The sequence below is a fragment of the Arachis ipaensis genome, chromosome B2, assembly GCF_059453495.1.
Source record: "Arachis ipaensis isolate K30076 ecotype BB chromosome B2, ASM5945349v1, whole genome shotgun sequence".
Classification (NCBI taxonomy): Eukaryota; Viridiplantae; Streptophyta; class Magnoliopsida; order Fabales; family Fabaceae; genus Arachis; species Arachis ipaensis.
In genome coordinates, this window is record NC_142437.1 from 48,827,629 (window position 1) to 48,899,717 (window position 72,089).

General features: G+C 39.1%; 6 non-coding genes across 6 annotated transcripts; 3 read left to right on the forward strand and 3 right to left on the reverse strand.

Moving 5' to 3' along the window:
* The first annotated feature begins 13,472 nt into the window (after positions 1-13,472).
* On the forward strand, positions 13,473-13,580 carry LOC148573905 (small nucleolar RNA R71). The gene has a single exon (XR_015906112.1). It is a non-coding gene; the product is annotated as a small nucleolar RNA R71 (small nucleolar RNA).
* A 9,176-nt stretch (positions 13,581-22,756) lies between these two features.
* Positions 22,757-22,864, reverse strand: LOC148573906 (small nucleolar RNA R71). The gene has a single exon (XR_015905682.1). It is a non-coding gene; the product is annotated as a small nucleolar RNA R71 (small nucleolar RNA).
* A 9,080-nt stretch (positions 22,865-31,944) lies between these two features.
* LOC148573907 (small nucleolar RNA R71) lies at positions 31,945-32,052 on the reverse strand. The gene has a single exon (XR_015905683.1). It is a non-coding gene; the product is annotated as a small nucleolar RNA R71 (small nucleolar RNA).
* A 7,360-nt stretch (positions 32,053-39,412) lies between these two features.
* Positions 39,413-39,516, forward strand: LOC148573908 (small nucleolar RNA R71). Its single transcript, XR_015905822.1, has one exon. It is a non-coding gene; the product is annotated as a small nucleolar RNA R71 (small nucleolar RNA).
* Positions 39,517-46,499: 6,983 nt separating this feature from the next.
* Positions 46,500-46,607, reverse strand: LOC148573909 (small nucleolar RNA R71). Its single transcript, XR_015905685.1, has one exon. It is a non-coding gene; the product is annotated as a small nucleolar RNA R71 (small nucleolar RNA).
* Positions 46,608-53,966: 7,359 nt separating this feature from the next.
* LOC148573910 (small nucleolar RNA R71) lies at positions 53,967-54,070 on the forward strand. The gene has a single exon (XR_015905823.1). It is a non-coding gene; the product is annotated as a small nucleolar RNA R71 (small nucleolar RNA).
* The last annotated feature ends 18,019 nt before the right edge of the window (positions 54,071-72,089 follow it).

The following is a 72,089-nucleotide window of genomic DNA, read 5'->3' on the forward strand; positions in this document are numbered from 1 at the left end:
AGAGAGATGGTGCAGCTAACTCACCTTGATCCCAGCCTTGATAAGTCATATGATCATGTAGAGAAAGAAGAGAGAATCATTATGGTCGGATTGGAATTTTGATTTGAGTTTTAGTTCAGCAGAAATCAAGCTTTGAAGATTTGGAACTAAGAACTTTTCTCTCTTTTTCTCTCTACCTATTTTCGGCCACAAAGTGAAAATGAGCCAGCCTTGGGGGTTTTGGGGGTGTAGGGTGAGTTGTGATTGGTTGGCTTGGAGGTGGATTAAAATAATATTAAAATATCTAAGGTGTATAACTACTAAAACTAGATGTAACGGAACACTTGCAAAAACATCTCTAAAAATTATTTTCTGAGCTACTAGCATAAATGACACTAGTAACATATTTATTATGAGGATAAAACATGAATAATGAGGCCTTAGCATTGCTAAAGTCATCAAAGATTACTGGTGCTAAGCTGCACCAGTAAATTGTGAACCCGGTTAAACCGGATTTCTGTTTTTAACTAAAACTGATCAGATAACCTTATAATATCATTCAAGAGGCTTCTAATACTAATATAATGATAATATCATCCTATTATCTCTCTTCTCTCATAAATCCGGTCCGGTTTGTCAAACTGAGACTATTTACGAAAAACCGAATCAAAACTCCTAACCGATACGGTTCAAAAACTAGGTTCTTCGCGACCGCGTTATCGAGCTTGTCTCGGAAAAGGTTCTAACTTAAAGATGACATAATGACAATGAGGATTGAGATTCTTGATGATATATCAAAGGTTTTCTCCTTACTGATCTTCCGGAGAAATTCGTACTTTCAGAAAAGATCTCGCTTACTCGAAAATCGGGGTTGTTACAAGAGGTCGCTATAGGAGTCTTGAATGCAGTTCTGTATGCCCACAGAGCATCATCTAGACTTCTTGCCCAATCCTTTCTACGGGTACTTACTGTCCGTTCCAGGATCCATTTTAGTTCTCTATTTGAGACTTCAGCCTGCCCATTTGTCTGTGGATGATATGGAGTTGCCACTTTATGGTTAATTCCATATCGGACCAGAGCAGAGTCAAGCTGTTTATTACAGAAATGAGTGCCTCCATGACTGATCAGTATCCTAGGGATACCGAACCTACTGAAGATATGCGTCTGGAGGTCATCACTATCTTAGTATAATTAGTGGGTGTTGTAATTGCCTCTACCCATTTAGATACATAGTCTACTGCCACCAGAATATAAGTGTTTGAATATGATGGTAGGAAAGGCCCCATAAAGTCAATACCCATACATCAAATAACTCAATCTCTAAGATCCCTTGCTGAGGCATGGCATAACCGTGAGGCAGATTACCAGCTCTCTAGCAACTATCACAGTTACATACAAACTCTCGAGAGTCTTTATAGAGAGTAGGCCAGTAGAAGGCACACTGGAGAACCTTTGTGGCTATTCGCCTAGTGATGCCAAGGCATTTTGGCCAGTTTCACTGGCCTTTTCTTTATGGTTTTAGGGTAGTTTCATGCATTTTCTTAGGAAATAAGCAAGTTTTGGGTAAATAATCACTTACATCTTGATTCAAGCAAACATTATGAATTTTACATGATTTCATGAGAATTATGCATGAATTAAATGATGCATGTCTCATAACTTGGATTAGAGCTTTGATGCACTTTATTGCTTGATTTCAGGACAAAGAAAGCAAGGAAGAACCACGTTAGAAGCCACGTTAGTCTAGCTAACGTGACCACTAACGTGGAATGGAGGCTAGCTTGTAACGTTAATGAGAAAAGTGATCGCCATTAATGCCTTCGTGAGCCATCATAGCCCACGTTAGTTTCCACGTTAACTATGTTAACGTGGAAGCTAACATGGAAGAGAAGTAGAACTCCAACGTTAGTGGTAAAAGTAAGTGCCACTAACGTTCCAAAGTGGCAGCTGGCCACGTTAAGAGCCACGTTAACTCAGTTAACGTGAACTCTAACATGGATGAGGAAGATAATGCCAACGTTAGTGACACTCACCTTTGTCACTAACGTTGGACTAAGCTTATATTTGCCACGTAAAGAGTCACGTTAACCTAGTTAACGTGGACTCTAACGTGGAGGGAGCAAGGAATCACCAACGTTAGTGACACTCACCTTTGTCACTAACGTTGGATTAAGCTACTATGAGCCACGTTAGTTGCCAAGTTAATTACATTAACGTGGAAGCTAACGTGGAGAAGAGGGATGATGAGCCAATGTTAGTGACACTCACCTTTGTCACTAACGTTAGAGATGGCTATCGATACCACGTTTGAAGTCACGTTAACCTAGTTAACGTGAACTCTAACGTGGGAAGTTGGGGCGTTTTGAAACGTTAATGACAAAGGTAAGTGTCACTAACGCTCTCAAAGATTTGGCAAGCCTACGTTAAAGGCTACGTTAACTATACTAACGTGAACTCTAATGTAGGGAGAAAGGGGTACTCTCAATGTTATTGGAAAAGGTGAACCGCAGTAACGTTTGCGAAGGGCTATGAAGCAACGTTAGTGGTCACGTTAGTGCCACTAATGTTGAAGTTAACGTGGACCATTTTTGGGTTAGGAACGTTAGTGAAAAAGGTGATTGTCACTAACGTTCTCAACCCCACAATTTCACTTAACGTTAACACCACTAACGCCCCAAGCTAAAGTCCATACCTACTGCACACTTTCTCTGCAAGTAAAGCTGAGCCCACTGAAGAAGATAACTGCTTCAACTCAAGATCCAAAGGCCCATATCCAAGACTTGAAGAAGCAACTAGAAGATCAGAAGAATAGTATAAATAGGGAGAACTTTGAACTAGAAAGGTTCTTTTTGGCATTGTTAGAATTACTCTCTGTATTTTTTACTTTCTCTGCAACTTCTAGTTTAACTTTTCAGAATGCATTCTCCATCTTTGTTTTCCATTCCCAGAGCTATGAACAACTAAACCCCTTTCATTGGGTTAGGGAGCTCTGTTGTAATTTGATGGATCAATAATAGTTTTCATTATTCTTCTTCTTTCTTTTCTCTTGATTTTACTAGAAAGCTTTCAATCTTCATGCTAGAAATGCTTTCTCATGTTGGACCAAATTGGGGTTTGGATGGATATAGTGACATATAATCCTACCAACACTTTGATTTGGAAATACATGTGGTATAATCAGTGACCATACCTCATCTCTTCTCATGAGCAATTGGACCAAGGAATTGGCTATTGATTAAGATTTGAGAGATTGAATTACCAAGGAATTGGAATTCAATCACTTAAGATTGCCAAAGAGATCAATGAATGCATTGATTGAAGAAGAAATGAAAATGAACATGATCAGGAGGATGCAACATCTCCTAAGCCCGATGAACTCCCCATTTCTGATCTTACCCATTCTCTTTAATTTCTGCCAATTATTTTTATGATCATCTTCCCCATCCCCATTTAAGATTCTGCAATTTATTTTCCGTCATCTATTTTCAGCTCTTTATTTCCAGCATTTATATTTTCTGCTATTTACTTTCCCGCCATTTAATTTCCTGCAACTCTCAAACCAAATTCTGCTTAGCTCAACTAGAACATTCCTCCAATTAAAGTTGCTTGACCAATCAATCCCTGTGGGATTCGACCTCACTCTTTTGTGAGTTATTACTTGATGACAATTCAGTATACTTGCCGAGGGAAATCTGTTGAGAGACAAGTTTCCGTGCATCACTTAGTGCACAAAATTACAATCACACTTTTGCAATTTCGCACAACTAACCAGCAAGTGCAATGGGTCATCCAAGTAATACCTTACGTGAGTAAGGGTCGATCCCACAGAGATTGTCAGCTTGAAGCAAGCTATGGTCATCCTTGTAAATCTCAGTTAGGAGAATTCAAATGGTTTTGAGATTTTGATAATTAAAATATAATTAAAACAGAAAATAAGATAGAAATACTTATGTAATTCATTGGTGGGATTTCAGATAAGCGTATGGAGATGCTTGTTGCTTCTGAACCTCTGATTTCCTATTGCCTTCATCCAATCATGCGTACTCCCTTCCATGGCAAGATGTATATTGGGGGATCACCGTTGTCAATGGCTACCATCCGTCCTCTTAGTGAAAATGGTCTGGCTACGGCTTACGTAGGGCTAATCATCTATCGGTTCTCACTCATGTTGGAATAGGATCCATTGATCCTTTTGTGTCTGTCACTACACCCAACACTCGCGAGTTTGAAGCTCGTCATAGTCATCCCATCCCAGATCCTACTCGGAATACCACAGACAAGGTTTAGACTTTCCGTATCTCAAGAATGCTGCCAATTGATTCTAGCTTATACCACGAAGACTCTGATCTCACGGAATGGAGGGCTCTGTTGTCAAGAGAGGCAACCATGCATCGTGAACCAGGAGGCTAAGAGATACACACTCAAGCTAGTGCAGATAGAACGGAAGTGGTTGTCAGGCACGCGTTCATAGGTGAGAATGATAATGAGTGTCACCGATCATCACATTCATCAGGTTGAAGTACGAGAGTATATCTTGGAGAAGAAGTAGGCGTGAATTGAATAGAAGAACAGTAGTAATTGCATTAATTCATGAAGAACAGTAGAGCTCCATACCTTAATCTATGGGGTGTAGAAACTCCACCGTTTAAAATACATAAGAACAAGGTCTAGGCATGGCCGAATGGCCAGCCTCCCAAATATGAAATGAAGCTCTCTAAAAGATGATCAAAAGATCAAAAGATGATCCAAGGATGAAAATAAAATAGTGAAAGGTCTTATTTATAATGAACTAGTAGCCTAGGGTTTACAGAAATAAGTAAATGATGCAGAAATCCACTTCCGGGGCCCACTTGGTGTGTGCTTGGGCTGAGCCTTGAAGCTTTTTCGTGCTTAGGCTTTTCTTGGAGTTAAACACCAGCTTTGATGCCAGTTTGGGCGTTTAACTCCAATTCTGGTGTCAGTTTGGGCGTTTTACGCCAGAAAGTTTTAGGCTGACTTTGAACGCCGGTTTGGGCCATCAAATCTCGAACAAAGTATTGACTATTATATATTTCTGGAAAGCGCAGGATGTCTACTTTGTAACGCAATTAAGAGCGCGCCAATTGGGCTTCTGTAACTCCAGAAAATCTACTTCGAGTGCAGGAAGGTCAGAATCCAACAGCATCTGCAGTACTTTTTCAGCCTCTGAATCAGATTTTTGCCCAGGTCCCTCAATTTCAGCCAAAAAGTACCTGAAATCACAGAAAAACACACAAACTCATAGTAAAGTCCAGAAATGTGATTTTTAAATAAAAACTAATAAAAATATAATAAAAAGTAACTAAAACATACTAAAAACTATGTAAAAACAATGCCAAAAAGGTATAAATTATCCGCTCATCACAACACCAAACTTAAATTGTTGCTTGTCCCCAAGCAACTAAAAATAAAGTAGGATAAAAAGAAGAGAAAATACAATGAATTCCAAATATTAATGAAGCTCATTTCCAATTAGATGAGCGGGGCTTGTAGCCTTTTTGCTTCTAAACAGTTTTGGCATCTCACTTTTTCCTTTGAACTTCAGAATGATTGGCATCTATAGGAACTCATAATTCAGATAGTGTTGTTGATTCTCTTAGTTCAGTATGTTGATTCTTGAACACATTTACTTTATGAGTATTGGCCGTGACCCTAAGCATTTTGTTTTCCAGTATTACCACCGGATACATAAATGCCACAGACACATGACTGGGTGAACCTATTCAGATGGTGACTCAGCTTTGCTAGAGTCCCCATTTAGAGGTGTCCAGAGCTCTTAAGCGCACTCTTTTTTTGCTTTGGACCACGACTTTAACCGCTCAGTCTCAAGCTTTTCACTTGACACCTTCACGCCACAAGCACATGGTTAGGGACAGCTTGGTTCAGCCGCTTAGGCCAGGATTTTATTCCTTTGGGCCCTCCTATACATTAATGCTCAAAGCCTTGGATCCTTTTTACCCTTGCCTTTTGGTTTAAAGGGCTATTGGCTTTTTCTTTTTCTTTCTTTTTCTTCTCTCTTTTTTTTCGCCATTTTTTTCTGCAAGCTTTTCACTGCTTTTTCTTGCTTCAAGAATCATTTTTATGATTTTTTATATTATTAATAACATTTCTCCTTTTTCATTATTCTTTCAAGAGCCAACAATTTTAACATTCATGAACAACAATATAAAAAATATGCACTGTTCAAGCATTCATTCAGAAAACAAAAAGCATTGCCACCACATCAAAATAATTATATTATTTTCAAAATGTAATTCGAAATTCATGTACTTCTTGTTCTTTTGCAATTAAAAACATTTTTCATTTAAAAAAGGTGATAGATTCATAGGACATTCAGAGCTTTAAGACATAGGCACTAGACACTAATGATCATGTAATAAAGACACAAACATAAATAAAACATAAAGCATAGTAAATGTAAAACAGAAAATAAAGAGCAAGGAAATTAAAGAACGGGTCGACCTTAGTGATGGCGGCTAGTTCTTCCTCTTGAAGATTTTATGGAGTGCTTGAGCTCCTCAATGTCTCTTCTTTGCCTTTGTTGCTCTTCCCTCATGGCTATTTGATCCTCTCTAATTTCATGGAGAGTAATGGAGTGCTCTTGGTGCTCCATTTTTAGTTGCTCCATATTGGAACTCAAATCTCTTAAGGAGGTGTTGATTTGCTCCCAATAGTTGTGTGGAGGAAAGTGCATCCCTTGAGGCATCTCAGGGATTTCTTGATGAGGAATCTCCTCATGCTCTTGTTGAGGTCTATGAGTGGGCTCTCTTATTTGCTCCATCCTCTTTTTAGTGATGGGCTTGTCCTCTTCAATGAGGATGTCTTTTCCTATGACAACTCCAGCTAAATTGCATTGGTGACAGATGAGATGAGGGAAGGCTAACTTGGTGCGCAGAAATTGTGATTACACTTTGATTATGTGAAATTCATTGCTCTTTCTTTCCCTGGTAATGGCGCCAAAAACATGATGCCAATACCATGGTTCACAACTTCGCACAACTAACCAGCAAGTGCACTGGGTCGTCCAAGTAATACCTTACGTGAGTAAGGGTCGAATCCCACAGAGATTGTTGGTATGAAGCAAGCTATGGTCACCTTGTAAATCTCAGTCAGGCGGATATCAAATGGTTATGGAGTTTTCGAAAATAATATAATAAAATAGGGATAGAAATACTTATGTAAATCATTGGTGAGAATTTCAGATAAGCGAATGGAGATGCTTTCGTTCCTCTGAACCTCTGGTTTCCTGCTGTCTTCATCCAATCAGTCTTACTCCTTTCCATGGCTGGCTTTATGTGATACATCACCATTGTCAATGGCTACTTTCAGTCTTCTCTCGGGAAAATGATCCAAATGCCCTGTCACGGCACGACTAATCATCTGGAGGCATCACCCTTGTCAATGGCTTCATCTTATCCTCTCAGTGAAAATGGTCAACGCACCCTGTCACGGCATGGCTTTTCATCTGTCGGTTCTCGATCATGCTGGAATAGGATTTACTATCCTTTTGCGTCTGTCACTAACGCCCATAGACAAGGTTTAGACTTTTCGGATTCTCTTGAATGCCGCCATCATTCTAGCTTACACCACGAAGATTCTGATTAAGAGATCTAAGAGATACTCATTCAATCTAATGTAGAACGGAAGTGGTTGTCAGGCACACGTTCATAGGGAATGATGATGATTGTCACGTTCATCACATTCAGGTTGAAGTACGAATGAATATCTTAGAAGAAAAATAAGATGAATTGAATAGAAAACAGTAGTACTTTGCATTAATCTTTGAGGAACAGCAGAGCTCCACACCTTAATCTATGGAGTGTAGAAACTCTACCGTTTGAAAATACATAAGTGAAGGTCCAGGCATGGCCGAGAGGCCAGCCCTCAAACGTGATCTAAGATAGCATACAACTCATCAAAGATGTCTAATACAATAGTAAAAGGTCCTATTTATAATAAACTAGCTACTAGGGTTTACAGAAGTAAGTAATTGATGCATAAATCCACTTCCGGGGCCCACTTGGTGTGTGCTTGGGCTGAGCTTGAGTTTTGCATGTGTAGAGGTCCTTCTTGGAGTTGAACGCCAGCTTTTGTGCCAGTTTGGGCGTTCAACTCTGGTTTTGGCTCCTTTTCTGGCGCTGGACGCCAGATTTGGGTAGAAAGCTGGCGTTGAACGCCAGTTTACATCATCTATTCTTGGCCAAAGTATGGACTATTATATATTGCTGGAAAGCCCTGGATGTCTACGTTCCAACGCAATTGGAAGCGCGCCATTTCAAGTTGTGTAACTCCAGAAAATCCACTTTGAGTGCAGGGAGGTCAGAATCCAACAACATCAGCAGTCCTTCTGCAACCTCTGAATCTGATTTCTGCTCAAGTCCCTCAATTTCAGCCAGAAAATACCTGAAATCACAGAAAAACACACAAACTCATAGTTAAGGCTAGAAATGTGAATTTAACATAAAAACTAATGAAAACATCCCTAAAAGTAATTAGATCCTACTAAAAACATACTAAAAACAATGCCAAAAAGCGTATAAATTATCCGCTCATCACAACACCAAACTTAAATTGTTGCTTGTCCCCAAGCAACTAAAAATCAAATAGGATAAAAAGAAGAGAATATACTATAAATTCCAAACTATCAATGAAACATAGCTACAATCAAATGAGCGGGACTTATAGCTTTTTTGCCTCTTGAATAGTTTTGGCATCTCACTCTATCCATTGAGGTTCAGAATGATTGGCATCTATAGGAACTCAGAGTTCAGATAGTGTTATTGATTATCCTAGTTCAGTATGATGATTCTTGAACACAGCTTCTTTATGAGTCTTGGCCGTGGCCCTAAGCACTTTGTTTTCCAGTATTACCACCGGATACATAAATACCACCGGATACATAATTGGGTGAACCTTTTCAGATTGTGACTCAGCTTTGCTAAAGTCCCCAATTAGAGGTGTCCAGGGTTCTTAAGCACACTCTTCTTTTGCTTTGGACCTTGACTTTAACCGCTCAGTCTCAAGTTTTCACTTGACACCTACACACCACAAGCACATGGTTAGGGACAGCTTGGTTTAGCTGCTTAGGCCAGGATTTTATTCCTTTAGGCCCTCCTATCCACTGATGCTCAAAGCCTTGGGATCCTTTTTATTTACCCTTGCCTTTTGGTTTTAAGGGTTATTGGCTTTTTGCTCTTGCCTCTTGGTTTTAAGAGCTTTTGGCTTTTTCTGCTTGCTTTTTCTTTTTCTTTCTATATATTTTTTTTTCGCCTATATTTTTTTTTTTCTACAAGCTTTGTTCTTTGCTGCTTTTTCTTGCTTCAAGAATCATTTTTATGATTTTTCAGATTATCAAATAACATGTCTCCTAGTCATCATTCTTTCAAGAGCCAACATATTTAACATTCTTAAACAACAACTTCAAAAGACATATGCACTGTTCAAGCATACATTCAGAAAATAAGAAGCATTGTCACCACATCAATATAATTAAGCTAAGTTCAAGGATAAATTCGAAACTCATGTACTTCTTGTTCTTTTGAATTAAAACATTTTTCATTTAAGAGAGGTGATGGATTCATAGGACATTCATAACTTTAAGACATAGTTACTAACTACTAATGATCATGTAATGAAGACACAAACATAGATAAGCACATAGCATGGAAAACAAAAAACAGAAGAGATAAGAACAAGGAATGAATCCACCTTAGTGATGGTGGCGTTTCCTTCTTGAGGAACCAATGATGTCCTTGAGCTCTTCTATGTCTCTTCCTTGTCTTTGTTGCTCCTCCCTCAGTGCTTTTTGATCTTCTCTTATTTCATGGAGCATGATGGAGTGCTCTTGATGTTCCACCCTTAATTGTCCCATATTGGAACTTAATTCTCCTAGGGAGGTGTTGATTTGCTCCCAATAGTTTTGTGGAGGGAAATGCGTTTGAGGCATCTCCGGGATCTCATGGTGATGAGCTTCCTGCGCCTCTTGAGCTCCATGAATGGGCTCTCTGGCTTGCTCCATCTTTTTCTTAGTGATGGGCTTGTCCTCTTTAATGAGGATATCTTCCTCTATGTCAATCCTAGCCGAATTGCATAGGTGGCAAATGAGGTGAGGAAAGGCTAACCTTGCCATAGTGGAGGACTTGTCAGCCACCTTGTAGAGTTCTTGAGGTATAATCTCATGAACTTCCACCTCTTCTCCAATCATGATGCTATGGATCATGATGGCCCGGTCTATAGTAACTTCAGACCGGTTGCTAGTGGGAATGATTGAGCATTGAATGAACTCCAACCATCCTCTAGCTACAGGCTTGAGGTCCAATCTTCTTAGTTGAACCGGCTTGCCTTTGGAGTCAATCTTCCATTGAGCTCCTTCTACACATATGTCCATAAGGACTTGGTCCAACCTTTGATCAAAGTTGACTCTCCTTGTGTAGGGGCGTGCGTTCTCTTCCATTTTTGGCAAGTTGAACGCCAACCTCACATTTTCTGGACTAAAATCCAAGTATTTTCCCCGAACCATTGTAACATAGTTCTTTGGATCCGGGTTCTTATTTTGATCATGGTTCTTGGTGATCCATGCATTAGCATAGAACTCTTGAACCATTAGGATGCCGACTTGTTGGATGGGATTTATTAAAACTTCCCAACCTCTTCTTTGAATTTCATGTCGGATCTCTGGATACTCATTTCTTTTGAGTTTGAAAGGGACCTCAGGGATCACCTTCTTCTTGGCCACAACATCATAGAAGTGGTCTTGATGGGCTTTGGAGATGAACCTTTCCATCTCCCATGACTCGGATGTGGAAGCTTTTATCTTCCCTTTCCCCTTTCTAGAGGATTCTCCGGTCTTAGGTGCCATAAATGGTAATGGAAAACAAAAAGCTTATGCTTTTACCACACCAAACTTAGAATTTTGCTCGCCCTCGAGCAATAAAAGAAAGAATAGATGAAGAAGAAGAAGAAATAGAGGAGAGGGAGAGTGGGAAGTGTTTCGGCCAAGAAGGGTGTAGAGGGGTGTGTTGTGTGAATTTGATGAAGAATGGAGGGCTTTATATAGGGAAGGTAGGGGGGAAAGGTTTCGGCCATATTGGTGGGTTTTGGTGGGAAATTGATTTTGAATTTTGAAGGTAGGTGGAGTTTATGAGGTAGGTTTACGGGGAAGAGTGGATGGATGTGAGTGGTGAAGAGGTGATGGGGAAGAGAGATTGAGGTGATTGGTGAAGGGTTTTTGGGGAAGAGTGTTTATGGGGTTGTGTGAAAGAGAGTGGTGAGAAGAAGTGAGTGGAGGTAGGTGGGGATCCTGTGGGGTCCACAAATCCTGAGGTGATCCTGTGGGGTCCACAGATCCTGAGATGATCCTGTGGAATCCACAGATCCTGAGGTGTCAAGGCATTTACATTCCTGCACCAATTTAGGCATGCAAAATGCCCTTGCACACAACTCTGGGCGTTCAGCGCCAGGTTGGTGCCCATTTTGGGCGTTCAATGCCTATTTACTAGCCATTTCTGGCGTTGAACGCCAGAACCATGCTTGTTCTGGGCGTTCAGCGCCAGAACCATGCTCTGTTCTGGCGTTGAACGCCAGGCAGATCCTCCTCCAGGGTGTGATTTTTCTTCTGCTGTTTTTGATTCCGTTTTCAATTTTTATATTTATTTTGTGACTCCACATGATCATGAACCTACAAAGACATATAACTAAGGAAAAATAGAGTTAGATAAATAAAAATTGGGTTGCCTCCCAACAAGCGCTTCTTTAATATCAATAGCTTGACAGTGGGCTCTCATGGAGCCTCACAGATGTTCAGAGCATTGTTGAGACTCTCCAACACCAAACTTAGAGTTTGGATATCGGAGTTCAACACCAAACTTAGAGTTTAGTTGTGGCCTCCCAACACCAAACTTAGAGTTTGACTGTGGGGGCTTGGGTTGACTCTACTTTGAGAGAAGCTTTTCATGCTTCCTCTCCATGGTTGCAGAGGGAGATCCTTGAGTTTTATATACAAGGGAGTCCTCATTCCATTGAAGGACTAGTTCACCTCTGTCAACATCAATCACAGCTCTTGCTGTGTCTAGGAAAGGTCTTCCTAAGATGATGGATTCATCCTCTTCCTTTCCAGTATCCAGGACTATGAAATCAGCAGGGATGTAAAGGCCTTCAACCTTTACTAACACGTCCTCTACTTGTCCATATGCCTGTTTTCTTGAATTGTCTGCCATCTCTAATGAGATTTTAGCAGCTTGCACCCCATAGATTCCCAGTTTCTCTATTACAGAGAGGGCCATGAGGTTTATTCCTGAACCAAGGTCACACAGGGCCTTAAAGATCATGGTGCCTATGGTACAAGGTATTATGAACTTTCCAGGATCCTATCTCTTCTGAGGCAATGTCAGTTGATCCAGATCACTTAGTTCATTGATGAACAAGGGAAGTTTAACTTCCCAAGTATCAATGCCAAATAATTTGGCATTCAGCTTCATGATTGCACCAAGAAACTTGGCTGTTTGCTGTTCAGTAACATCCTCATTCTCTTCAGAAGAGGAATACTCATCAGAGCTCATGAATGGCATAAGGATGTTCAATGGAATCTCTATGGTCTCTAGATGAGTCTCAGATTCCTTTGGTTCCTCAGAGGGAAGCTCCTTATTGATCACTGGACGTCCTAGGAGGTCTTCCTCCTTGGGATTCACGTCCTCCTCTCCCTCATTGGGTTCGACCATTTTGGTTATGTCAATGGCCTTGCACTCTCCTTTGGGATTTTCTTCTGTATTGCTTGGGAGAGTGCTAGGAGGGATTTCAGTGATCCTTTTACTCAGCTGGCCCACTTGTGCTTCCAAATTTCTAATGGAAGACCTTGTTTCATTCATGAAACTTACAGTGGCCTTGGATAGATCAGAGACTAAGTTTGCTAAGCTAGATGGATTCTGCTCAGAATTATCTGTCTGTTGCTGAGTGGATGATGGAAAAGGCTTGCTATTGCTAAACCTGTTTCTTCCACCATTATTAAAGCCTTGTTGAGGCTTTTGATCCTTCCATGAGAAATTTGGATGATTTCTCCATGATGAGTTATAGGTGTTTCCATAAGGTTCACCTAAGTAATTCACCTCTGCTATTGCAGGGTTCTCAGGATCATAAGCTTCTTCTTCAGAAGATGCTTCTTGAGTACTGTTGGGTGCAGCTTGCAATCCATTCAGACTCTAAGAAATCATATTGACTTGCTGAGTCAATATTTTATTCTGAGCCAATATGGCATTAAGAGTATCAATTTCAAGAACTCCCTTCTTCATAGGCGTCCCATTATTCACAGGATTCCTTTCAGAAGTGTACATGAACTGGTTATTTGCAACCATGTCAATGAGTTCCTGAGCTTCTGCAGGCGTTTTCTTTAGGTGAATGGATCCACCTGCAGAGGTATCCAATGACATCTTAGATAACTCAGACAGACCATCATAGAATATATCCAGGATGGTCCATTCTGAAAGCATGTCAGAAGGACACTTTTTGGTCAACTGTTTGTATCTTTCCCAAGCTTCATAGAGGGATTCACCTTCCTTCTGTCTGAAGGTCTGAACATCCACTCTAAGCTTGCTCAGCTTTTGAGGAGGAAAGAACTTGGCTAAGAAAGTCGTGACCAGCTTATCCCAAGAGTTCAGGCTGTCTCTGGGTTGAGAGTCCAACCAGATTCTAGCTCTGTCTCTTACAGCAAAATGGAAAAGCATGAGCCTGTAGACTTCAGGATCTACTCCATTAATCTTAACAGTATCACATATCTGCAAGAATTTAGTTAAGAACTGAAAAGGATCTTCAGATGGAAGTCCATGAAACTTGCAGTCCTGCTGTATTAGAGAAACTAATTGAGGTTTCAGCTCAAAGTTGTTTGCTCCAATGGCAGGAATAGAGATGCTTCTTCCATGTAAATTGGAATTAGGTGCAGTAAAGTTACCAAGCATTCTCCTTGCATTATTATTATTTTCGGCTGCCATCTCCTCTTCCTGTTCGAAAATTTCTGACATGTGCTTGCTGGATAGTTGTAATTTAGCTTCTCTTAGTTTCCTCTTCAGAGTCCTTTCAGGTTCTGGATCTGCTTCAACAAGAATATTCTTGTCCTTGCTCCTGCTCATATCACAAAGAAGAGGGCACAGAAAAAATAATAATAATAATATAGATCCTTTATACCACAGTATAGAGGTCCTTGTGTTAGTAGAAGAAAAGAAGAAGAAAATCTGAACTCAGAGAGAGAGAGAGGGTTCGGATTTTTGGTGGTGTGAGGAAGAGATGTTAGTAGATAAATAAATAAATAGAAGGAGATAAGAGAGAAGGAATTTTCGAAAATAATTTTTGAAAAAGACTTAGTGATTTTTGACATTAGTTTTTGAAAAATGTTAGTAATTTTCGAAACTTAAGATTTAAAAATTGAAATAATTAGTTAATTAAAAAGAAATTTTGAAAAAGGGGGAGATATTTTCGAAAATTAGAGAGAGAGAGTTATTTAGGTAGTTTTGAAAAAGATAAGAAACAAACAAAAAGTTAGTTAGTTAGTTGAAACAAATTTTGAAAAGATAAGAAGTTAGGAAGTTAGAGAAGATATTTTGAAATCAATTTTTGAAAAAGATAAGATAAGAAGATATTTTTGAAAAGATATGATTGAAATTAATTTTGAGAAAGATTTGATTTTTAAAATCACAATTAATGACTTGATTCACAAGAAATCACAAGATATGATTCTAGAACATAAAGTTTGAACCTTTCTTAACAAGCAAGTAACAAACTTGAAATTTTTGAATCAAAACATTAATTGGTGATGTTATTTTCGAAAATTTGATATAAAAATTAAGAAAAAGATTTTTGAAAAATATTTTTGGAATTTTCGAAAATAACTAAGAAATTTGAAAAAGATTTGATTTTTGAAAAAGATTTTGAAAAAGATGAGATTTTTAAATTGAAAATTTGATTTGACTCATAAAAACAACTAGATTTTAAAAAATTTTTGAAAAAGTCAAATCTAATTTTCGAAATTTTAAGAGACAAAAAAGGGAAAGATATTTTTTTGATTTTTGAAATTTTTTTATGAGAGAGAAAAACAAGAAAAATGATGCAATGCATGAGAATTTTAGATCAAAACATGTGATGCATGCAAGAATGCTATGAATGTCAAGATGAACACCAAGAACACTATGAAGATCATGATGAACACCAAGAACATATTTTTGAAAAATTTTTAATGCAAGGAAAACATGCAAGACACCAAACTTAGAATTCTTTAATGCTTAGACACTTAGAATTCAAGAATGCATATGAAAAACAAGAAAAGACACAAAACATGCAAATGCAAAGATCAACTAAGAAGACTTACCAAGAACAACTTGAAGATCATGAAGAACACTATGAATGCATGAGAATTTTCGAAAAATGCAAGATGCACATGCAATTGACACCAAACTTATAACATGACTCAAGACTCAAACAAGAAACACAAAATATTTTTTTGATTTTTATGATTTTCTAATTTTTTTGGATTTTTATTTTATATTTTTTCGAAAATTATTTAGAAAGAAAGAAAAATAAGGATTCCAAAATTTTTAATATGAATTCCAGGAATCTTGCATTCTTAATTTAGAGCTCCAGTCCAGGAATTAGACATGGCTCACTAGCCAGCCAAGCTTTCAATGAAAGCTCCGATCCAAAACACTAGACATGGCCAATGGCCAACCAAGCTTCAGCATGTAATTCAGACATGACATGCTTGACATACCCTATAGTCGTATAACAGCTGATGGTTGGAAGCCTCAGTCCAAACGAATTTAGACATGGCTTTACAGCCAGCCAGGCTTCACATGCTTCATGAAACACTAGAATTCATTCTTAAAAATTTTGAATAAAATATATTTTTTTTTGAAAACATTTTTATTTTTTTTCGAAAACAGATGAGAAAATTTTGAAATATTTTTGAAAAATTTTTGAAAAGAAAACAAAAAGAAAAATTACCTAATCTGAGCAACAAGATGAACCGTCAGTTGTCCAAACTCGAACAATCCCCGGCAACGGCGCCAAAAACTTGGTGCTGTGGCCGGATCAAACTTGGCACTGATGCTACCGGACCAAAAGCTTGCCGAAAACTCGAACAATCCCCGGCAACAGCGCCAAAAACTTGGTGCGCAGAAATTGTGATTACACTTTGATTATGTGAAATTCATCGCTCTTTCTTTCCCTGGTAATGGCGCCAAAAACATGATGCCAATACCATGGTTCACAACTTCGCACAACTAACCAGCAAGTGCACTGGGTCGTCCAAGTAATACCTTACGTGAGTAAGGGTCGAATCCCACAGAGATTGTTGGTATGAAGCAAGCTATGGTCACCTTGTAAATCTCAGTCAGGCGGATATCAAATGGTTATGGAGTTTTCAAAAATAATATAATAAAATAGGGATAGAAATACTTATGTAAATCATTGGTGAGAATTTCAGATAAGCGAATGGAGATGCTTTCGTTCCTCTGAACCTCTGCTTTCCTGCTGTCTTCATCCAATCAGTCTTACTCCTTTCCATGGCTGGCTTTATGTGATACATCACCATTGTCAAAGGCTACTTTCGATCTTCTCTCGGGAAAATGATCCAAATGCCCTGTCACGGCACGGCTAATCATCTGGAGGCATCACCCTTGTCAATGGCTTCATCTTATCCTCTCAGTGAAAATGGTCAACGTACCCTGTCACGGCACGGCTATTCATCTGTCGGTTCTCGATCATGCTGGAATAGGATTTACTATCCTTTTGCGTCTGTCACTAACACCCAGACAAGGTTTAGACTTTCCGAATTCTCTTGAATGCCGCCATCATTCTAGCTTACACCACGAAGATTCTGATTAAGAGATCTAAGAGATACTCATTCAATCTAATGTAGAACGGAAGTGGTTGTCAGGCACGCGTTCATAGGGAATGATGATGATTGTCACGTTCATCACATTCAGGTTGAAGTGCGAATGAATATCTTAGAAGCGAAATAAGATGAATTGAATAGAAAACAGTAGTACTTTGCATTAATCTTTTAGGAACAGCAGAGCTCCACACCTTAATCTATGGAGTGTAGAAACTCTACCGTTTGAAAATACATAAGTGAAGGTCTAGGCATGGCCGAGAGGCCAGCCCTCAAACGTGATCTAAGATAGCATACAACTCATCAAAGATGTCTAATACAATAGTAAAAGGTCCTATTTATAATAAACTAGCTACTAGGGTTTACAGAAGTAAGTAATTGATGCATAAATCCACTTCCGGGGCCCACTTGGTGTGTGCTTGGGCTGAGCTTGAGTTTTGCATGTGTAGAGGTCCTTCTTGGAGTTGAACGCCAGCTTTTGTGCCAGTTTGGGCGTTCAACTCTGGTTTTGGCTCCTTTTCTGGCGCTGGACGCCAGATTTGGGTAGAAAGCTGGCGTTGAACGCCAGTTTACATCGTCTATTCTTGACCAAAGTATGGACTATTATATATTGCTGGAAAGCCCTGGATGTCTACTTTCCAACGCAGTTGGAAGCGCGCCATTTCGAGTTCTGTAGCTCCAGAAAATCCACTTTGAGTGTCGGGAGGTTAGAATCCAACAGCATCAGCAGTCCTTCTTCAACCTCTGAATCTGATTTCTGCTCAAGTCCCTCAATTTCAGCCAGAAAATACCTGAAATCACAGAATAACACAAAAACTCATAGTAAAGTCCAGAAATGTGAATTTAACATAAAAACTAATGAAAACATCCCTAAAAGTAACTAGATCCTACTAAAAACATACTAAAAACAATGCCAAAAAGCGTATAAATTATCCGCTCATCACTAACCTTCCAAAGTGGAGGTTTTGTCAGCTACTTTGTAGAGTTCTAGAGATATGACCTCATGAACTTCTACTTCTTCTCCAATCATGATGCTATGGATCATGATAGCCCGATCTATAGTCACTTCAGATCGATTGCTAGTAGGAATGATGGAGCGTTGGATGAATTCCAACCATCCTCTAGTCATGAGTTTGAGGTCAAGCCTTCTTAGTTGAACCGGCTTGCCTCTTGAGTCTCTTTTCCACTGAGCTCCTTCCACACATATGTCCATGACGACTTGGTCCAACCTTTGATCAAAATTGACCTTCTAGTGTAGGGGCATGCATCTCCTTGCATCATTGGCAAGTTGAATGCCAACCTTACATTTTCCGGACTGAAATCTAAGTAATTCTCCCGAACCATTGTAAGCCAATTCTTTGGGTTCGGATTCACACTTTGATCATGGTTTTTGGTGACCCATGCATTAGCATAGAACTCTTGAACCATTAAGATTCCGACTTGTTTAATGGGGTTGGTGAGAACTTCCCAACCTCTTTTTCGAATCTCATGTCGGATCTCCAGATACTCATTCCTTTTGAGGGCATCTGATGAGCGGATAATTTATACGCTTTTTGACATTGTTTTTAGTATGTTTTTAGTAGGATCTAGTTACTTTTAGGGATGTTTTCATTAGTTTTTATGTAAAATTCACATTTCTGGACTTTACTATGAGTTTGTGTGTTTTTCTGTGATTTCAGGTATTTTCTGGCTGAAATTGAGGGACTTGAGCAAAAATCAGATTCAGAGGTTGAAGAAGGACTGCTGATGCTGTTGGATTCTGACCTCCCTGCACTCAAAGTGGCTTTTCTGGAGCTATAGAACTCGAAATGGCGCGCTTCAAATTGGGTTAAAAAGTAGACATCCAGGGCTTTCCAGCAATATATAATAGTCCATACTTTGGCTAAGAATAGACGACGTAAAATGGCGTTCAACGCCAGCCTTCTACCCAAACCTGGCGTCCAGCGCCAGAAAAGGAGCCAAAACCAGAGTTGAACGCCCAAACTGGCACAAAAACTGGCGTTCAACTCCAAGAAGGAACTCTACACGTGCAACACTCAGGCTCAGCCCAAACACACACCAAGTGGGCCCAGGAAGTGGATTTATGCATCAATTACTTACTCATGTAAACCCTAGTAGCTAGTTTATTATAAATAGGACCTTTTACTATTGTATTAGGCATCTTTGATCAGTTGTATGCTATCTTAGATCACGTTTTAGGGGGCTGGCCATCTCGACCATGCCTGGACCTCTCACTTATGTATTTTCAACGGTAGAGTTTCTACACTCCATAGATTAAGGTGTGGAGCTCTGCTGTTCCTCAAAGATCAATGCAAAGTACTACTGTTTTCTATTCAATTCATCTTATTTCACTTCTAAGATATCCATTCGCACCCAAGAACGTGATGAAGGTGATGATTATGTGTGACGCTCATCATCCTTCTCCCTTATGAACGCGTGCCTGACAAACACTTCTGTTCTACATGAAATAAGCTAGAATGAATATCTCTTAGATCTCCTAACCAGAATCTTCGTGGCGTAAGCTAGAATGATGGCGGCATTCAAGAGAATCCGGAAAGTCTAAACCTTGTCTGTGGTATTCCAAGTAGGATTCAATGAATGGATGACTGTGACGAGCTCCAAACTCGCGATTGCAGGGCGTTAGTGACAGACGCAAAAGGATAGTAAATCCTATTCCAGCATGATCGAGAACCGACAGATGAATAGTCGTGCCGTGACAGGGTGCGTGAGCATATTATTCACTGAGAGGATAAGATGAAGCCATTGACAAGGGTGATGCCTCCAGACGATTAGCCGTGCCGTGACAGGGCATTGGATCTTTTTCCCGAGAGATGACCGAAAATAGCCATTGACAGTGGTGATGTATCACATAAAGTCAGCCATGGAAAGGAGTAAGACTAATTGGATGAAGATAGCAGGAAAGCAGAGGTTCAGAGGAACGAAAAGCATCTCCATTCGCTTATCTGAAATTCCTACCAATGATTTACATAAGTATCTCTATCCCTATTTTATTATATAATATTCGAAAACACCATTATCACTTTATATCTGCCTGACTGAGATTTACAAGGTGACCATAGCTTGCTTCATACCAACAATCTCCGTGGGATTCGACCCTTACTCACGTAAGGTATTACTTGGACGACCCAGTGCACTTGCTGGTTAGTTGTATCGAAGTTGTGAACCATGGTATTGGCACCATGCTCTTGGCGCCATTGCCAGGGAAAGAAAGAGCCATTTATTCTACATAATCAAAGCGTAATCACGATTGCGCGTACCAAGTTGCTCACGTTGCCAGGGATTGTTTGAGCCTGGACATCACAATTTCGTGCACCAAGTTTTTGGCACCGTTGCCGGGGATTGTTCTAATAGCAATTACGTGCAACTACAGCGCCAAGTTGATCCGGCAACAGCACCAAGTTTTTGGCACCGTTGCCGGGGATTGTTCGAGTTTGGACAACTGACGGTTCATCTTGTTGCTCAGATTAGGTAATTTTCTTTTCGTTTTGTTTTCAAAAATCTTTCAAAAATATTTTCAAAAATCTCTCATCTGTTTTCGAAAAAAATAAAAATGTTTTCAAAAATTTTATTCAAGATTTTTAAGAATGAATTCTAGTGTTTCATGAAGCATGTGAAGCCTGGCTGGCTGTAAAGCCATGTCTAAATTCTTTTGGACTGAGGCTTCCAAACCATCAGAGGTAAGTTACATACTTGATAAATGATGAGCAGCAATTTGTTATCAAGAGCAATATACTCTGGTGTTACATGCTAAAGCTTGGCTGGCCATTGGCCATGTCTAGTGTTTTGGACTGGAGCTTTCATTGAAAGCTTGGCTGGCTAGTAAGCCATGTCTAATTCCTGGACTGAAGCTTTAGACTAAGAATGCAAGATTCCTGGAATTCATATTAAAAATCTTTGGAATCCTTATTTTCCTTTTTCATATAATTTTCGAAAAAAAAAAGACAAAAAAATTAGAAAATCATAAAAATAAAAAAAAATATTTTTTTGTTTCTTGTTTGAGTCTTGAGTCATATTATAAGTTTGGTGTCAATTGCATGTGCATCTTGTATTTTTCGAAAATTCTCATGCATTCATAGTGTTCTTCATGATCTTCAAGTTGTTCTTGGTAAGTCTTCTTGTTTGATCTTGATGATTTTTTGTTTTGTGTCTTTTATTGTTTTTCATATGCATTCTTGAATTCTTAGTGTCTAAGCATCAAAGAATTCTAAGTTTGGTGTCCTGCATGTTTTCTTTGCATTAAAAGTTTTTCAAAATTGTGTCTATGATGTTCATCTTGGCATTCAAAGTGTTCTTGGTGTTCATCTTGACATTCATAGCATTCTTGCATGCATTCATTGTTTTGATCTAAAAATTTCATGCATTGCATCTTTTTAGTGTTTTTCTCTTGCATCATAAAAATTTAAAAATCAAAAAAATATCTTTCCCTTTTTCTCTCATCATTCGAAAATTTGGATTGACTTTTTCAAAAATTTTTAAAATCAAGTTGTTTCTTATGAGTCAAATCAAATTTTCAATTTGAAAATCTTATCTTTTTCAAAATCTTTTTCAAAAATCAAATCTTTTTCAAAATTTTTGGTTATTTTCGAAAATTCCAAAAATATTTTTCAAAAATCTTTTTCTTATTTTTATATCAAATTTTCGAAAATAACAATAACAATTAATGTTTTGATTAAAAAATTTCAAAGTTTGTTACTTACTTGTTAAGAAAGATTCAAACTTTAAGTTCTAGAATCATATCTTGTGATTTCTTGTGAATCAAGTCATTAATTGTGATTTTAAAAATCAAATCTTTTTCAAAAACTAATTTCTATCATATCTTTTCAAAAATATCTTCTTATCTTATCTTTTTCAAAATTTGATTTCAAAATATCTTTTCTAACTTCCTAACTTCTTATCTTTTCAAAATTTGTTTCAACTAACTAACTAACTTTTTGTTTGTTTCTTAACTTTTTCAAAACTACCTAACTAACTCTCTCTCTCTAATTTTCGAAAATATCTTCCCTCTTTTTCAAAAATTTCTTTTTAATTAACTAATTATTCTTATTTTTATTTTTAATTTTAAAAATTTTTTTCGAAAAATTACTAACATTTTTCAAAAAAACTATTTTCGAAAATCACTAACTCTTTTTCAAAAATTATTTTCGAAAATTATCCCTCCCCCATCTTATTCTATTTATTCATCTACTAACATCTCTTCCTCACATCATCACCAAATTCGAACCCCCTCTTCTATCTGTGTTCGAATTTCTTCTTCTTTTCTTCTACTAACAATAAGGAACCTCTTTACTGTGACATAGAGGATTCCTCTTCTTTTCTTTTTCTCTCCTCTTTCTTATGAGCAGGGACAGAGAAAAAGGCATTCTTGTTGAAGCTGATCCAGAACCTGAAAGGACTCTGAAGAGAAAATTAAGAGAAGCTAAATTACAACAATCCAGAGACAACTTGATTGAAAATTTCGAACAAGTAAAGGAGATGGCAGCCGAACCCAACAACAATGCAAGGAGAATGCTTGGTGACTTCACTGCACCTAATTCCAATTTACATGGAAGAAGCATCTCCATTCCTGCCATTGGAGCAAACAACTTTGAGCTGAAACCTCAGTTAGTTTCTCTAATGCAGCAGAACTGCAAGTTTCATGGACTTCCATCTGAAGATCCTTTTCAGTTCTTAACTGAATTCTTGCAGATATGTGATACTGTTAAGACTAATGGAGTAGATCCTGAAGTCTACAGGCTTATGCTTTTCCCTTTTGCTATAAGAGACAGAGCTAGAATATGGTTGGATTCTCAACCCAAAGACAGCCTGAACTCTTGGGATAAGCTGGTCACGGCTTTCTTAGCCAAGTACTTTCCTCCTCAAAAGCTGAGCAAGCTTAGAGCTGATGTTCAAACCTTCAGACAGAAAGAAGGTGAATCCCTCTATGAAGCTTGGGAAAGATACAAACAGTTGACCAAAAAGTGTCCTTCTGACATGCTTTCAGAATGGACCATCCTGGATATATTCTATGATGGTTTATCTGAGCTATCAAAAATGTCACTGGACACTTCTGCAGGTGGATCCATTCACCTAAAGAAAACGCCTGCAGAAGCTCAAGAACTCGTTGACATGGTTGCTAATAACCAGCTCATGTACACTTCTGGAAGGAATCCTGTGAGTAATGGGACGCCTATGAAGAAGGGAGTTCTTGAAGTTGATACTCTGAATGCCATATTGGCTCAGAATAAAATATTGGCTCAGCAAGTCAATATGATCTCTCAGATTCTGCATGGAATGCAAGCTGCATCCAACAGTACTCAAGAGGCTTCTTATAAAGAAGAAGCTTATGATCCTGAGAACCCTGCAATAGTAGAGGTGAATTACTTAGGTGAACCTTATGGAAACACCTATAACTCATCATGGAGAAATCATCCAAATTTCTCATGGAAGGATCAAAAGCCTCAACAAGGCTTTAATAATGGTGGAAGAAACAGGTTTAACAATAATAAACCTTTTCCATCATCCACTCAGCAACAGACAGAGAACTCTGAACAAAACACTTCTAATTTGGCAAACTTAGTCTCTGATCTGTCTAAGGCCACTGTAACTTTCATGAATGAAACAAGGTCTTCCATTAGAAATTTGGAAGCACAAGTGGGCCAGCTGAGTAAAAGGATCACTGAAATCCCTCACAGTACTCTCCCAAGCAATACAGAAGAGAATCCAAAAGGAGAGTGCAAGACCATTGACATAAGCAAAATGGCCGAACCCAATGAGGGAGTGGAGGATGTGAATCCCAGTGAGGAAGACCTCCTGGGATGTCCAGTGATCAATAAAGAGCTTCCCTCTGAGGAACCAAGGGACTCTGAGGCTCATTTAGAGACCATAGAGATTCCATTGAACCTCCTTATGCCCTTCATGAGCTCTGATGAGTATTCCTCTTCTGAAGAGAATGAGGATGTTACTGAAGAGCAAACTGCCCTGTTTCTTGGTGCAATCATGAAGCTAAATGCCAAATTATTTGGCATTGATACTTGGGAAGTTGAACCTCCCTTGTTCATCAATGAACTAAGTGATCTGGATCAACTGACATTGCCTCAGAAGAGACAGGATCCTGGGAAGTTCATAATACCTTGTACCATAGGCACCATGATCTTTAAGGCTCTGTGTGACCTTGGTTCAGGAATAAACCTCATGTCCCTCTCTGTAATAGAGAAACTGGGAATCTATGGGGTGCAAGCTGCTAAAATCTCACTAGAGATGGCAGACAATTCGAGAAAACAGGCATATGGACAAGTAGAGGACGTATTAGTAAAGGTTGAAGGCCTTTACATCCCCGCTGATTTCATAGTCCTGGATACTGGAAAGGAAAAGGATGAATCCATCATCCTAGGAAGACCTTTCCTGGCCACAGCAAGAGCTGTGATTGATGTTGACAGAGGTGAACTAGTCCTTCAATGGAATGAGGACTCCCTTGTGTTTAAAACTCAAGGATCTCCCTCTACAACCATGGAGAGGAAGCATGAAAAGCTTCTCTCAAAGCAGAGTCAACCCAAGCCCCCACAGTCAAACTCTAAGTTTGGTGTTGGGAGGCCACAACCAAACTCTAAGTTTGGTGTTGAACTCCCATATCCAAACTCTAAGTTTGGTGTTGGAGAGTCTCAACAATGCTCTGAACATCTGTGAGGCTCCATGAGAGCCCACTGTCAAGCTATTGACATTAAAAAAGTGCTTGTAGGGAGGCAACCCAATGTTTATTTATCTAACTCTATTATTCTTGTTTTTCATGTTTTCTTAGGATCATGATCATATGGAGTCACAAAATAAATATAAAAAATTGAAAACGGAATCAAAAACAGCAGAAGAAAAATCACACCCTGGAGGAGCATCTGTCTGGCGTTCAGCGCCAGAACAAAGCATGGTTCTGGCGCTGAACACCCAAAATGGGCAGCTTCTGGGCGCTAAACGCCAGAACAGGCATGGTTCTGGCGTTCAACGCCAGAAATGGCACACAAATGGGCGTTGAACGCCCAAAATGGCCACCAACCTGGCGCTGAACGCCCAGAGTTGTGCGCAAGGGCATTTTACATGCCTAAATTGGTGCAGGGATGTAAATGCCTTGACACCACAGGATCATCTCAGGATCTGTGGACCCCACAGGATCATCTCAGGATCTGTGGACCCCACAGGATCCCCACCTACCTCATCATCTCTCTTTCCATTCATGATCATCCCTTCTGTTTTCCATTGACCACTCACATCCATACACCCACTACCTTCAAAATTCAACATCTCTCTCCCACCCAATCCCACCCATATGGCCGAATACACCCTCCCATCCATCTCCTCCATATTTCTTCTTCTTCTTCTCCTATTCTTTTGTTTATTGCTCGAGGGCGAGCAATATTCTAAGTTTGGTGTGGTAAAAGCATAAGCTTTTTGTTTTTCCATTACCATTGATGGCACCTAAGACCGGGGAATCCTCTAGAAAGGGGAAAGGGAAGACAAAAGCTTCCACATCCGAGTCATGCGAGATGGAAAGGTTCATCTCCAAAGCCCATCAAGACCACTTCTATGATGTTGTGGCCAAGAAGAAGGTGAACCCTGAGGTCCCTTTCAAACTCAAAAGAAATGAGTATCCAGAGATCCGACATGAAATTCAAAGAAGAGGTTGGGAAGTTCTAACAAATCCCATCCAACAAGTCGGCATCCTAATGGTTCAAGAGTTCTATGCTAATGCATGGATCACCAAGAACCATGATCAAAGTAGGAACCCGAATCCAAAGAACTATGTTACAATGGTTCGGGGGAAATACTTAGATTTTAGTCCGGAAAATGTGAGGTTGGCGTTCAACTTGCCAAACATGGAAGAGAACGCACGCCCCTACACAAGGAGAGTCAACTTTGATCAAAGGTTGGACCAAGTCCTTATGGACATATCTGTAGAAGGAGCTCAATGGAAGGTTGACTCCAAAGGCAAGCCGGTTCAACTAAGAAGATTGGACCTCAAGCCTGTAGCTAGAGGATGGTTGGAGTTCACTCAATGCTCAATCATTCCCACTAGCAACCGGTCTGACGTTACTATAGACCGGGCCATCATGATCCATAGCATCATGATTGGAGAAGAGGTGGAAGTTCATGAGATTATACCTCAAGAACTCTACAAGGTGGCTGACAAGTCCTCCACTATGGCAAGGTTAGCCTTCCCTCACCTCATTTGCTATCTATGTTACTCAGCTGGAGCATTCATAGAGGGAGATGTCCTCATTAAAGAGGACAAGCCCATCACTAAGAAAAAGATGGAGCAAGCAAGAGAGCCCAATCATGGAGCTCAAGAGGCGCACGAAGCTCATCACCATGAGATCCCGGAGATGCCTCAAATGCACTTTCCTCCACAAAACTATTGGGAGCAAATCAACACCTCCCTAGGAGAATTGAGTTCCAATATGGGACAACTAAGGGTGGAACATCAAGAGCACTCCATCATGCTTCATGAAATATGAGAAGATCAAAAAGCAATGAGGGAGGAGCAACAAAGACAAGGAAGAGACATAGAAGAGCTCAAGGACATCATTGGTTCCTCAAGAAGGAAACGCCACCATCACTAAGGTGGATTCATTCCTTGCTCTTACTTCTTCTATTTTTTCGTTTTCTATGTCATGTACTTATCTGTGTTTGTGTCTTCATTACATGATCATTAGTAGTAGTAAGTATGTCTTAAAGTTATGAATGTCCTATGAATCTATCACCTCTCTTAAATGAAGAATGTTTTAATTCAAAAGAACAAGAAGTACATGAGTTTCGAATTTATCCTTGAACTTAGCTTAATTATATTGATGTGGTGACAATGCTTCTTGTTTTCTGAATGTATGCTTGAACAGTGCATATGTCTTTTGAAGTTGTTATTTAAGAATGTTAAATATGTTGGCTCTTGAAAGAATGATGACTAGGAGACATGTTATTTGATAATCTGAAAAATCATAAAAATGATTCTTGAAGCAAGAAAAAGCAGCAAAGAACAAAGCTTGCAGAAAAAAAAAAAAGCGAAAAAAAATAGAAAGAAAAAGAAAAAGCAAGCAGAAAAAGCCAATAACCCTTAAAACCAAAAGGCAAGGGCAAATAAAAAGGATCCCAAGGCTTTGAGCATCAGTGGATAGGAGGGCCTAAAGGAATAAAATCCTGGTCTAAGCGGCTAAACCAAGCTGTCCCTAACCATGTGCTTGTGGCGTGTAGGTGTCAAGTGAAAACTTGAGACTGAGCGGTTAAAGTCAAGGTCCAAAGCAAAAAAAAGAGTGTGCTTAAGAACCCTGGACACCTCTAATTGGGGACTTTAGCAAAGCTGAGTCACAATCTGAAAAGGTTCACCCAATTATGTGTCTGTGTGGCATTTATGTATCCGGTGGTAATACTGGAAAACAAAGTGCTTAGGGCCACGGCCAAGACTCATAAAGAAGCTGTGTTCAAGAATCATCATACTGAACTAGGAGAGTCAATAACACTATTCGAAATCTGAAGTTCCTATAGATGCCAATCATTCTGAACCTCAATGGATAAAGTGAGATGCCAAAACTATTCAAGAGGCAAAAAGCTATAAGTCCCGCTCATATGATTGAAGCTATGTTTCATTGATAGTTTGGAATTTATAGTATATTCTCTTCTTTTTATCCTATTTTATTTTCAGTTGCTTGGGGACAAGCAATAATTTAAGTTTGGTGTTGTGATGAGCGGATAATTTATACGCTTTTTGACATTGTTTTTAGTATGTTTTTAGTAGGATCTAGTTAATTTTAGGGATGTTTTCATTAGTTTTTATGTAAAATTCACATTTCTGGACTTTACTATGAGTTTGTGTGTTTTTCTGTGATTTCAGGTATTTTCTGGCTGAAATTGAGGGACTTGAGCAAAAATCAGATTCAGAGGTTGAAGAAGGACTGCTGATGCTGTTGGATTCTGACCTCCCTGCACTCAAAGAGGATTTTCTGGAGCTACAGAATTCGAAATGGCTCGCTTCCAATTGCTTTGGAAAGTAGACATCCAGGGCTTTCCAGCAATATATAATAGTCCATACTTTGGCCAATAATAGATGACGTAAACTGGCGTTCAACGCCAGCCTTCTACCCAAACCTGGCGTCCAGCGCCAGAAAAGGAGCCAAAACCAGAGTTGAACGCCCAAACTGGCACAAAAACTGGCGTTCAACTCCAAGAAGGACCTCTACACGTGCAACACTCAGGCTCAGCCCAAACACACACCAAGTGGGCCCAGGAAGTGGATTTATGCATCAATTACTTACTCATGTAAACCCTAGTAGCTAGTTTATTATAAATAGGACCTTTTACTATTGTATTAGGCATCTTTGATCAGTTGTATGCTATCTTAGATCACGTTTTAGGGGGCTGGCCATCTCGGCCATGCCTGGACCTCTCACTTATGTATTTTCAACGGTAGAGTTTCTACACTCCATAGATTAAGGTGTGGAGCTCTGCTGTTCCTCAAAGATCAATGCAAAGTACTACTGTTTTCTATTCAATTCATCTTATTTCGCTTCTAAGATATCCATTCGCACCCAAGAACGTGATGAAGGTGATGATTATGTGTGACGCTCATCATCCTTCTCCCTTATGAACGCGTTCCTGACAAACACTTCTGTTCTACATGAAATAAGCTAGAATGAATATCTGTTAGATCTCCTAACCAGAATCTTCGTGGCGTAAGCTAGAATGATGGCGGCATTCAAGAGAATCCGGAAAGTCTAAACCTTGTCTGTGGTATTCCGAGTAGGATTCAATGAATGAATGACTGTGACGAGCTCCAAACTCGCGATTGCAGGGCGTTAGTGACAGACGCAAAAGGATAGTAAATCCTATTCCAGCATGATCGAGAACCGACAGATGAATAGCCGTGCCGTGACAGGGTGCGTGAGCATATTATTCACTGAGAGGATAAGATGAAGCCATTGACAAGGGTGATGCCTCCAGACGATTAGCCGTGCCGTGACAGGGCATTGGATCTTTTTCCCGAGAGATAACCGAAAATAGCCATTGACAGTGGTGATGTATCACATAAAGTCAGCCATGGAAAGGAGTAAGACTAATTGGATGAAGATAGCAGGAAAGCAGAGGTTCAGAGGAACGAAAAGCATCTCCATTCGCTTATCTGAAATTCCTACCAATGATTTACATAAGTATCTCTATCCCTATTTTATTATATAATATTCGAAAACACCATTATCACTTTATATCTGCCTGACTGAGATTTACAAGGTGACCATAGCTTGCTTCATACCAACAATCTCCGTGGGATTCGACCCTTACTCACGTAAGGTATTACTTGGACGACTCAGTGCACTTGCTGGTTAGTTGTATCGAAGTTGTGAACCATGGTATTGGCACCATGCTCTTGGCGCCATTGCCAGGGAAAGAAAGAGCCATGAATTCTACATAATCAAAGCGTAATCACGATTGCGCGTACCAAGTTGCTCACGTTGCCAGGGATTGTTTGAGCCTGGACATCACAATTTCGTGCACCAAGTTTTTGGCACCATTGCCGGGGATTGTTCTAATAGCAATTACGTGCAACTACAACGCCAAGTTGATCCGGCAACAGCACCAAGTTTTTGGCGCCGTTGCCGGGGATTGTTCGAGTTTGGACAACTGACGGTTCATCTTGTTGCTCAGATTAGGTAATTTTCTTTTCGTTTTGTTTTCAAAAATCTTTCAAAAATATTTTCAAAAATCTCTCATCTGTTTTCGAAAAAAATAAAAATGTTTTCAAAAATTTTATTCAAGATTTTTAAGAATGAATTCTAGTGTTTCATGAAGCATGTGAAGCCTGGCTGGCTGTAAAGCCATGTCTAAATTCTTTTGGACTGAGGCTTCCAAACCATCAGAGGTAAGTTACATACTTGATAAATGATGAGCAGCAATTTGTTATCAAGAGCAATATACTCTGGTGTTACATGCTAAAGCTTGGCTGGCCATTGGCCATGTCTAGTGTTTTGGACTGGAGCTTTCATTGAAAGCTTGGCTGGCTAGTAAGCCATGTCTAATTCCTGGACTGAAGCTTTAGACTAAGAATGCAAGATTCCTGGAATTCATATTAAAAATCTTTGGAATCCTTATTTTCCTTTTTCATATAATTTTCGAAAAAAAAAAGACAAAAAAATTAGAAAATCATAAAAATAAAAAAAAATATTTTTTTGTTTCTTGTTTGAGTCTTGAGTCATATTATAAGTTTGGTGTCAATTGCATGTGCATCTTGTATTTTTCGAAAATTCTCATGCATTCATAGTGTTCTTCATGATCTTCAAGTTGTTCTTGGTAAGTCTTCTTGTTTGATCTTGATGATTTTTTGTTTTGTGTCTTTTATTGTTTTTCATATGCATTCTTGAATTCTTAGTGTCTAAGCATCAAAGAATTCTAAGTTTGGTGTCCTGCATGTTTTCTTTGCATTAAAAGTTTTTCAAAATTGTGTCTATGATGTTCATCTTGGCATTCAAAGTGTTCTTGGTGTTCATCTTGACATTCATAGCATTCTTGCATGCATTCATTGTTTTGATCTAAAAATTTCATGCATTGCATCTTTTTAGTGTTTTTCTCTTGCATCATAAAAATTTAAAAATCAAAAAAATATCTTTCCCTTTTTCTCTCATCATTCGAAAATTTGGATTGACTTTTTCAAAAATTTTTAAAATCAAGTTGTTTCTTATGAGTCAAATCAAATTTTCAATTTGAAAATCTTATCTTTTTCAAAATCTTTTTCAAAAATCAAATCTTTTTCAAAATTTTTGGTTATTTTCGAAAATTCCAAAAATATTTTTCAAAAATCTTTTTCTTATTTTTATATCAAATTTTCGAAAATAACAATAACAATTAATGTTTTGATTAAAAAATTTCAAAGTTTGTTACTTACTTGTTAAGAAAGATTCAAACTTTAAGTTCTAGAATCATATCTTGTGATTTCTTGTGAATCAAGTCATTAATTGTGATTTTAAAAATCAAATCTTTTTCAAAAACTAATTTCTATCATATCTTTTCAAAAATATCTTCTTATCTTATCTTTTTCAAAATTTGATTTCAAAATATCTTTTCTAACTTCCTAACTTCTTATCTTTTCAAAATTTGTTTCAACTAACTAACTAACTTTTTGTTTGTTTCTTAACTTTTTCAAAACTACCTAACTAACTCTCTCTCTCTAATTTTCGAAAATATCTTCCCTCTTTTTCAAAAATTTCTTTTTAATTAACTAATTATTCTTATTTTTATTTTTAATTTTAAAAATTTTTTTCGAAAAATTACTAACATTTTTCAAAAAAACTATTTTCGAAAATCACTAACTCTTTTTCAAAAATTATTTTCGAAAATTATCCCTCCCCCATCTTATTCTATTTATTCATCTACTAACATCTCTTCCTCACATCATCACCAAATTCGAACCCCCTCTTCTATCTGTGTTCGAATTTCTTCTTCTTTTCTTCTACTAACAATAAGGAACCTCTTTACTGTGACATAGAGGATTCCTCTTCTTTTCTTTTTCTCTCCTCTTTCTTATGAGCAGGGACAGAGAAAAAGGCATTCTTGTTGAAGCTGATCCAGAACCTGAAAGGACTCTGAAGAGAAAATTAAGAGAAGCTAAATTACAACAATCCAGAGACAACTTGATTGAAAATTTCGAACAAGTAAAGGAGATGGCAGCCGAACCCAACAACAATGCAAGGAGAATGCTTGGTGACTTCACTGCACCTAATTCCAATTTACATGGAAGAAGCATCTCCATTCCTGCCATTGGAGCAAACAACTTTGAGCTGAAACCTCAGTTAGTTTCTCTAATGCAGCAGAACTGCAAGTTTCATGGACTTCCATCTGAAGATCCTTTTCAGTTCTTAACTGAATTCTTGCAGATATGTGATACTGTTAAGACTAATGGAGTAGATCCTGAAGTCTACAGGCTTATGCTTTTCCCTTTTGCTATAAGAGACAGAGCTAGAATATGGTTGGATTCTCAACCCAAAGACAGCCTGAACTCTTGGGATAAGCTGGTCACGGCTTTCTTAGCCAAGTACTTTCCTCCTCAAAAGCTGAGCAAGCTTAGAGCTGATGTTCAAACCTTCAGACAGAAAGAAGGTGAATCCCTCTATGAAGCTTGGGAAAGATACAAACAGTTGACCAAAAAGTGTCCTTCTGACATGCTTTCAGAATGGACCATCCTGGATATATTCTATGATGGTTTATCTGAGCTATCAAAAATGTCACTGGACACTTCTGCAGGTGGATCCATTCACCTAAAGAAAACGCCTGCAGAAGCTCAAGAACTCGTTGACATGGTTGCTAATAACCAGTTCATGTACACTTCTGGAAGGAATCCTGTGAGTAATGGGACGCCTATGAAGAAGGGAGTTCTTGAAGTTGATACTCTGAATGCCATATTGGCTCAGAATAAAATATTGGCTCAGCAAGTCAATATGATCTCTCAGATTCTGCATGGAATGCAAGCTGCATCCAACAGTACTCAAGAGGCTTCTTATAAAGAAGAAGCTTATGATCCTGAGAACCCTGCAATAGTAGAGGTGAATTACTTAGGTGAACCTTATGGAAACACCTATAACTCATCATGGAGAAATCATCCAAATTTCTCATGGAAGGATCAAAAGCCTCAACAAGGCTTTAATAATGGTGGAAGAAACAGGTTTAACAATAATAAACCTTTTCCATCATCCACTCAGCAACAGACAGAGAACTCTGAACAAAACACTTCTAATTTCGCAAACTTAGTCTCTGATCTGTCTAAGGCCACTGTAACTTTCATGAATGAAACAAGGTCTTCCATTAGAAATTTGGAAGCACAAGTGGGCCAGCTGAGTAAAAGGATCACTGAAATCCCTCACAGTACTCTCCCAAGCAATACAGAAGAGAATCCAAAAGGAGAGTGCAAGACCATTGACATAAGCAAAATGGCCGAACCCAATGAGGGAGTGGAGGACGTGAATCCCAGTGAGGAAGACCTCCTGGGATGTCCAGTGATCAATAAAGAGCTTCCCTCTGAGGAACCAAGGGACTCTGAGGCTCATTTAGAGACCATAGAGATTCCATTGAACCTCCTTATGCCCTTCATGAGCTCTGATGAGTATTCCTCTTCTGAAGAGAATGAGGATGTTACTGAAGAGCAAACTGCCCTGTTTCTTGGTGCAATCATGAAGCTAAATGCCAAATTATTTGGCATTGATACTTGGGAAGTTGAACCTCCCTTGTTCATCAATGAACTAAGTGATCTGGATCAACTGACATTGCCTCAGAAGAGACAGGATCCTGGGAAGTTCATAATACCTTGTACCATAGGCACCATGATCTTTAAGGCTCTGTGTGACCTTGGTTCAGGAATAAACCTCATGTCCCTCTCTGTAATAGAGAAACTGGGAATCTATGGGGTGCAAGCTGCTAAAATCTCACTAGAGATGGCAGACAATTCGAGAAAACAGGCATATGGACAAGTAGAGGACGTATTAGTAAAGGTTGAAGGCCTTTACATCCCTGCTGATTTCATAGTCCTGGATACTGGAAAGGAAAAGGATGAATCCATCATCCTAGGAAGACCTTTCCTGGCCACAGCAAGAGCTGTGATTGATGTTGACAGAGGTGAACTAGTCCTTCAATGGAATGAGGACTCCCTTGTGTTTAAAACTCAAGGATCTCCCTCTACAACCATGGAGAGGAAGCATGAAAAGCTTCTCTCAAAGCAGAGTCAACCCAAGCCCCCACAGTCAAACTCTAAGTTTGGTGTTGGGAGGCCACAACCAAACTCTAAGTTTGGTGTTGAACTCCCATATCCAAACTCTAAGTTTGGTGTTGGAGAGTCTCAACAATGCTCTGAACATCTGTGAGGCTCCATGAGAGCCCACTGTCAAGCTATTGACATTAAAAAAGTGCTTGTAGGGAGGCAACCCAATGTTTATTTATCTAACTCTATTATTCTTGTTTTTCATGTTTTCTTAGGATCATGATCATATGGAGTCACAAAATAAATATAAAAAATTGAAAACGGAATCAAAAACAGCAGAAGAAAAATCACACCCTGGAGGAGCATCTGTCTGGCGTTCAGCGCCAGAACAAAGCATGGTTCTGGCGCTGAACACCCAAAATGGGCAGCTTCTGGGCGCTGAACGCCAGAACAGGCATGGTTCTGGCGTTCAACGCCAGAAATGGCACACAAATGGGCGTTGAACGCCCAAAATGGCCACCAACCTGGCGCTGAACGCCCAGAGTTGTGCGCAAGGGCATTTTACATGCCTAAATTGGTGCAGGGATGTAAATGCCTTGACACCACAGGATCATCTCAGGATCTGTGGACCCCACAGGATCATCTCAGGATCTGTGGACCCCACAGGATCCCCACCTACCTCATCATCTCTCTTTCCATTCATGATCATCCCTTCTGTTTTCCATTGACCACTCACATCCATACACCCACTACCTTCAAAATTCAACATCTCTCTCCCACCCAATCCCACCCATATGGCCGAATACACCCTCCCATCCATCTCCTCCATATTTCTTCTTCTTCTTCTCCTATTCTTTTGTTTATTGCTCGAGGGCGAGCAATATTCTAAGTTTGGTGTGGTAAAAGCATAAGCTTTTTGTTTTTCCATTACCATTGATGGCACCTAAGACCGGGGAATCCTCTAGAAAGGGGAAAGGGAAGACAAAAGCTTCCACATCCGAGTCATGCGAGATGGAAAGGTTCATCTCCAAAGCCCATCAAGACCACTTCTATGATGTTGTGGCCAAGAAGAAGGTGAACCCTGAGGTCCCTTTCAAACTCAAAAGAAATGAGTATCCAGAGATCCGACATGAAATTCAAAGAAGAGGTTGGGAAGTTCTAACAAATCCCATCCAACAAGTCGGCATCCTAATGGTTCAAGAGTTCTATGCTAATGCATGGATCACCAAGAACCATGATCAAAGTAGGAACCCGAATCCAAAGAACTATGTTACAATGGTTCGGGGGAAATACTTAGATTTTAGTCCGGAAAATGTGAGGTTGGCGTTCAACTTGCCAAACATGGAAGAGAACGCACGCCCCTACACAAGGAGAGTCAACTTTGATCAAAGGTTGGACCAAGTCCTTATGGACATATGTGTAGAAGGAGCTCAATGGAAGGTTGACTCCAAAAGCAAGCCGGTTCAACTAAGAAGATTGGACCTCAAGCCTGTAGCTAGAGGATGGTTGGAGTTCACTCAATGCTCAATCATTCCCACTAGCAACCGGTCTGAAGTTACTATAGACCGGGCCATCATGATCCATAGCATCATGATTGGAGAAGAGGTGGAAGTTCATGAGATTATACCTCAAGAACTCTACAAGGTGGCTGACAAGTCCTCCACTATGGCAAGGTTAGCCTTCCCTCACTTCATTTGCCATCTATGTTACTCAGCTGGAGCATTCATAGAGGGAGATGTCCTCATTAAAGAGGACAAGCCCATCACTAAGAAAAAGATGGAGCAAGCAAGAGAGCCCAATCATGGAGCTCAAGAGGCGCACGAAGCTCATCACCATGAGATCCCGGAGATGCCTCAAATGCACTTTCCTCCACAAAACTATTGGGAGCAAATCAACACCTCCCTAGGAGAATTGAGTTCCAATATGGGACAACTAAGGGTGGAACATCAAGAGCACTCCATCATACTTCATGAAATAAGAGAAGATCAAAAAGCAATGAGGGAGGAGCAACAAAGACAAGGAAGAGACATAGAAGAGCTCAAGGACATCATTGGTTCCTCAAGAAGGAAACGCCACCATCACTAAGGTGGATTCATTCCTTGCTCTTACTTCTTCTGTTTTTTCGTTTTCTATGTCATGTACTTATCTGTGTTTGTGTCTTCATTACATGATCATTAGTAGTAGTAACTATGTCTTAAAGTTATGAATGTCCTATGAATCCATCACCTCTCTTAAATGAAGAATGTTTTAATTCAAAAGAACAAGAAGTACATGAGTTTCGAATTTATCCTTGAACTTAGCTTAATTATATTGATGTGGTGACAATGCTTCTTGTTTTCTGAATGTATGCTTGAACAGTGCATATGTCTTTTGAAGTTGTTATTTAAGAATGTTAAATATGTTGGCTCTTGAAAGAATGATGACTAGGAGACATGTTATTTGATAATCTGAAAAATCATAAAAATGATTCTTGAAGCAAGAAAAAGCAGCAAAGAACAAAGCTTGCAGAAAAAAAAAAGCGAAAAAAAATAGAAAGAAAAAGAAAAAGCAAGCAGAAAAAGCCAATAACCCTTAAAACCAAAAGGCAAGGGCAAATAAAAAGGATCCCAAGGCTTTGAGCATCAGTGGATAGGAGGGCCTAAAGGAATAAAATCCTGGTCTAAGCGGCTAAACCAAGCTGTCCCTAACCATGTGCTTGTGGCGTGTAGGTGTCAAGTGAAAACTTGAGACTGAGCGGTTAAAGTCAAGGTCCAAAGCAAAAAAAAGAGTGTGCTTAAGAACCCTGGACACCTCTAATTGGGGACTTTAGCAAAGCTGAGTCACAATCTGAAAAGGTTCACCCAATTATGTGTCTGTGTGGCATTTATGTATCCGGTGGTAATACTGGAAAACAAAGTGCTTAGGGCCACGGCCAAGACTCATAAAGAAGCTGTGTTCAAGAATCATCATACTGAACTAGGAGAGTCAATAACACTATTCGAAATCTGAAGTTCCTATAGATGCCAATCATTCTGAACCTCAATGGATAAAGTGAGATGCCAAAACTATTCAAGAGGCAAAAAGCTATAAGTCCCGCTCATATGATTGAAGCTATGTTTCATTGATAGTTTGGAATTTATAGTATATTCTCTTCTTTTTATCCTATTTTATTTTCAGTTGCTTGGGGATAAGCAACAATTTAAGTTTGGTGTTGTGATGAGCGGATAATTTATACGCTTTTTGACATTGTTTTTAGTATGTTTTTAGTAGGATCTAGTTAATTTTAGGGATGTTTTCATTAGTTTTTATGTAAAATTCACATTTCTGGACTTTACTATGAGTTTGTGTGTTTTTCTGTGATTTCAAGTATTTTCTGGCTGAAATTGAGGGACTTGAGCAAAAATCAGATTCAGAGGTTGAAGAAGGATTGCTGATGCTGTTGGATTCTGACCTCCCTGCACTCAAAGAGGATTTTCTGGAGCTACAGAATTCGAAATGGCTCGCTTCCAATTGCTTTGGAAAGTAGACATCCAGGGCTTTCCAGCAATATATAATAGTCCATACTTTGGCCAAGAATAGACGACGTAAACTGGCGTTCAACGCCAGCCTTCTACCCAAACCTGGCGTCCAGCGCCAGAAAAGGAGCCAAAACCAGAGTTGAACGCCCAAACTGGCACAAAAACTGGCGTTCAACTCCAAGAAGGACCTCTACACGTGCAACACTCAGGCTCAGCCCAAACACACACCAAGTGGGCCCAGGAAGTGGATTTATGCATCAATTACTTACTCATGTAAACCCTAGTAGCTAGTTTATTATAAATAGGACCTTTTACTATTGTATTAGGCATCTTTGATCAGTTGTATGCTATCTTAGATCACGTTTTAGGGGGCTGGCCATCTCGGCCATGCCTGGACCTCTCACTTATGTATTTTCAACGGTAGAGTTTCTACACTCCATAGATTAAGGTGTGGAGCTCTGCTGTTCCTCAAAGATCAATGCAAAGTACTACTGTTTTCTATTCAATTCATCTTATTTCGCTTCTATGATATCCATTCGCACCCAAGAACGTGATGAAGGTGATGATTATGTGTGACGCTCATCATCCTTCTCCCTTATGAACGCGTTCCTGACAAACACTTCTGTTCTACATGAAATAAGCTAGAATGAATATCTCTTAGATCTCCTAACCAGAATCTTCGTGGCGTAAGCTAGAATGATGGCGGCATTCAAGAGAATCCGGAAAGTCTAAACCTTGTCTGTGGTATTCCGAGTAGGATTCAATGAATGAATGACTGTGACGAGCTCCAAACTCGCGATTGCAGGGCGTTAGTGACAGACGCAAAAGGATAGTAAATCCTATTCCAGCATGATCGAGAACCGACAGATGAATAGCCGTGCCGTGACAGGGTGCGTGAGTATATTATTCACTGAGAGGATAAGATGAAGCCATTGACAAGGGTGATGCCTCCAGACGATTAGCCGTGCCGTGACAGGGCATTGGATCATTTTCCCGAGAGATGATCGAAAGTAGCCATTGAAAGTGGTGATGTATCACATAAAGCCAGCCATGGAAAGGAGTAAGACTAATTGGATGAAGATAGCAGGAAAGCAGAGGTTCAGAGGAACAAAAAGCATCTCCATTCGCTTATCTGAAATTCCTACCAATGATTTACATAAGTATCTCTATCCCTATTTTATTATATAATATTCGAAAACACCATTATCACTTTATATCTGCCTGACTGAGATTTACAAGGTGACCATAGCTTGCTTCATACCAACAATCTCTGTGGGATTCGACCCTTACTCACGTAAGGTATTACTTGGACGACCCAGTGCACTTGCTGGTTAGTTGTATCGAAGTTGTGAACCATGGTATTGGCACCATGCTCTTGGCGCCATTTCCAGGGAAAGAAAGAGCCATGAATTCTACATAATCAAAGCGTAATCACGATTACGCGTACCAAGTTGCTCACGTTGCCAGGGATTGTTTGAGCCTGGACATCACAATTTCGTGCACCAGCATCCCATGAAGTTTTTCTCACTGGGCATCAAGTCCTCCTTACTCTCTCCAGGTTCGGCCATGTTAGTCATGGTTATGGCCTTGCACTCTCTCTTGTGATTTTCTTCTGTATTGCTTGGGAGAGTGCTAGGAGGAGTTTCAGTAATTCTCTTACTCAGCTGACCCACTTGTGCCTCCAAATTTCTAATGGAGGATCTTGTTTCATTCATGAAACTTAGTGTGGTCTTAGATAGATCAGAGACTATGGTTGCTAAGCCAGAATGACTCTGCTCAGAGTTCTCTGTTTGTTATTGAGAAGATGATGGAAAAGGTTTGCTATTGCTAAACCTATTTCTTCCACCATTATTGTTGTTGAAGCCTTGTTGAGGCTTCTGTTGGTCCTTCCATGAGAGATTTGGATGATTTCTCCATGAAGGATTATAGGTGTTTCCATAGGGTTCTCCTATGTAATTCACCTCTTCCATTGCAGGGTTCTCAGGATCATAAGCTTCTTCTTCAGAAGATGCTTCTTTATTAATGCTGGATGCAGCTTGCATTCCAGTCAGACTCTGAGAAATCATATTGACTTGCTGAGTCAATATTTTATTCTGAGCCAATATGGCATTCAGAGTATCAATCTCAAGAACTTCTTTCTTCTGAGTTGTCCCATTATTCACAGGATTTCTTTCAGAAGTGTACATGAACTGGTTATTTGCAACCATTTCAATGAGTTCCTAGGCTTCTTCAGGTGTCTTCTTCAGATGAAGAGATCCACCAGCAGAGTTGTCCAATGACATCTTGGACAGTTCAGACAGACCATCATAGAATATGCATATGATGCTCCATTCTGAAAGCATGCCAGAAGGACACCTTCTGATCAATTGCTTGTATCTTTCCCAAGCTTCATAGAGGGATTCACCTTCCTTCTGTCTGAAGGTTTGGACTTTCACTCTAAGCTTACTCAATTTTTGAGGTGGAAAGAACTTTGCCAAGAAGGCATTGACCAGCTTTTCCCAAGAGTTCTGGTTTTCTTTGAGTTGTGAGTCCAACCATGTCCTAGCTCTGTCTCTTACAGCAAAGGGGAAAAGCATAAGTCTGTAGACCTCAGGGTCAACCCCATGGGTCTTAACAGTATCACAGATTTGTAAGAATTCAGCTAAAAACTGATGAGAATCTTCCAATGGAAGTCCATGATACTTGCAATTCTGCCGCATTAGAGAAACTAATTGAGGATTAAGCTCAAAGTTGTTCGCTCCAATTGCAGGAATTGAGATGCTCCTTCCACAGAAGTCAGGAGAGGGTGCAATGAAATCACCAAGCATCTTCCTTGTATTGTTAGCATTGTTGTTATTTTCGGCTGCCATGTCTTCTTCTTTTTCGAAAATTTCTGTTAGGTCCTCTCCAGGGAGTTGTGCTTTAGCTTCTCTTAGCTTCCTTTTCAAGGTCCTTTCAGGTTCAGGATCAGCTTCAACAATAATGCCTTGGTCCTTGTTCCTACTCAAAAGAAAAAGAAGAGAACAAGAAAGTATGGAATCCTCTATGTCACAGTATAGAGATTCCTTGAGGTGTCAGAGGAAAACAGGAATAGAGGGATGAGGTAGGTAGATAAGAATTCGAACATATGATGAAGGAGAGAGAGTCCAAATTGTTAATTGAGGAGGAATGTTAGTCCTTAAATAGAAGAAGGTGAGGAGGGGGAAAAATTTTCGAAAACAAATTTTTAAATAAAACTAAAAATTTTAAAATAATTAAAAAGAATTTTGAAAAAGTGGTTGATGGTTTTTCGAAAATTAAAAGTGAGAGAGTGGTTAGGTGATTTTGAAGAAGATTTTGAAATCAGTAATCAAAAAGATATGATTGAAAATTATTTTGAAAAAGATGTGGTTGAGAAAATATGATTGAGAAGATATGATTGAAAAATGATTTAAAAATAAATTTTTGAATTAATGATATGATTGAGAAAATATGATAGGAATTTCTTTTTAAAATTAATGACTTGGCTAACAAGAAATTTAAAAGATATGATTTTAAAATTCAAATATTGAACCTTTCTTAACAAGAAAGTAACAGACTTGAAATTTTTTTTGAATCAAATCATTAATTGTTAGCGAGGATTTTCGAAAATAGTGAAAGAAAAATGGAAAAGATATGATTGAAAAAGATTTGATTTTGAAAAATTATGAAAATTTGAAAAAAATTTGAATTAAAAACTAACTTACCTCCCTTGTGTTGTCCTGGTGTTAAACGCCCAGAATGGTATCCATTCTGGCGTTTAACACCCATTTGGCTACCTCCTTGGGTGTTAAACGCGCAGCCAGGTACCCTGGCTGGCATTTAAACGCCAAAATTCCTTCTTCACTGGGCGTTTTGAACGCCCAGCTTTTTCTCTGGGATTCCTCTGCTGTATGTTCTGAATCTTCAATTCTTTGTATTATTGACTTGAACAGACATAATTTTGAAGATTTTTTGAATTTTTAATGATGAGAGAGAACAATAATAAAATGAAACTAATCATGAAAAAGTAAGATCAAATAAACAATTCATGCAAGAACACGTTGAAAAAATTTTCATATTAGAGACACTAACAAATTGAGAATGGACATGAGAAACAACAAAAGACACAAAACAAGAGAATTTAAAGATCTGACCCAATAAAATCATCAAGAACAACTTGAAGATCAATGAAGAACATAATGCATATATTTTAGAAAAATGCAAGAAAATTAAAAATATGCAAGACACCAAACTTAAAATGTGACATTAGACTCAAACAAGAAACACAAATTGTTTTTTGTTTTCATGGTTTTATAAAATATTTTTTTTTGAATTTTTCGAAAAAAGAAAGCTTAGAAATAAAATAAAATTACCTAATCTGAGCAACAAGATGAATCGTCAGTTGTCCAAACTCGAACAAACCCCGGCAACGGCACCAAAAACTTGGTGCACGAAATTACAATCACTCTTTCGCAATTCCACACAACTAACCAGCAAGTGCACTGGGTCGTCCAAGTAATACCTTACGTGAGTAAGGGTCGATCCCATGGAGATTGTCGGCTTGAAGCAAGCTATGGTCATCCTTGTAAATCTCAGTCAGGCGAATTCAAATGGTTTTGAGATTTTGATAATTAAAATATAATTAAAACAGAAAATAAGATAGAAATACTTATGTAATTCATTGGTAGGATTTCAAATAAGCGTATGGAGATGCTTGTTGCTTCTGAACCTCTGATTTCTTATTGCCTTCATCCAATCATGCATACTCCCTTCCATGGCAAGCTGTATCTTGGGGGATCACCGTTGTCAATGACTACCATCTGTCCTCTCAGTGAAAATGGTCCGGCTACGGGTTACGTAGGGCTAATCATCTATCGGTTCTCACTCATGTTGGAATAGGATCCATTGATCCTTTTGCGTCTGTCACTACGCCCAACACTCGCGAGTTTGAAGCTCGTCATAGTCATCCTATCCCAAATCCTACTCGGAATACCGCAGACAAGGTTTAGACTTTTCAGATCTCAAGAATGCTGCCAATTGATTCTAGCTTATACCACGAAGACTCTGATCTCACGGAATGGAGGGCTCTGTTGTCAGGATAGGCAACCATGCGTCGTGAACCAAGAGGCTAAGAGAGACACACTCCAGCTAGTGCAGATAGAACGAAAGTGGTTATCAGGCACGCGATCATAGGTGAGAATGATGATGAGTGTCGCGGATCATCACATTCATCAGGTTGAAGTACGAGAGTATATCTTGGAGTAGAAGTAGGCGTGAATTGAATAGAAGAACAGTAGTAATTGCATTAATTCATGAAGAACAACAGAGCTCCACACCTTAATCTATGGGGTGTAGAAACTCCACCATTGAAAATATATAAGAACAAGGTCTAGGCATGGCCGAATGGCCAGCCTCCCAAATATGAAATGAAGCTCTCTAAAAGATGATTAAAAGATCAAAAGATGATCAAAGGATGAAAATACAATAGTGAAAGGTCTTATTTATAATGAACTAGTAGCCTAGGGTTTACAGAAAGAAGTAAATGATGCAGAAATCCACTTCCGGGGCCTACTTGGTGTGTGCTTGGGCTGAGCATTGAAGCTTTTTCGTGCTTTGGGTTTTCTTGGAGTTAAACTCCAGCTTTGGTGCCAGTTTGGGCGTTTTACGCCAAAAAGTTTTAGGTTGACTTTGAATTCCAGTTTGGGCCATCAAATCTCGGGTAAAGTATGAACTATTATATATTGCTGGAAAGCCCAGGATGTCTACTTTCCAACGCATTTGAGAGCGCGTCAATTGGGTATTTATAGCTCAAGAAAATCCACTTTGAGTGCAAGGAGGTCAGAATCCAACAGCATCTGCAGTCCTTTTTCAGCCTCTGAATCAGATTTTTGCTCAGGTCCCTCAATTTCAGCCAGAAAGTACCTGAAATCACAGAAAAACACACTAAAAACTGGCATAATAAAAAATAATAAAAATATAATAAAACGTAACTAAAACATACTAAAAACCATGTAAAAACAATGCCAAAAAGGGTATAAATTATTCGCTCATCATCGCTCACCTCCAAAATGTCCTCCATATTGTGATCCATGGCAATTCCATAGGATTTTCTGTGCCTCTTCTCTAGGCACGCATCTACGGATCATTCCGTCTGCACACCTCTTAAAGAGATATAGTTCATCCCACAAGTAGTACTTTGCATCAGTAACCAACAAAAGGATAGTAAATCCTATTCCAGCATGATCGAGAACCGACAGATGAATAGCCGTGCCGTGACAGGGTGCGTGAGCATATTATTCACTGAGAGGATAAGATGAAGCCATTGACAAGGGTGATGCCTCCAGACGATTAGCCGTGCCGTGACAGGGCATTGGATCTTTTTCCCGAGAGATAACCGAAAATAGCCATTGACAGTGGTGATGTATCACATAAAGTCAGCCATGGAAAGGAGTAAGACTAATTGGATGAAGATAGCAGGAAAGCAGAGGTTCAGAGGAACGAAAAGCATCTCCATTCGCTTATCTGAAATTCCTACCAATGATTTACATAAGTATCTCTATCCCTATTTTATTATATAATATTCGAAAACACCATTATCACTTTATATCTGCCTGACTGAGATTTACAAGGTGACCATAGCTTGCTTCATACCAACAATCTCCGTGGGATTCGACCCTTACTCACGTAAGGTATTACTTGGACGACTCAGTGCACTTGCTGGTTAGTTGTATCGAAGTTGTGAACCATGGTATTGGCACCATGCTCTTGGCGCCATTGCCAGGGAAAGAAAGAGCCATGAATTCTACATAATCAAAGCGTAATCACGATTGCGCGTACCAAGTTGCTCACGTTGCCAGGGATTGTTTGAGCCTGGACATCACAATTTCGTGCACCAAGTTTTTGGCACCGTTGCCGGGGATTGTTCTAATAGCAATTACGTGCAACTACAACGCCAAGTTGATCCGGCAACAGCACCAAGTTTTTGGCGCCGTTGCCGGGGATTGTTCGAGTTTGGACAACTGACGGTTCATCTTGTTGCTCAGATTAGGTAATTTTCTTTTCGTTTTGTTTTCAAAAATCTTTCAAAAATATTTTCAAAAATCTCTCATCTGTTTTCGAAAAAAATAAAAATGTTTTCAAAAATTTTATTCAAGATTTTTAAGAATGAATTCTAGTGTTTCATGAAGCATGTGAAGCCTGGCTGGCTGTAAAGCCATGTCTAAATTCTTTTGGACTGAGGCTTCCAAACCATCAGAGGTAAGTTACATACTTGATAAATGATGAGCAGCAATTTGTTATCAAGAGCAATATACTCTGGTGTTACATGCTAAAGCTTGGCTGGCCATTGGCCATGTCTAGTGTTTTGGACTGGAGCTTTCATTGAAAGCTTGGCTGGCTAGTAAGCCATGTCTAATTCCTGGACTGAAGCTTTAGACTAAGAATGCAAGATTCCTGGAATTCATATTAAAAATCTTTGGAATCCTTATTTTCCTTTTTCATATAATTTTCGAAAAAAAAAAGACAAAAAAATTAGAAAATCATAAAAATAAAAAAAAATATTTTTTTGTTTCTTGTTTGAGTCTTGAGTCATATTATAAGTTTGGTGTCAATTGCATGTGCATCTTGTATTTTTCGAAAATTCTCATGCATTCATAGTGTTCTTCATGATCTTCAAGTTGTTCTTGGTAAGTCTTCTTGTTTGATCTTGATGATTTTTTGTTTTGTGTCTTTTATTGTTTTTCATATGCATTCTTGAATTCTTAGTGTCTAAGCATCAAAGAATTCTAAGTTTGGTGTCCTGCATGTTTTCTTTGCATTAAAAGTTTTTCAAAATTGTGTCTATGATGTTCATCTTGGCATTCAAAGTGTTCTTGGTGTTCATCTTGACATTCATAGCATTCTTGCATGCATTCATTGTTTTGATCTAAAAATTTCATGCATTGCATCTTTTTAGTGTTTTTCTCTTGCATCATAAAAATTTAAAAATAAAAAAAATATCTTTCCCTTTTTCTCTCATCATTCGAAAATTTGGATTGACTTTTTCAAAAATTTTTAAAATCAAGTTGTTTCTTATGAGTCAAATCAAATTTTCAATTTGAAAATCTTATCTTTTTCAAAATCTTTTTCAAAAATCAAATCTTTTTCAAAATTTTTGGTTATTTTCGAAAATTCCAAAAATATTTTTCAAAAATATTTTTCTTATTTTTATATCAAATTTTCGAAAATAACAATAACAATTAATGTTTTGATTAAAAAATTTCAAAGTTTGTTACTTACTTGTTAAGAAAGATTCAAACTTTAAGTTCTAGAATCATATCTTGTGATTTCTTGTGAATCAAGTCATTAATTGTGATTTTAAAAATCAAATCTTTTTCAAAAACTAATTTCTATCATATCTTTTCAAAAATATCTTCTTATCTTATCTTTTTCAAAATTTGATTTCAAAATATCTTTTCTAACTTCCTAACTTCTTATCTTTTCAAAATTTGTTTCAACTAACTAACTAACTTTTTGTTTGTTTCTTAACTTTTTCAAAACTACCTAACTAACTCTCTCTCTCTAATTTTCGAAAATATCTTCCCTCTTTTTCAAAAATTTCTTTTTAATTAACTAATTATTCTTATTTTTATTTTTAATTTTAAAAATTTTTTTCGAAAAATTACTAACATTTTTCAAAAAAACTATTTTCGAAAATCACTAACTCTTTTTCAAAAATTATTTTCGAAAATTATCCCTCCCCCATCTTATTCTATTTATTCATCTACTAACATCTCTTCCTCACATCATCACCAAATTCGAACCCCCTCTTCTATCTGTGTTCGAATTTCTTCTTCTTTTCTTCTACTAACAATAAGGAACCTCTTTACTGTGACATAGAGGATTCCTCTTCTTTTCTTTTTCTCTCCTCTTTCTTATGAGCAGGGACAGAGAAAAAGGCATTCTTGTTGAAGCTGATCCAGAACCTGAAAGGACTCTGAAGAGAAAATTAAGAGAAGCTAAATTACAACAATCCAGAGACAACTTGATTGAAAATTTCGAACAAGTAAAGGAGATGGCAGCCGAACCCAACAACAATGCAAGGAGAATGCTTGGTGACTTCACTGCACCTAATTCCAATTTACATGGAAGAAGCATCTCCATTCCTGCCATTGGAGCAAACAACTTTGAGCTGAAACCTCAGTTAGTTTCTCTAATGCAGCAGAACTGCAAGTTTCATGGACTTCCATCTGAAGATCCTTTTCAGTTCTTAACTGAATTCTTGCAGATATGTGATACTGTTAAGACTAATGGAGTAGATCCTGAAGTCTACAGGCTTATGCTTTTCCCTTTTGCTATAAGAGACAGAGCTAGAATATGGTTGGATTCTCAACCCAAAGACAGCCTGAACTCTTGGGATAAGCTGGTCACGGCTTTCTTAGCCAAGTACTTTCCTCCTCAAAAGCTGAGCAAGCTTAGAGCTGATGTTCAAACCTTCAGACAGAAAGAAGGTGAATCCCTCTATGAAGCTTGGGAAAGATACAAACAGTTGACCAAAAAGTGTCCTTCTGACATGCTTTCAGAATGGACCATCCTGGATATATTCTATGATGGTTTATCTGAGCTATCAAAAATGTCACTGGACACTTCTGCAGGTGGATCCATTCACCTAAAGAAAACGCCTGCAGAAGCTCAAGAACTCGTTGACATGGTTGCTAATAACCAGTTCATGTACACTTCTGAAAGGAATCCTGTGAGTAATGGGACGCCTATGAAGAAGGGAGTTCTTGAAGTTGATACTCTGAATGCCATATTGGCTCAGAATAAAATATTGGCTCAGCAAGTCAATATGATCTCTCAGATTCTGCATGGAATGCAAGCTGCATCCAACAGTACTCAAGAGGCTTCTTATAAAGAAGAAGCTTATGATCCTGAGAACCCTGCAATAGTAGAGGTGAATTACTTAGGTGAACCTTATGGAAACACCTATAACTCATCATGGAGAAATCATCCAAATTTCTCATGGAAGGATCAAAAGCCTCAACAAGGCTTTAATAATGGTGGAAGAAACAGGTTTAACAATAATAAACCTTTTCCATCATCCACTCAGCAACAGACAGAGAACTCTGAACAAAACACTTCTAATTTGGCAAACTTAGTCTCTGATCTGTCTAAGGCCACTGTAACTTTCATGAATGAAACAAGGTCTTCCATTAGAAATTTGGAAGCACAAGTGGGCCAGCTGAGTAAAAGGATCACTGAAATCCCTCCCAGTACTCTCCCAAGCAATACAGAAGAGAATCCAAAAGGAGAGTGCAAGACCATTGACATAAGCAAAATGGCCGAACCCAATGAGGGAGTGGAGGACGTGAATCCCAGTGAGGAAGACCTCCTGGGATGTCCAGTGATCAATAAAGAGCTTCCCTCTAAGGAACCAAGGGACTCTGAGGCTCATCTAGAGACCATAGAGATTCCATTGAACCTCCTTATGCCCTTCATGAGCTCTGATGAGTATTCCTCTTCTGAAGAGAATGAGGATGTTACTGAAGAGCAAACTGCCCTGTTTCTTGGTGCAATCATGAAGCTAAATGCCAAATTATTTGGCATTGATACTTGGGAAGTTGAACCTCCCTTGTTCATCAATGAACTAAGTGATCTGGATCAACTGACATTGCCTCAGAAGAGACAGGATCCTGGGAAGTTCATAATACCTTGTACCATAGGCACCATGATCTTTAAGGCTCTGTGTGACCTTGGTTCAGGAATAAACCTCATGTCCCTCTCTGTAATAGAGAAACTGGGAATCTATGGGGTGCAAGCTGCTAAAATCTCACTAGAGATGGCAGACAATTCGAGAAAACAGGCATATGGACAAGTAGAGGACGTATTAGTAAAGGTTGAAGGCCTTTACATCCCTGCTGATTTCATAGTCCTGGATACTGGAAAGGAAAAGGATGAATCCATCATCCTAGGAAGACCTTTCCTGGCCACAGCAAGAGCTGTGATTGATGTTGACAGAGGTGAACTAGTCCTTCAATGGAATGAGGACTCCCTTGTGTTTAAAACTCAAGGATCTCCCTCTACAACCATGGAGAGGAAGCATGAAAAGCTTCTCTCAAAGCAGAGTCAACCCAAGCCCCCACAGTCAAACTCTAAGTTTGGTGTTGGGAGGCCACAACCAAACTCTAAGTTTGGTGTTGAACTCCCATATCCAAACTCTAAGTTTGGTGTTGGAGAGTCTCAACAATGCTCTGAACATCTGTGAGGCTCCATGAGAGCCCACTGTCAAGCTATTGACATTAAAAAAGTGCTTGTAGGGAGGCAACCCAATGTTTATTTATCTAACTCTATTATTCTTGTTTTTCATGTTTTCTTAGGATCATGATCATATGGAGTCACAAAATAAATATAAAAAATTGAAAACGGAATCAAAAACAGCAGAAGAAAAATCACACCCTGGAGGAGCATCTGTCTGGTGTTCAGCGCCAGAACAAAGCATGGTTCTGGCGCTGAACACCCAAAATGGGCAGCTTCTGGGCGCTGAACGCCAGAACAGGCATGGTTCTGGCGTTCAACGCCAGAAATGGCACACAAATGGGCGTTGAACGCCCAAAATGGCCACCAACCTGGCGCTGAACGCCCAGAGTTGTGCGCAAGGGCATTTTACATGCCTAAATTGGTGCAGGGATGTAAATGCCTTGATACCACAGGATCATCTCAGGATCTGTGGACCCCACAGGATCATCTCAGGATCTGTGGACCCCACAGGATCCCCACCTACCTCATCATCTCTCTTTCCATTCATGATCATCCCTTCTGTTTTCCATTGACCACTCACATCCATACACCCACTACCTTCAAAATTCAACATCTCTCTCCCACCCAATCCCACCCATATGGCCGAATACACCCTCCCATCCATCTCCTCCATATTTCTTCTTCTTCTTCTCCTATTCTTTTGTTTATTGCTCGAGGGCGAGCAATATTCTAAGTTTGGTGTGGTAAAAGCATAAGCTTTTTGTTTTTCCATTACCATTGATGGCACCTAAGACCGGGGAATCCTCTAGAAAGGGGAAAGGGAAGACAAAAGCTTCCACATCCGAGTCATGCGAGATGGAAAGGTTCATCTCCAAAGCCCATCAAGACCACTTCTATGATGTTGTGGCCAAGAAGAAGGTGAACCCTGAGGTCCCTTTCAAACTCAAAAGAAATGAGTATCCAGAGATCCGACATGAAATTCAAAGAAGAGGTTGGGAAGTTCTAACAAATCCCATCCAACAAGTCGGCATCCTAATGGTTCAAGAGTTCTATGCTAATGCATGGATCACCAAGAACCATGATCAAAGTAGGAACCCGAATCCAAAGAACTATGTTACAATGGTTCGGGGGAAATACTTAGATTTTAGTCCGGAAAATGTGAGGTTGGCGTTCAACTTGCCAAACATGGAAGAGAACGCACGCCCCTACACAAGGAGAGTCAACTTTGATCAAAGGTTGGACCAAGTCCTTATGGACATATGTGTAGAAGGAGCTCAATGGAAGGTTGACTCCAAAAGCAAGCCGGTTCAACTAAGAAGATTGGACCTCAAGCCTGTAGCTAGAGGATGGTTGGAGTTCACTCAATGCTCAATCATTCCCACTAGCAACCGGTCTGACGTTACTATAGACCGGGCCATCATGATCCATAGCATCATGATTGGAGAAGAGGTGGAAGTTCATGAGATTATACCTCAAGAACTCTACAAGGTGGCTGACAAGTCCTCCACTATGGCAAGGTTAGCCTTCCCTCACCTCATTTGCTATCTATGTTACTCAGCTGGAGCATTCATAGAGGGAGATGTCCTCATTAAAGAGGACAAGCCCATCACTAAGAAAAAGATGGAGCAAGCAAGAGAGCCCAATCATGGAGCTCAAGAGGCGCACGAAGCTCATCACCATGAGATCCCGGAGATGCCTCAAATGCACTTTCCTCCACAAAACTATTGGGAGCAAATCAACACCTCCCTAGGAGAATTGAGTTCCAATATGGGACAACTAAGGGTGGAACATCAAGAGCACTCCATCATACTTCATGAAATAAGAGAAGATCAAAAAGCAATGAGGGAGGAGCAACAAAGACAAGGAAGAGACATAGAAGAGCTCAAGGACATCATTGGTTCCTCAAGAAGGAAACGCCACCATCACTAAGGTGGATTCATTCCTTGCTCTTACTTCTTCTGTTTTTTCGTTTTCTATGTCATGTACTTATCTGTGTTTGTGTCTTCATTACATGATCATTAGTAGTAGTAACTATGTCTTAAAGTTATGAATGTCCTATGAATCCATCACCTCTCTTAAATGAAGAATGTTTTAATTCAAAAGAACAAGAAGTACATGAGTTTCGAATTTATCCTTGAACTTAGCTTAATTATATTGATGTGGTGACAATGCTTCTTGTTTTCTGAATGTATGCTTGAACAGTGCATATGTCTTTTGAAGTTGTTATTTAAGAATGTTAAATATGTTGGCTCTTGAAAGAATGATGACTAGGAGACATGTTATTTGATAATCTGAAAAATCATAAAAATGATTCTTGAAGCAAGAAAAAGCAGCAAAGAACAAAGCTTGCAGAAAAAAAAAAGCGAAAAAAAATAGAAAGAAAAAGAAAAAGCAAGCAGAAAAAGCCAATAACCCTTAAAACCAAAAGGCAAGGGCAATAAAAAGGATCCCAAGGCTTTGAGCATCAGTGGATAGGAGGGCCTAAAGGAATAAAATCCTGGTCTAAGCGGCTAAACCAAGCTGTCCCTAACCATGTGCTTGTGGCGTGTAGGTGTCAAGTGAAAACTTGAGACTGAGCGGTTAAAGTCAAGGTCCAAAGCAAAAAAAAGAGTGTGCTTAAGAACCCTGGACACCTCTAATTGGGGACTTTAGCAAAGCTGAGTCACAATCTGAAAAGGTTCACCCAATTATGTGTCTGTGTGGCATTTATGTATCCGGTGGTAATACTGGAAAACAAAGTGCTTAGGGCCACGGCCAAGACTCATAAAGAAGCTGTGTTCAAGAATCATCATACTGAACTAGGAGAGTCAATAACACTATTCGAAATCTGAAGTTCCTATAGATGCCAATCATTCTGAACCTCAATGGATAAAGTGAGATGCCAAAACTATTCAAGAGGCAAAAAGCTATAAGTCCCGCTCATATGATTGAAGCTATGTTTCATTGATAGTTTGGAATTTATAGTATATTCTCTTCTTTTTATCCTATTTTATTTTCAGTTGCTTGGGGATAAGCAACAATTTAAGTTTGGTGTTGTGATGAGCGGATAATTTATACGCTTTTTGACATTGTTTTTAGTATGTTTTTAGTAGGATCTAGTTAATTTTAGGGATGTTTTCATTAGTTTTTATGTAAAATTCACATTTCTGGACTTTACTATGAGTTTGTGTGTTTTTCTGTGATTTCAAGTATTTTCTGGCTGAAATTGAGGGACTTGAGCAAAAATCAGATTCAGAGGTTGAAGAAGGACTGCTGATGCTGTTGGATTCTGACCTCCCTGCACTCAAAGAGGATTTTCTGGAGCTACAGAATTCGAAATGGCTCGCTTCCAATTGCTTTGGAAAGTAGACATCCAGGGCTTTCCAGCAATATATAATAGTCCATACTTTGGCCAAGAATAGACGACGTAAACTGGCGTTCAACGCCAGCCTTCTACCCAAACCTGGCGTCCAGCGCCAGAAAAGGAGCCAAAACCAGAGTTGAACGCCCAAACTGGCACAAAAACTGGCGTTCAACTCCAAGAAGGACCTCTACACGTGCAACACTCAGGCTCAGCCCAAACACACACCAAGTGGGCCCAGGAAGTGGATTTATGCATCAATTACTTACTCATGTAAACCCTAGTAGCTAGTTTATTATAAATGGGACCTTTTACTATTGTATTAGGCATCTTTGATCAGTTGTATGCTATCTTAGATCACGTTTTAGGGGGCTGGCCATCTCGGCCATGCCTGGACCTCTCACTTATGTATTTTCAACGGTAGAGTTTCTACACTCCATAGATTAAGGTGTGGAGCTCTGCTGTTCCTCAAAGATCAATGCAAAGTACTACTGTTTTCTATTCAATTCATCTTATTTCGCTTCTAAGATATCCATTCGCACCCAAGAACGTGATGAAGGTGATGATTATGTGTGACGCTCATCATCCTTCTCCCTTATGAACGCGTTCCTGACAAACACTTCTGTTCTACATGAAATAAGCTAGAATGAATATCTCTTAGATCTCCTAACCAGAATCTTCGTGGCGTAAGCTAGAATGATGGCGGCATTCAAGAGAATCCGGAAAGTCTAAACCTTGTCTGTGGTATTCCGAGTAGGATTCAATGAATGAATGATTGTGACGAGCTCCAAACTCGCGATTGCAGGGCGTTAGTGACAGACGCAAAAGGATAGTAAATCCTATTCCAGCATGATCGAGAACCGACAGATGAATAGCCGTGCCGTGACAGGGTGCGTGAGTATATTATTCACTGAGAGGATAAGATGAAGCCATTGACAAGGGTGATGCCTCCAGACGATTAGCCGTGCCGTGACAGGGCATTGGATCATTTTCCCGAGAGATGATCGAAAGTAGCCATTGAAAGTGGTGATGTATCACATAAAGCCAGCCATGGAAAGGAGTAAGACTAATTGGATGAAGATAGCAGGAAAGCAGAGGTTCAGAGGAACAAAAAGCATCTCCATTCGCTTATCTGAAATTCCTACCAATGATTTACATAAGTATCTCTATCCCTATTTTATTATATAATATTCGAAAACACCATTATCACTTTATATCTGCCTGACTGAGATTTACAAGGTGACCATAGCTTGCTTCATACCAACAATCTCTGTGGGATTCGACCCTTACTCACGTAAGGTATTACTTGGACGACCCAGTGCACTTGCTGGTTAGTTGTATCGAAGTTGTGAACCATGGTATTGGCACCATGCTCTTGGCGCCATTTCCAGGGAAAGAAAGAGCCATGAATTCTACATAATCAAAGCGTAATCACGATTGCGCGTACCAAGTTGCTCACGTTGCCAGGGATTGTTTGAGCCTGGACATCACAATTTCGTGCACCAGCATCCCATGAAGTTTTTCTCACTGGGCATCAAGTCCTCCTTACTCTCTCCAGGTTCGGCCATGTTAGTCATGGTTATGGCCTTGCACTCTCTCTTGTGATTTTCTTCTGTATTGCTTGGGAGAGTGCTAGGAGGAGTTTCAGTAATTCTCTTACTCAGCTGACCCACTTGTGCCTCCAAATTTCTAATGGAGGATCTTGTTTCATTCATGAAACTTAGTGTGGTCTTAGATAGATCAGAGACTATGGTTGCTAAGCCAGAATGACTCTGCTCAGAGTTCTCTGTTTGTTATTGAGAAGATGATGGAAAAGGTTTGCTATTGCTAAACCTATTTCTTCCACCATTATTGTTGTTGAAGCCTTGTTGAGGCTTCTGTTGGTCCTTCCATGAGAGATTTGGATGATTTCTCCATGAAGGATTATAGATGTTTCCATAGGGTTCTCCTATGTAATTCACCTCTTCCATTGCAGGGTTCTCAGGATCATAAGCTTCTTCTTCAGAAGATGCTTCTTTATTAATGCTGGATGCAGCTTGCATTCCAGTCAGACTCTGAGAAATCATATTGACTTGCTGAGTCAATATTTTATTCTGAGCCAATATGGCATTCAGAGTATCAATCTCAAGAACTTCTTTCTTCTGAGTTGTCCCATTATTCACAGGATTTCTTTCAGAAGTGTACATGAACTGGTTATTTGCAACCATTTCAATGAGTTCCTAGGCTTCTTCAGGTGTCTTCTTCAGATGAAGAGATCCACCAGCAGAGTTGTCCAATGACATCTTGGACAGTTCAGACAGACCATCATAGAATATGCATATGATGCTCCATTCTGAAAGCATGCCAGAAGGACACCTTCTGATCAATTGCTTGTATCTTTCCCAAGCTTCATAGAGGGATTCACCTTCCTTCTGTCTGAAGGTTTGGACTTTCACTCTAAGCTTACTCAATTTTTGAGGTGGAAAGAACTTTGCCAAGAAGGCATTGACCAGCTTTTCCCAAGAGTTCAGGTTTTCTTTGAGTTGTGAGTCCAACCATGTCCTAGCTCTGTCTCTTACAGCAAAGGGGAAAAGCATAAGTCTGTAGACCTCAGGGTCAACCCCATGGGTCTTAACAGTATCACAGATTTGTAAGAATTCAGCTAAAAACTGATGAGAATCTTCCAATGGAAGTCCATGATACTTGCAATTCTGCCGCATTAGAGAAACTAATTGAGGATTAAGCTCAAAGTTGTTCGCTCCAATTGCAGGAATTGAGATGCTCCTTCCACAGAAGTCAGGAGAGGGTGCAATGAAATCACCAAGCATCTTCCTTGTATTGTTAGCATTGTTGTTATTTTCGGCTGCCATGTCTTCTTCTTTTTCGAAAATTTCTGTTAGGTCCTCTCCAGGGAGTTGTGCTTTAGCTTCTCTTAGCTTCCTTTTCAAGGTCCTTTCAGGTTCAGGATCAGCTTCAACAATAATGCCTTGGTCCTTGTTCCTACTCAAAAGAAAAAGAAGAGAACAAGAAAGTATGGAATCCTCTATGTCACGGTATAGAGATTCCTTGAGGTGTCAGAGGAAAACAGGAATAGAGGGATGAGGTAGGTAGATAAGAATTCGAACATATGATGAAGGAGAGAGAGTCCAAATTGTTAATTGAGGAGGAATGTTAGTCCTTAAATAGAAGAAGGTGAGGAGGGGGAAAAATTTTCGAAAACAAATTTTTAAATAAAACTAAAAATTTTAAAATAATTAAAAAGAATTTTGAAAAAGTGGTTGATGGTTTTTCGAAAATTAAAAGTGAGAGAGTGGTTAGGTGATTTTGAAGAAGATTTTGAAATCAGTAATCAAAAAGATATGATTGAAAATTATTTTGAAAAAGATGTGGTTGAGAAAATATGATTGAGAAGATATGATTGAAAAATGATTTAAAAATAAATTTTTGAATTAATGATATGATTGAGAAAATATGATAGGAATTTCTTTTTAAAATTAATGACTTGGCTAACAAGAAATTTAAAAGATATGATTTTAAAATTCAAATATTGAACCTTTCTTAACAAGAAAGTAACAGACTTGAAATTTTTTTTGAATCAAATCATTAATTGTTAGCGAGGATTTTCGAAAATAGTGAAAGAAAAATGGAAAAGATATGATTGAAAAAGATTTGATTTTGAAAAATTATGAAAATTTGAAAAAAATTTGAATTAAAAACTAACTTACCTCCCTTGTGTTGTCCTGGTGTTAAACGCCCAGAATGGTATCCATTCTGGCGTTTAACACCCATTTGGCTACCTCCTTGGGTGTTAAACGCGCAGCCAGGTACCCTGGCTGGCATTTAAACGCCAAAATTCCTTCTTCACTGGGCGTTTTGAACGCCCAGCTTTTTCTCTGGGATTCCTCTACTGTATGTTCTGAATCTTCAATTCTTTGTATTATTGACTTGAACAGACATAATTTTGAAGATTTTTTGAATTTTTAATGATGAGAGAGAACAATAATAAAATGAAACTAATCATGAAAAAGTAAGATCAAATAAACAATTCATGCAAGAACACGTTGAAAAAATTTTCATATTAGAGACACTAACAAATTGAGAATGGACATGAGAAACAACAAAAGACACAAAACAAGAGAATTTAAAGATCTGACCCAATAAAATCATCAAGAACAACTTGAAGATCAATGAAGAACATAATGCATATATTTTAGAAAAATGCAAGAAAATTAAAAATATGCAAGACACCAAACTTAAAATGTGACATTAGACTCAAACAAGAAACACAAATTGTTTTTTGTTTTCATGGTTTTATAAAATATTTTTTTTTGAATTTTTTGAAAAAAGAAAGCTTAGAAATAAAATAAAATTACCTAATCTGAGCAACAAGATGAATCGTCAGTTGTCCAAACTCGAACAAACCCCGGCAACGGCACCAAAAACTTGGTGCACGAAATTACAATCACTCTTTCGCAATTCCACACAACTAACCAGCAAGTGCACTGGGTCGTCCAAGTAATACCTTACGTGAGTAAGGGTCGATCCCATGGAGATTGTCGGCTTGAAGCAAGCTATGGTCATCCTTGTAAATCTCAGTCAGGCGAATTCAAATGGTTTTGAGATTTTGATAATTAAAATATAATTAAAACAGAAAATAAGATAGAAATACTTATGTAATTCATTGGTAGGATTTCAGATAAGCGTATGGAGATGCTTGTTGCTTCTGAACCTCTGATTTCTTATTGCCTTCATCCAATCATGCATACTCCCTTCCATGGCAAGCTGTATCTTGGGGGATCACCGTTGTCAATGACTACCATCTGTCCTCTCAGTGAAAATGGTCCGGCTACGGGTTACGTAGGGCTAATCATCTATCGGTTCTCACTCATGTTGGAATAGGATCCATTGATCCTTTTGCGTCTGTCACTACGCCCAACACTCGCGAGTTTGAAGCTCGTCATAGTCATCCTATCCCAAATCCTACTCGGAATACCGCAGACAAGGTTTAGACTTTTCAGATCTCAAGAATGCTGCCAATTGATTCTAGCTTATACCACGAAGACTCTGATCTCACGGAATGGAGGGCTCTGTTGTCAGGATAGGCAACCATGCGTCGTGAACCAAGAGGCTAAGAGAGACACACTCCAGCTAGTGCAGATAGAACAAAAGTGGTTATCAGGCACGCGATCATAGGTGAGAATGATGATGAGTGTCGCGGATCATCACATTCATCAGGTTGAAGTACGAGAGTATATCTTGGAGTAGAAGTAGGCGTGAATTGAATAGAAGAACAGTAGTAATTGCATTAATTCATGAAGAACAACAGAGCTCCACACCTTAATCTATGGGGTGTAGAAACTCCACCGTTGAAAATATATAAGAACAAGGTCTAGGCATGGCCGAATGGCCAGCCTCCCAAATATGAAATGAAGCTCTCTAAAAGATGATTAAAAGATCAAAAGATGATCAAAGGATGAAAATACAATAGTGAAAGGTCTTATTTATAATGAACTAGTAGCCTAGGGTTTACAGAAAGAAGTAAATGATGCAGAAATCCACTTCCGGGGCCTACTTGGTGTGTGCTTGGGCTGAGCATTGAAGCTTTTTCGTGCTTTGGGTTTTCTTGGAGTTAAACTCCAGCTTTGGTGCCAGTTTGGGCGTTTTACGCCCAAAAGTTTTAGGTTGACTTTGAATGCCAGTTTGGGCCATCAAATCTCGGGTAAAGTATGAACTATTATATATTGCTGGAAAGCCCAGGATGTCTACTTTCCAACGCATTTGAGAGCGCGTCAATTGGGTATTTATAGCTCAAGAAACTCCACTTCGAGTGCAAGGAGGTCAGAATCCAACAGCATCTGCAGTCCTTTTTCAGCCTCTGAATCAGATTTTTGCTCAGGTCCCTCAATTTCAGCCAGAAAGTACCTGAAATCACAGAAAAACACACTAAAAACTGGCATAATAAAAAATAATAAAAATATAATAAAACGTAACTAAAACATACTAAAAACCATGTAAAAACAATGCCAAAAAGGGTATAAATTATTCGCTCATCATCGCTCACCTCCAAAATGTCCTCCATATTGTGATCCATGGCAATTCCATAGAATTTTCTGTGCCTCTTCTCTAGGCACGCATCTACGGATCATTCCGTCTGCACACCTCTTAAAGAGATATAGTTCATCCCACAAGTAGTACTTTGCATCAGTAACCAATTTTTTCGTTTGCTGCTTACTGTACTCCTTGGCTATGAATCTCACAGATTTATAGTTTGCAATGTCTGCAAACCACGGTACTTCCTGAATGGCAAAGAGTTGCTCATCCGAAAAGGTTTCAGAGATCTCAGTAGGAGGAAGGGAAGCTCCTGCTACTGGTTCTATCTGGGACAGGTGATCTGCTACTTGGTTCTCTGTCCCTTTTCTGTCTCTTATCTCTATATCAAACTCTTGCAGAAGCAACACCCATCTTATGAGTCTGGGTTTTGAATCCTGCTTTGTGAGAAGATATTTTAGAGCAGTATGGTCAGTGTACACAATCACGTTTGATCCTACTAAATAAGACCTGAATCTGTCAATGGCATAAACTACTGTAAGCAACTCCTTTTCTGTGGTTGTGTAATTCTTCTGCGCATCATTTAAAACACGGCTAGCATAATAAATGACATGCAGAAGCTTGTCATGCCTCTGTCCCAATACTGCACCAATGGCATGGTCACTGGCATCACACATTAGTTCAAATAGCAATGTCCAGTTTGGTACAGAAATGACTGATGCTATGACCAGCTTAGCTTTCAAAGTCTTAAATACCTGCAGACACTCTGTGTCAAAGATAAATGGCGTGTCAGTAGCTAGCAGATTGCTCAGAGGTTTTGTAATTTTTAAAAAATTCTTTATAAACCTCCTATAGAATCCTGCATGCCCCAAAAAGCTTCTGATTGCCTTAACATTGGCAGGTAGTAGTAATTTTTCAATTACCTCTACCTTAACTTGATCTACCTCTATCCCCTTATTTGAAATTTTATGCCCAAGGACAATTCCTTCAGTCACCATAAAGTGACATTTCTCCCAGTTTAAAACTAGGTTAGTCTCTTGGAACCTTTTCAAAACAAGTGCTAGATGGTTAAGACAGGAGCTGAATGAGTCTCCAAATACGGAGAAGTTATCCATGAAGACATCCAGAAATTTCTCTACCATATCAGAGAAAATAGAAAGCATGCACCTCTGAAAGGTTGCAGGTGCATTGTATAGACCAAATGGCATTATTCTATAGGCAAATACTCCAAAAGGACATATGAATGCTATTTTCTCTTGGTTTTGAAGATCTACTACAATTTGGTTGTAACCTGAATAGTCATCTAAAAAGCAGTAGTATTCATGACCTGCTAGTCTCTCTAGCAACTGGTCTATGAATGGTAAAGGAAAATGATCATTTCTTGTGGCTGTATTGAGTCTTCTGTAGTCAATACACATACGCCACCCTGTAACTGTTCTTGTAGGAACCAGTTCATTTTTTTATTATGAACCACTATTATGCCTCCCTTCTTGGGGACAACTTGGGCAGGGCTCACCCAGGGGCTATCAGAAATAGGATAAATAATCCCAGCCTCTAGTAGCTTAGTGACCTCTTTCTACACCACCTCCTTCATGGCTGGATTCAGCCGCCTCTGTGGTTGAACCACTGGCTTAGTATCATCCTCCAATAGGATCTTGTGCATGCATCTGGCTGGGCTAATACCCTTAAGGTCACTTATGGACCACCCAAGAGCTGTCTTGTGTGTCCTTAACACCTGAATTAGTGCTTTCTCTTCCCGTGGCTCTAAAGTAGAGCTTATGATCACAGGAAAAGTGTCATCTTTTCCCAGAAATGCATATTTCAGGGATGGTGGTAGTGGTTTGAGCTCGGGTTTAGGAGGCTTCTCCTCTTCCTGAGGAGTTTTCAGAGGTTCTTCTATTTTCTCTGGTTCCTCCAGATTAGGCTGAACATCTTTAAAAATGTCCTCTAGCTCTGATTTGAGACTCTCAGTTATATTGACCTCTTCCACCAGGAAGTCAATAATATCAGTGCTCATGCAGTCTTTTGCTGTGTCTGGATGCTGCATAGCTTTCACAGCATTCAACTTAAACTCATCCTCATTGACTTTCAGGGTTATCTCCCCTTTTTGGACGTCAATGAGGGTTCGTCCAGTTGCTAGGAAAGGTCTTCCTAGAATGAGAGTTGCACTCTTGTGCTCCTCCATTTCCAGCACTACAAAGTCAGTGGGAAAGGTAAATGGTCCAACCTTGACAATCATGTCCTCAATTATGCCTGATGGAATCTTAATGGAGCCATCAGCAAGTTGGAGGCATATCCGGGTTGGTTTAACCTCATCAGTCAAACCAAGCTTTTTGATAGTGGATGCAGGTATTAGGTTGATACTTGCCCCAAGATCACATAGAGCTGTCTTGGTACAAGCACCCTCTAATGTGCATGGTAGCATAAAGCTTCCGGGATCTTTAAGCTTCTCTGGTAAGCTTTTCAGAATGACTGCACTGCATTCTTCAGTGAGGAAAACTTTTTTAGTTTCTATCCAATCCTTCTTATGACTTAAGATCTCTTTCATGAACTTAGAATAAGAGGGTATTTGCTCAAGTGCCTCTGCAAACGGAATCTTTATTTCAAGAGTCCTGAGATAGTTTGCAAAGCGGGCAAATTGTTTATCCTGTTCCGCTTGGCAGAGTTTCTGAGGATAAGGCATCTTGGCCTTATATTCTTCAACCTTAGTTGCTGCATGTTTATTTCCTACAGAAGTGGTTGGAAAAGCCTGCCTCAGGGGGTTGTTATCAGCACTTGCAGGTGTCTGATTCCTTGTTGGCGTTTGAACGCCAGAACTGGGTGCTTTTTGGATGTTTAACGCCAGGTTGCCACCCTTTTCTGGCGTTTGAACGCCAAAATTGGCACTCCATTGGGCATTTAATGCCAGTTCTTCACCCTTTTCTGGTGTTTAAACGCTAGAATCATTCCTCTCTGGGCTCTTACTGTCTTCAGAGGGATTTTGGGCGGTTGCTTGGTCATCCTCTTTCAGTTGTTCCTTTCTTGGCTTTCTACTGCCTTGAGTTGAGACATTCAATGTCTTCCCACTCCTTAATTGAACAACTTGGCATTCTTCTGTTATCTGTTTAGATAACTGTTGTCTTATCTGATTCAATTGTTTTTCCATATTCTGGTTAGCATCTTTGGTTTCTTGTAGCATCTCTTTAAATTCTGCTAACTGTTTTGTTATAGAAAATAGTTGCTGATTGAGTTCAGCAATTTGTTCTGGAGGACTAAGTTCAGTGGATGCTGCCTCAGCCTCTTCTTTCATGGAGATCTCACCACTTGAGTACAGGTGCTGATTTCTGGTAACTGTATCAATGAGCTCTTGAGCCTCTTTAATTGTCTTTCTCATATGTATAGATCCACTAGCTGAGTGGTCTAGAGACATCCGGGCCTTTTTTGTAAGCCCATAGTAGAAGATGTCTAATTGTATCCATTCTGAAAACATTTCAGAGGGGCATTTTCTTAGCATCCCTCTGTACCTCTTCCAGGCATTATAAAGAGATTCATTATCCTCTTGTTTAAAGCCTTGGATGTCTAGCCTTAGCTGTGTCATCCTTTTTGGAGGGAAATATTGATTCAGGAATTTGTCTGATAACTGTTTCAATGTTTCTATGGTTGCTGTGGGTTGGTTATTTAACCACCTCTTAGCTTGATCTTTTACAGCAAATGGAAACAGTAATAATCCGTAGACATCCTGATCTACTTCCTTATCATGTACTGTGTCAGCAATTTGTAAGAATTGTGCCAGAAACTCAGTAGGTTCTTCCTATAGAAGATTGGAATACTGGCAATTTCGCTGCACCATGATAATGAGCTGAGGGTTTAGCTCAAAACTGCTGGCTCTGATGGGAGGTATACAGATACTACTCCCATATGAAGCAGTAGTGGGGTTAGCATATGACCCCAGAGTCCTTCTGGACTGTTCATTTCCACTTAGGTCCATGATAGAGAAAGGGAGATGATGTGGATTGTAAAAAATTTTTTTTTTTTAAATTTAACGAAATTAAAAATAAAGTAAATAAATAAAATGATGCAAATTTCGAAAATAAATAAAAAAAGAAAAAGAAATAAACGAAATTAGAAAACTAGATAAATTAATTAATTAAAAAGATTTAAAAATTTTTGGGTGAGGATTTTCGAAAAATGAAGAGAGAGAAAGTGGTTAGGAAGTTTTGAAAAAGATATGTCTTAAAATTAAAGGTACTTGTAAGAAAATAAATAAGAGAAAAGATTTGAAAAAGATTTGATTTTAGGATTTGAGACTAGAAAAGATAAGATAAGTTAGGTAAGATAAGATAAGGAATTTAAGAGAAGATAGGTTTTTAAATTAAAAGGTTTTGAAATTTAAATTTTAAATTTGAAAATTAAATTTTGAATTTCGAAATTTGAAATTTGAAGTTTGAAATTTTGAAATTTTGAAATTTGAAATTTGAAAATTAAAATTTTAAATTTTGAATTTTGAATTTTGAAAAAGTCAACATTATAAGATAAAGATTTGAAAAAAATTTTAAATTTTGAAAAGGTTTGATTTTTAAAATTTTAAATTTGAATTTGAATTTTAGAATTTAATTGAAATTTGAAATTTGAATTTGAAATAAGATAAGATAGAATTTTGAAAAAGATATGATTTTTTTGAAAAAGATTTGAATTTTGAAATTTTAAAACTAAGATAAGATAAGATAAAAATTTTAAAATAAAAATCTGAATTTTTTTTTGTAAATTTCGAAAATTCAATTAAAATAAAGAGAAAAGATATTTTTTGAAGAGGAAAGAGAAAAACAGTAAAATGACACCAAACTTAAAATTTTTAGATCAAAACAAAGAAAACAAACAAGAAAACTTTGAATGTCAAGATGAACACCAAGAACACTTTGAAGATCAAGATGAACACAAAGAACAAATTTTGGAAATCTTTAAGAAAATGAAAACACAAAGAACACCAAACTTAAAAATTTTTATACTTTGGAGACTAATAATTCGGAAATGCACAAGAAAAACAAGGAAAGACACAAAAGAAGAAAAACTAAAGATCAAACAAGGAAAATAAATAAGAAAAACTTGAAGATCAAGAAAGAACTAAGAACATGTAATTCGAAAATTTGAAAGAAAAATAAAGGCATGCAATTGACACCAAACTTAAAATATGAAACTAAACTCAGACAGAAGACTAAATTATGAGGTTATTGGTTTTTATTTATTTATTAAAAATTTCGTAAAGAAATTTAGAAAAATAAAACAAGGATTTTAAAAATTTTAACAAGAACAATAATAAAAGACTCAAAGACAAATCACAGATTAATAAAGAAAAATAAAAAATTTTTGAAAGATTTTTGAAAAGAAAACAAAAGACTCAAATTTAATGACTCTAAACCAACCAAAAAGGTAAATTCTTCCTAATCTAAGCAACAAGATGAACCATCAGTTGTCCAAACTCGAACAATCCCCGGCAACGGCGACAAAAACTTGGTGCACAAAATTGTGATTACACTTTTCACAACTCCGCACAACTAACCAACAAGTGCACTGGGTCGTCCAAGTAATACCTTACGTGAGTAAGGGTCGATCCCACAGAGATTGTTGACTTGAAGAAAACTATGGTTATTTTGTAAATCTTAGACAGGAGATTAATGATAAGAGTGATTGTATTTATGAAAAATAAATAACATGAAATAAATAGTACTTGTGATTCAGTAATGAGAAACAGGCTGAGGTTCCAGAGATGCTTTGTCGTCTGAATCTCTGCTTTCCTACTGTCTTCTTCTCCAAACACGCATGGCTTCCTTAAATGGAAAGCTTTATGATCCTCTCGGATGAAAAATACCAGGTACGATCTCTGCACGGCTAATCATCTCTCGGTTCCTACTAGCGTCGGAATAGGACCCTTGTCCTTTTGTACACTGTCACTGCGCCCAACATTTGCAGGTTTGAAGCTCGTCACAGTCATCCCTTTCCAGATCCTACTCGGAATACCACAGACAAGGTTTAGACTTTTCGGATCCCAGGAATGCTGCCAATTGGTTCTAGCCTATACCACGAATGTTCTAACCTCCGGACTCGGTCCGTGGATCAGAAACCCAAGAGATACGCACTCAAGCTGTCGCCCAATAACTACGTTGAGCTCAGATAGAATGGAGTGGTTGTCAGGCATGCATTCATAGGGTTGAGGATAATGATGAGTGTCACGGATCATCAAATTATCCATATTGAAGTACGAGTGAGTATCTTAGAATAGAATCAAGCATGATTGAATAGAAAACAGTAGTAATTGCATTAATCCATTGAAACACAGCAGAGCTCCTCACCCCCACCTATGGAGTTTAGAGACTCATGCTGTAGAAGATACAATATGATGTGTAAAATGTCATAAGGTGCTAAAATGAATCTCTAAAAGTAGTTTTTCTACTAAACTAGTAACTTAGGGTTACAGAAAATGAGTAACTAGGTGTAGATAGTGCAGAATTCCACTTCCGGGGCCCACTTGCTAAGTGTTTGGACTGAGCTTTCAAGCTTCCACGTGTATATGGCTCATATTGGAGTTAAACGCCACCCTGGGTGCCAAAATGGGCGTTTAACGCCGAAAACTATGCAAGTTCTGGCGTTTTACACCAAAAAGTTTTTGGCTGGCTTTTAACACCAGTTTGGGCGATCAAATCTTGAGCAATGTATGGACTATTATATATTGCTGGAAAGCCCAAGATGTCTACTTTCTAATGCAATTGAGAGCACGCCAATTGGGCTTCTTTATCTCCAGAAAATTCATTTCGAGTGCAGGAGGGTCAGAATCCAACAGCATCTGCAGTCCTTTCTCAGCCTCTGAATCAGATTTTTGCTCAAGTCCCTCAATTTCAGCCAGAAAATATCTGAAATTACAGAAAAATACACAAACTCATAGTAAAACCCAGAAATATGATTTTTGAATAAAAACTAATAAAAATATAATAAAAAGTAACTAAAATATACTAAAAACTACCTAAAAATAATGCCAAAAAGGGTATAAATTATCCGCTCATCACCGAGCCTCGACCTTCCCTTGAGGTCGTGCTTTCCAGCCTCGATCCCTTAGGGGAGTCATGTTCGAGAATTTGTTTTTGATTTCGAGTTGTTCTTCCTTACGTGATTCTTGGCGCTTGCTTGCGAAGCATTTTTCACTTCCTTGGGAATACGCATGCGCTTTTAATGTCCATTGATTAGGCTTTTATTTTTTTCTGCCGTTCCATTCCTTGCTTAATTTTGAAATTTGAAAAAGGCCTTGAACCTTGCTTTTTAGTTTTCTTGCTTTCATCCGTTTCATTTGCTCAGTGAAGAAAAAACTTCCTTTTTGTTCGCCCTTTGCTTTCTGAAAAAAGCCTCTTTCCTTCGTTCTTTCCTTTCGATTTTCACTTTTCTTTGGAAAGATCACCATTTTGCTAAAGTTTTACCCCAAGCTTTTCTTCTTTGAAGCTTCAAAGCTTTCATTGGACCATTCGCTTTTCGTCACACCTCCATCGTCACTTCTCCTTTTGCAGGTTGGTGCTTATACCCTTTCTTGTTCTACCTGCTTTATTTGTCATTGTTCTTATTGCTTTTACTCTTGCATGCTTTCACTTTGCACAAAGTTTTGGTCTTTGTTGAACTTTTAGTAGAAAAAGGTTGAAACTTTCTTGGTGATTCTTTGCGAGGTCTGGTTCCCATGATAATTATGGTCTTTTTGTTATTGTTGTTTGTATGGAGAAATGCTGGCAAAATGGTTGAACTCCTTTTATTTTTGTTTGAGAGGGTTAAGGCTGGTTAGGGCACATATTTTTGCGTCGTGTTCTTTTTTCTGAGTTCTTGCTCTGTTGTTGCTTCCAAAGGGTGCCCCTAGACTTTAGTGTTGGTCCTCTGTTCTTTACGAGTCCTAGGGTTTCCCTTTTGCTGCCATATCTGACACTTATTGATTGTTTCTTTTGCCATTCTCTTACTGTTCGAGTTGTTTAGTAGTAACCTCTTCTTCATTTTTCTTACTGTAGGGATAGTTGGCCTATGTCTTCACGAAAAAACATTATCGAGATGTCTACCAATGTTCCTGCTGGTATCGCCGATTAGCTGGATTCAATAGTCTTGATGTGTGTGACCGTGGCTGATCCCGAGTACTGTGTGAGGCTTAGGAGGTTTCATAGGATCTGTAGCAATAGGGATGATGAAAAGAATTATGAACTGGTGTCACCTGATCCTGAGGAGAGGGTTAGTTTCCCTCCCTTAACTGAGGGAGAACGGACCTTCTTCTATGCTTATGACTGCTTCTTTAGTCAGCTGAATATCACCATCCCTTTTTCTGCTTTCGAGACTGACCTCTTATGGACTTGTAACGTGGCCCCTTCTCAGCTTCATCCGAACTCATGGGCCTTCATTAAGATTTTCCAGCTGTTGTGCCAGGAATTAGGTGTCCGACCTACTACACCCCTTTTTCTTTATCTTTTTGTGTTGACAAAACCTGGAGTATCCAAGAAGAAAGCTTCTTGGATTTTTTTCCGAGCTACCCCAGGGGAAGAAAGTTTTTTCAATGTTTAATGAGTCCTTTCGAGATTTTAAGAACTATTACTTTAAAGTCCGAGCTGTCGAGAATGCCCGACCTTTCTTTTTAGATGAGAATGATGAGCCGACCTTTCCTTTGTTTTGGCAAAATGATATAGTAGCTCCTAAGTATTATTGGGAGAGTTTAGATAAGGTTGAGAAGGCCTTTGTGGGTGTTCTAGAGAAGCACTGGGGGGAACCTCCTCATCTGGACACCAAGAGATTTCTCGGAGATCCTTCCATCCTTTATGCCGAGCTAGGTAGCGTCCGACTTCTTTTAGAAGTGGTTTTCTTCAATTGTTTTTTATTCCTCTTTATTATTATAACTTGTTTTCCTGGTATTCTTTTCAGAAATGGTAAAATCTTCAAACTCCATGAAGGCCTTTCGGAGGGCCAAAACGGCGACAGCTGCCCAAAACTTGTCAACGAAGACCTCGAGGGAAGGGTCTTCTCAGGCGTCCCCAAAGAAGCCGACTTCTGACTCTCAGGGCCCAAGAAAGATTATCCCGACCCCTAGAGTCCATGTAGTTCCCTCTGATCCACCTCAGGCGACTTCTGGCCCTGCCTCCTCTCCTAATGCTGCTAGCCCGCCTCCGAAATGTAAAAAAACTATTGGGACGTATAACCTTGATAACAAAGAGTTTGCTGGTGTGGCCTTTGCCACTGAATTAATTTCTCCTCATGGTAAGGTTCCTCTGGACGACGTCTCCATTCTTCGTCACCTTGACTTTATAACGACCAACAGCATTCGAATGGCCAATGTTGGTGCGGCCTTATCTAAGGTTGTTAGGGAGTCCCCTGTCCGGGCTACCAAGGCTTTTCTTGAGGAAGCCCAAGCTGAATTTAATAGGATGAAGGGTCTGAAGGATGAGTTGGATGTCAGGGTTGCCAAGTTGGAAATTGACATGGAGAAAGTGAAGCAGCGTGCTACTAGGGCGGAGGCAGTTGCTAACCTGGCTGATGAGGCTGCAAAAAAGTATAAAGAGAGCTATACCCGGACCTATGGTGAGTTGCTAGAAACTAAGGAGAGGCTTCAATCTGCCCAAGATAATTATGCTGAGCTTCAAGGGCACATGGTGAATAGTATGACTGATATGTTTGAGATTCTGAAGGCTCAGGTCCGAGTTATTGCTCCCGCGGCCAATCTCTCTCTGTTCAGTATGGATAATATGGTGGAGGATGGCAAGATTGTGCCTGCCCCTGACGATGATGATGAGGGTCCTCCTCTTGTGCCACCAGGGAAAGCTTCGGCAGCTTCAGCTTCTTCCGTCCCTACAGAGGTCGACCCTCTAGAGCCGCAGCCCGAGGTGAAGATTCTGAACAGGCCGGATGGGGTTGTGACGTTAGGGATTTTTGCCAGTAAAGAATTTCATAAAAATAGTCGCATTGTAGATATAGTCTCTAAACCAACAAAAATCCCCTTCGTACAAACATTTTGGTTGTCACAAGTAACAAACCGCTTAAAAATTGTTAACCGAGTATTCAAACTTCGGGTCGTTTTCTCAAGGAACTGCAAGGAAGTATGTTCTTATTATTGGCTATAAAGGTTGTAATCGGGGTTTAGAAGGTGAGAAGCAAGTGATTTAAATAACAAGTAAAGTAAATGGCAATTGAAATAAATAATTACTGTAAAGCAACTTTTGGCAAGGTAAGAGAAATTAGAAGTCCACTTTGTTATCTCTCTCAACAATAATGAAAGTTGAATCTAAATTCCACTTGGTCAACCTTTAAAGTAAAAGTAAGTCAAGGGACTAATTAAATTAGCCTTTGAATCCTATTTATTTCCTAGGAAAAGGTTGGGATTACTAAAGTTCAGCTCAATTAGCAAGATAATGATTATCAATTATGTTGAGTTGATAACTGTTGGGTTACAGATTTCTTAACCAGTACCAAAAGGGGAAAAAGTAAATTGCTGGAATAACAGTGTCCTTAGATGGAAAGCAATGGTAACACAAATTAAAAAGAAAGCAATCAATAACTGAAATACCTCAAATAATCATTAATTCAAATCTTAACATGGAAAGAATTCATAAGTCAAGCTGGCAACATTTATAGATATGAATAAAAGCATTAAAGTAAAAGCAGCATAGAAACATAATTTAAAGTAAATATTACACCTGGATCGAGCGTCACTCTTAGAAACTAAGAGAAGTCCTAAATCCTAATCCTAATCCTAAGAGAGAGAGGAGAGAACCTCTCTCAAACTAAATCTAAATCATCAAAAGTGAAAATTGGCAAGCTCTCCCTTAATGGATGCATTCCTCCACTTCATAACCTCTGGTCTATGCCTTCTGGACTTGGATTTGGGCCAAAAAGGGCTTCAGAATCCGCTGGGGGCGTGTTCTGTAATTTCTGGTGCGTGGCCTCTGTCACGCGGTCGCGTCATCTGGAGCTTTTCCTTGCCACGCGGTCGCGTCAGTCACACGTCTGCGTCGTATACGTTCTGCTTAAGGCGCACGGTCACGTCAGTCATGTGGCCGTGTCGCTGCTTCTTCGCTTCTGGCACGCGATTGCGTCGTCCATGCGATCGCGTGGATACCAGTTTCTGTAAAACTCCGTTTCGCACTTTTCCTTCCATTTTTGTACATTTCCTTTTCCAACCTTTAACTCATTCTGCCTTAGAAAATATGAAACTACTCAACACACTAATCACGGCATCGAATGGAAATAAAGGTAATTAAAATGATTAGTATTAAAGCATAGGAAACATGTTTTTCACATACATCACATAATAAGGAAGGAAAAGTAAAATCATGTAATTAATATGAATAAGTGGGTGGAGGATTGAATAAATCACTCAAATCAAGCACAAAATAACTCATGAAATATGGGTTTATCAACCTCCCCACACTTAAACAATAGCATGTCCTCATGCTAAATCCAAGGTAAAAAGTAAGGTTAAAGTAGTGGAATGTTATGCAATGCAACCTATTCTAAATGCATCTACCTAAATGAGTCATGCAATTCCAATTTATCCACTCATATATAAAGCTTACATGTAGTCAAGTTAGTTCACATTCTCAAGGAGTTATATATGTATATATATAGCCAACCCTTAAATAATAAAGCATTTTAGCAAATGAGATGGGAAATAAAAATATTGTACAAACTTGCAAAACAATTATTAAATTAAGCACATATATATGTTGATGAGTTATTGAACCCTCACTGGATTTTGTGTTTACCCTCTAGTCACTCAGTGTTTATTGGGTTTATTCGCTCTACTTTTCTTTTTATTCTTACTTTCTATAACTTTGATCTTCATCTAACCAATCAACAATTGTAGAATACAGTCATACCAAAAGTCATGAGGTCTTTAATTTAGGTTGTAATGGGGCCAAGGTAAAGGTAAGGATATATGTATAAGGCTAAGTGAGCTAATAAGTGAATCGTTAATTAGACTAAGATCTCACCTAATATACATATTTAGTAGAACAAACTTCTTTACCAATTTTCCCATATTGTCCCACTTGTTGTTACATGCTCATGTTTCAATTTTATTTTTATCCCATGTGCATTGCTTTTATTTTGCACTGGGGGATTCTTTTGTATCCCCTTTTATTAAATGCTGAAAAATAACTTTTTCTCTCTTTTTTTTTATGCACATGGTAATTGATTTACTTTGATTTTTTCATGAGCATGCTTTTCAAATTTTATTTTATTTCTTTTAACTTTTCTTCCCTTTTGTTTCTATCATCCATGTTCCCAATAAGTTTTCCACATTTTAATCTATTCATAATTTTTCTATCTTAAGCTAACCAAGGATTCACTTGGGATTTTATTTTGTTTTTTTTTTTTTCTGCTTAAGGCTAGTAGTGTGGCCAAGTAGAATAAAAGGGGTTTTAAAGGCTCAAGGGGGCTAACAAGGGTGATGCGAAAGGTAGGTTATTTTGGGGTAAGTGAGCTGAAATCAAATGATGGCCTCAATCATTCTTTTGGCATGTATCTATATTCTATAATTGGACATATAGATTAAAGCAAAGTAAAGAACATCAGAATAAAAAGAAGCGAAACACACAGGAATGAAATTATGGTTTAAATGCAACCATACAATTAAGCTCAAGACTCACAGGCTGTGTGTTCTCTAACTCAAACATCATATATCATTCATATATGTTATGCAGGTTTAGTTAAAAATTCCCATTATTCTCATAAAAAATTTATTTAGGGTAGCCTTTAGAGTTTTAATGTTCCTCCTTGATGAAATGTTGTCGGCTTAACTACATCATGTAATGCTATATACAAGGTTCATGGATTTAAATCTGTTATGTTCAATTTCCTAGCTTACTTCCATTTTATATTTTTCAATTTAAGCTATACTATCTTATGCTAAAAAGGGTAAACTATACTAATAATCCACTAATAAGTTAGAATTGCAAACTAAACTAAATAACTAAAATAAACTAAATGGCTGCAATATGAACTAAGAATGCAGAATGCAAAAATAGAGTAAAAATACATAAAAGTAGCAATGTATAAGTACTCAGAAAATAACAGTAAAAAGAAAAATACAGAAAAATATCCAAAATAAAAGAAAAGAAGAGATGTAGTGGTTCACCAAAATAAAACGCCATAGATGGCGACCTCCCCACATTTAAATGAAGCATCGTCCTTGATGCTCAGTCAAGTCGGGTGTGAAGGGGTGTCATCACTGGTAGGGATGGTAGCTAGAGGCTCTGTGGTGGTGGTGGGCTGAGGGTCTGGCTGCTGTAGAGGCGGGGCTGACTGGATCGGGATCTCCGGATCTGCAGCCTCTATCTGGTGCGTAACCTCCTGATGTGGTGCAGCTTGCTCGGTGGCTGCCTGTTGATGGGTCTCCTCCTGGAAATGAGTCTCCTCCTCGTGCTCATCCTCCTCCTCCTCTGATGGCTCAGATGGTGTGTCGGGCTCAGAGGGGATGTCACCACCCTGTCAGATCATCAGCTTCAGATTCGAATAGCGTCGCTGGCTGCGACGCTCCAATCTCTCATACCGGCGCCGGTTACGGCGCTCCATCTAATCAAGCTGTCGGAATAGGCAGTGCACGAGGCGGTATACGGGCTCAGAGGCAGGTGAAGGTGCAGTGGTAGCAGCAGGGGCAGCAGTGGCAGCCGTGGATGAAGAAGGTCCAGCAGACGGTGGGGCTGTCTCATCAGTAGCAGAGAAGGGTGGTGGTCTGTAGCCCAAAGCTAAGAAGTTCCTGCTGTGAGGAATGATCTTCCTGCAATCCGCCGCTGGTGGTCTCTCATCGGCATCCTCCCATGGCACGTCAGCACGACGGCCAAGCTGTGTAACTAGATACGGAAAAGGGAGGGTGCCTTGGACGTGGACCTTGGCCATAAAATGCCGGATAAAACGTGGCAGATAAAGGTCCTTTCCCTCCATCACACACCATAGGAGGGTGAACATAGCAGCCGGGATCTCCGTCTCGTGAGTACTCGGCATCACATAATTACTCAAGATCTGGTGCCATAACCGAGCCTCATCATTTAAGTACGCTCTCTTGATCCCTCTAGGCATGGTGGTGTCCTGACCCATCTCCCAAGGAATAGTCGGGTCCAGAGCTATCCGTGCCTTCACAGCATCCCAATCAAACTGCATCTGGCGCATGTCCTCCTCAGCCTTTGAATAACCATCAAGCTGATCGGACTTGGCTAGGAGCTGGAGAATGTCCTCTAAGGCCTCTTCAGTGACCAGAATTTGTTTTTCTCTCAGGTTTACGGCATCTAGGGTGGTGAGGTAGTAGTTGCAGTAGAATTCCCGGACCCAAGATGCGTTGACCTCTGTCAGTGTTATCTCCAGAAAGAACCAGCCCCTTTGCTTGATTTGCTCAGTGGTGTACTGCTGGAGTGCTTCCGGAATCTTCAGAGTTCGCTCCAGGTATAGATTCCTGGAGTTTGC